Below are 72,089 nucleotides of genomic sequence, written 5' to 3' on the forward strand. Positions count from 1 at the left end.
ATAGCTGCTGGGGCCAGCGTTCCCTGAGGCGGATGGCCTGATGTTGGTACCATCACGCTGATCGTTTTCTCCTTCAGATTCCCCCAGTTGCATCATGACAGCTGTTTCCTTGATTTTTAACATCGACCTCTTCAGTAAACACAGCAGTGGTATGGTAATGCTGACTGAAGAGTTGTCACTGCTCACAAGCAACGTGGATTGCTCAAAATTTTGGAGGACTTGGCAGAGGTCCAACATGTTGGCCCAATCGGATCCACAGAAGCTTGGCAGCTGGCCGGATGCGCCTCGGTACTGCGCCGTCATGTACTGGACCACTGCACTCTTCTGCTCGCAAAAGCGGGCTAGCATGTGCAGCGTAGAATTCCAGCGCGTAGGGACATCACACAGCAAGCGATGGTGGGGGAGATTGAAGCGCTCCTGCATCTTGGCGAGTGCCCCCGAAGCAGTACTGGAATTTCTACAATGTTTGGACACTCGACGCACCTTCAACAGCAGATCGGGCACGCCTGGGTATGTCCTCAGGAACCGCTGAACTACTAGGTTCATCACGTGCGCCAGGCAAGGGATGTGTGTCAGCTTAGCCAACCTTAAAGCGCGAATGAGATTACTCCCATTATCACACACAACCATGCCCGGTTTCAGGTCCAGCGGTGCCAGCCACAAATCCGTCTGTTCCTTTATTCCCCTCCAAATTTCCTCCCCTGTGTGCTGCTTATCCCCAAGGCAGATTAGCTTCAGCAACGCTTGCTGACGCATGCCAACAGCTGTGCTGCACTGCTTCCACGATCCTACTGCTGCTGGGTTAGCGTTTCCGGATGAGGTACAGCTTTGAGATGCGTTGGAGGAGAAGGAGTCAGAGAGGTAGGTGCTGCTGTTATCCAGTGGGAGGGACGGCGGTGCAGCTGTTTGTGGCGTGGGCAACACCCGTGCCGTAGCAGGTGAGGAATCGCTGCCAGGCTCCACAAGGTTCACCCAGTGCGCGGTAAGGGAGATGTATCGACCCTGGCCGAACGCACTCGTCCAGGTGTCAGTGGTGAGGTGAACCTTGCAGGCAACGGCATTCTTCAAGCTTCGGGTTATTTTGCTGACCACGTGCTCATGCAACTCAGGCACTGCAGAGCGTGCAAAGTGGTAGCGGCTGGGAACCACGTAACGTGGGATGGCCACTGACATCATGCCCTTGAAGCTGTTTGTCTCCACCAATCGATATGGCAGCATTTCGCAGGCCAGAAGCTTGGCTATGCTGGCTGTTACTGCCACGGCCCGGGGGTCATTTGCTGGCAATTTCCTCTTGCGCTCAAACATCTCCGACACAGACAACTGAACCGTAGCGCTGCACACGGAAGGGCTGTTGGTTGTTGTGTTTGATGAACACTGGGAGACCTCAAGAGCACTACTCCGGAAAGTGACAGTGTCAGCGTCGTCTGATGTTTGTGAATGTTGTGAACCACGCAATGGCTGGGCTACTGCTGCTGCTGAGGCGGGTCTGGTGAACCCAAGGGAGGCAGTGTTGTTTCTGGTACCCTGTCCTGACGCGTTTGCCCAAAGAGTGGGATGTTTGGATAGCATGTGACGGCTCATGCTGGTGGTGGAGAGGTTGTTAATATTTTTCCCCCTGCTCAGGCGGGTCTTGCACACCTTGCAAATCGCCATGGTAACATCCTCAGTGCAGTCTTCAAAGAAAGCCCAGACTTTGGAGCACCTGCCTCCTTGCTGGCGATTTCTGTTTGCTCCTCTTTTGCCTCTCACTTGAACTTCCACGCTTGTGGTGCCTGAAATTGCGCGCCGCCTACCTTGTGGCACAAGGCGAACTCGTGCAGCAGTGTGTTCTTCAACAGACTCATCTGTGCTGCTGCTACGACGGCGATGTTCTCGTTCACAAACAAAATCTGGGTCTCTGTCCACATTGTCCATACCCTCCTCTTCCATTTCCTCAAACTCGTCATATGTCATTGTGGGCCACCGCCGTGGAGTAGAGCTCCCCACAACAACCTCTGCGCAGCACACTCCAACGTCGTCTTCCAGATCTTGTCGGCCGACCTCCTGCAATTGCAACCCCTCCTGCCCAAATTGCTCTGGGATTTGGGTTTCCGAGTCCTCTTCGGACTCGCCTTGTATTTCAGTGCGCGGTGCATTTCCCACAGTTAACGGTTGTGAATCCAGGCACAACATTTCTGGCTGTTCCTCCATTGACCTTTGAAAGGTGGAAGTTTGTTGGGCTGGGAATAGCTCCTGCGAATACCCCATTGTGTCCTGAGGTAATTCATCGGACTGGTTATCTGGCAGTTGTGTGCGTGGTGTCGCTGCCGGTTGTGTCAGCTTTGTGCCCACTGGCTCCTTGTAACTGGCTGAGGACTCGGACCTCGTGCGTGATGTGCTGGTGCTGCTTAACCCACTGCTGGACGCTTGAGAGGTCATCCAAGTAATTATCTGGTCCTGTTCTTTTGGATTTGTGAGGGTTGTTGTCCTGGACAACATGGGCGGTATTGAGTGGGTTTTCTTGGGTGCTCCCCTGTGGCCTGTACGTGAACCGTCAGGGGAAACACCTCTTCCCTTGCCCCTCCCTCTTTCACCGGATTTCTTCCTCATTTCACTTATCCTTACAGTACACGCTGACTGGCAGCAGTACAGTGGCAGTACAGAAATGCTATACAGTACCACTATTCCCAGCAGCGACACAGAGCACAATGCTATACAGTGACGGGTGAGCGGTGTACCACTATTCCCAGCAGCGACACAGAGCACAATGCTATACAGTGACGGGTGAGCGGTGTACCACTATTCCCAGCAGTGACACAGAGCACAATGCTATACAGTGACGGGTGAGCGGTGTACCACTATTCCCAGCAGCGACACAGAGCACAATGCTATACAGTGGCGAACGAGCGGTGTACCACTATTCCCAGCAGACACAGAACAGTACACAGAATGCTATATAGTGTGGCTGAACGAGCGGTGTACCACTATTCCCAGCAGACACAGAACAGTACACAGAATGCTATATAGTGTGGCTGAACGAGCGGTGTACTACTGTTCCCAGCAGACACAGAACAGTACACAGAATGCTATATAGTGTGGCTGAACGAGCGGTGTACTACTGTTCCCAGCAGACACAGAACAGTACACAGAATGCTATATAGTGTGGCTGAACGAGCGGTGTACCACTGTTCCCAGCAGACACAGAACAGTACACAGAATGCTATATAGTGTGGCTGAACGAGCGGTGTACCACTATTCCCAGCAGACACAGAACAGTACACAGAATGCTATATAGTGTGGCTGAACGAGCGGTGTACCACTATTCCCAGCAGACACAGAACAGTACACAGAATGCTATATAGTGTGGCTGAACGAGCGGTGTACTACTGTTCCCAGCAGACACAGAACAGTACACAGAATGCTATATAGTGTGGCTGAACGAGCGGTGTACTACTGTTCCCAGCAGACACAGAACAGTACACAGAATGCTATATAGTGTGGCTGAACGAGCGGTGTACTACTGTTCCCAGCAGACACAGAACAGTACACAGAATGCTATATAGTGTGGCTGAACGAGCGGTGTACCACTATTCCCAGCAGACACAGAACAGTACACAGAATGCTATATAGTGTGGCTGAACGAGCGGTGTACCACTATTCCCAGCAGACACAGAACAGTACACAGAATGCTATATAGTGTGGCTGAACGAGCGGTGTACTACTGTTCCCAGCAGACACAGAACAGTACACAGAATGCTATATAGTGTGGCTGAACGAGCGGTGTACTACTGTTCCCAGCAGACACAGAACAGTACACAGAATGCTATAAAGTGTGGCTGAACGAGCGGTGTACTACTGTTCCCAGCAGTGACACACAATGACTGGGGGGGACCCTGGCTAGCGTGGCTGGAGCGCGAACTACCCTGCCTGCCTACCCAAAGCTAAACCCACAGACAAATGGCGGAGATATGACGTGGTTCGGGTATTTATTTACCCGAACCACGTGACAGTTCGGCCAATCAGAGCGCGTTCGGGTCCGAACCACGTGACCCGTTCGGCCAATCACAGCGCTAGCCGAACGTTCGGGGAACGTTCGGCCATGCGCTCTTAGTTCGGCCATATGGCCGAACGGTTTGGCCGAGCACCGTCAGGTGTTCGGCCGAACTCGAACATCACCCGAACAGGGTGATGTTCTGCAGAACCCGAACAGTGGCGAACACTGTTCGCCCAACACTACATCTGACATGTAGACCTTGACCATCTTCTCCAGGCGATTGGTGTTGGAGGACGTGGAACTGCCTGATTGCTGTTCTGTGGGCTGCTGCATGGGTGTCAGAAAATGTTCCCACTCCAAGGACACTGCCAATACCATTCCCTTTTGGGCACTAGCAGCAGCTTGTGTTCTTTGCTGCCCTCCTGGTCCTCCTGGGTTTGCTGAAGTCAGTCTGTCGGCGTACAACTGGCTAGAGAAGGAGGGGGATGTCAATCTCCTCTCTAAAGTCTCCATCCTCAAGGGCCTGCTGGAATTGTTCCATTTTTGACCTGTCTGACACTTTCTTCAATCAGTTTTTTAACATTGTGTTTGTATAAACTGGGTATAAACCCAGTAATTGGTGTTGTCCAGAATAATGAACAATAATGAATAGTGAATAATGCGCGGGCCGCGTTCAATGCAGTCTAGCATGAATTGAGCCATGTGTGCCAGAGAATCCTGCCAGACTCCTCTGTCTTCATGTTCTTGTGAGCGTTGTGATGCACCATATTCGTCACCAGCATCACTTTCTTCCTCTTCTGCTGTCCATTCCCGATAAATTGTGGAAGTCCAACGTGCACCGCTCTGTCCCTCGGCAGTGGGGGCATCCAATTCCTGCTCCAACTCCAGCTGTTCCTCGTCCTGTTCTTTGTCATAGCTGGGACCAGCGTTTCCTGAGGCAGGTTGCCTGATGTTGGTATCATCACGCTGATCGTTTTCATCTTCAGATTCCCCCACTTGCATCATGCCAGCGGTTTCCATCTTCAACGTTGATTTCTTCAGTAAACACAGCAGTGGTATTGTAATGCTGACTGTAGAGTTGTCACTGCTCAGTCACAAGCAACGTGGATTGCTCAAAATTTTGGAGGACTTGGCAGAGATCCAACATGGTGGCCCAATCAGATCCACAGAAGCTTGGTAGCTACTAGCTAGCTGCTGGAATGCGCCTCGGCACTGCGCAAAAGCGTGCTAGCATGTGCAGCGTAGAATTCCAGCGTGTAGGGAGGGACATCACCCAGCGAGCGATGGTGCGCTAGATTGAAGCGCTCCTGCATCTCTTGGTGAGTCCTTCAGAAGCGGTACTGGACTTTTAAAAATGTTTTTTTTTTTCCTTCAACAGAAGATCTGCCACGTTGGAGTGAGGAGGACGCCGCCGACTCCGACACCAAGCTGAACCCCGGCGAACTCCAAGCAGAGGATCTTCAGGAACCCTCAAGGCTTTGAGCAAGCTGAGGAGGGTCAGCAGTCCCGACGAGACCTCTCCTCATATGTGACTGTGTGCAGTGGAGTAGAGCTCCCCAGAACAACCTCTCACTTGTCACTTTGTCACTGGTCACTTTGTCACTTTGTCACTTGTCACTTTGTCACTTGTCACTTTGTCATTTTGTCACTTTGTCACTTTGTCACTTGTCACTGGTCACTTTGTCACTTTGTCACTTGTCACTTGTCACGTTGTCACTTGTCACTTTGTCACTTTGTCACTGGTCACTTTTCACTTTGTCACTTGGTCACTTGTCACTTGGTCACTTGTCCAGATGATCTCGGTACACCTCCTGCGATTCAAATTCCTGCACACATTGCTCTGGGATTTGGGTGTGATGAATGATGCATCTAACTGGCCACCGGAGGCAATTAAGGCCTTCAAAACATTGAAAGCAGCTTTCTGTTCCGCCCCCATTTTGCGTCATGTTGAGTTGTTGACGTCATGTTCATCCTCGGCCTCGCCTTGCATTTCAGTGCGAGGTGCATTTTCCACAGAAAAAGGTTGTGAATCCGGGCACAACATTTGTGGCTGTTCCATTGACCTTTCACAGGTAGAAGATTGTGGGGGTGGGAATAGCTTCTCCGAATAGCCCATTGTGTCCTGAAAACTACTCATTGCATTGCTTTGCGCACGCATTTTTTTGTCCTTATGCAAGGCCTAAGTTGCGCCTGAAAGCGTGGCCTTCTCCTCCTGCGCCTCCTCCTGTTCCATCACGTCTGCTGCTGCTGGGTTAGCGTTGCCGCGTGGTCCCTGTTTATTGAACCACTTATCTTTATTACATTTATGACTGCATGGCGGTACAAAGCATTCTATCCGCACGCTTCTTGTCCTCATGCAAGGCCTGGGTTGTTGTGTCTCAAAAAGCGTGGCCTTCTCCTCCTGCGCCTCCTCCTTGTGTTCCATCACGTGTGCTGCTGCTGGTGCTGGGTTAGTGTTACCGGTCCCTTTTCCTGGAACCTCTTCTCTGTATTACATTTATGACTGCATGGCGACAAAAAGCATGTTACCTGTGCAAAGAAACATGACATTTTCCACATTTAAAAGACAGTTTTTCCTTTGAAACTTTACAATCAATTTTCTCAAAAACTATAACCTCTTTTTCAAATATTTTTTTCCCTCTTGTACCCACTCCCAAGGTGCACATACCCTGCAAATTTGGGGTATGTAGCATGTAAGGAAGCTTTACAAAGCACGAAAGTTCGGGTCCCCATTGACTTCCATTATGTTCGGAGTTCGGCGCGAACACCCGAACATCGCGGCGATGTTCGGCGAACGTTCGCGAACCCGAACATCTAGGTGTTCGCCCAACACTACAGACCAGCAGCGGCACACAGAGCTCTTCTCTCGGTAAGTGATTCCCGCTCGCTGCCAAGTTTCCAAGTTTAGGTAGGCAGGTATATAGGTGTCCCCAGTATAGATATACCCAGGTCTATAGGTGTCCCCAGTTTAGGTAGGCAGGTCACCAGTTAGTGGGGGCCCCCATGCTGGAAGGTGGGGCAGTGGGCACAGAGTGGCGGGGAGGAGTGGAAGCCTCTCCCCCTCCCTCACCTAGGGTCCCCCTTCCGTGCTCCCCCTCCAAAATTGCAGCCAGCAGCGGCAATGAGCGGGAATCACTTACCGAGAGAAGAGCTCTGTGTGCCGCTGCTGGTCTGGTCTCCTGCATTGCATTGTCCAATTACGCTCTCACAGGAAGTACTGCGAGAGCGTGATTGGACAGTGTCAGTGCAGAATACCAGACCAGCGGCACACAGAGCTATCGCTCTCGGTAAGCCGTTCCGCTGGCTGGCTGGAATTCTGGAGGTGGGGGGAGGGAGTGCGCAAGGGGGGGCCCTAGGTGAGGGAGGGGAGGCTTCCCCCCCTCCCCGCCGCTCTGTGCCCACTTTCCCACCTTCCTGCGCTGTGCCCCCCTCTATCCTCTTAGGAGGTCCCGCGCACCTGCCGATCCTGCAGAACTCCTGGGGATGAATGGCTGTAGACAGCCTCTGCAATCTGTATTGCATAAGCTAGAAACACGAAAATTGTTTGCTAAAACAAGAATTTTCGGCAAACAGTGTCATAAACAAAATGGCTGCTGGGGAATCCCCGTTCCCCGGAGGCCACCTCAGAGTGTCAGAATACGCGTTATTTCACATGAATGGGTGGGTCCAGGGGATTAGGGAACCTCCTGCTCTGGTCACCTGGACCCACCATCTATGTGAAAAATCACTGGTTTCGCCACTCTAGTGTGGCCTCCAGCGATCGGGGATTTCCCAGTGGCCATTTTGATTGCATCACTGTTTGCCGAAATTTCTTGTTTTAAAGGCAACATTTTCGTGTTCTCAGCCTCTGCTATACAGATGCAGAGGCTGACTGTGACCATTCAGTGGTGGGAGTTCGTCAGTGTGGGAGGGAGGTGGGATGTCATAAGAGGATACTGGCGTGGGACCACTCCTGAGGTTACTGGCGTGAGATTATCCCAAGGTAAGTATCCCTGGTTAATTTAGAACAATAAAGGACTTTTTTCGTTGTCGTGTTTTTATTTTATTTTTTTAACTCTGCTGAAATGGGTAAGGGGTACCGTCAGTGGCGGACATACGGCCGTGCAGGCCGTGCCGCCGCACGAGGGCCCCTGAAGTTCCGCTGCTTCAGGGGCCCATTAAGTATTGCAGGTTTTTTTTTATTTTATTTTATTTATTTTTTTTAACCTGGGGGGCCCCGACTCCTGTCCTCCCCCCTCACCTCGGGCCCCCCATCCCCCCTCACCTCGCCCCCCCCCCCCCCTCATGCGGCGGGAGAGCGGAAAATACAGGAAGTCTCCGGCCGGGGCTGCAGCAGACGCTAGAGGGCGGCAGCTGCCGCTTGGTCTCCAACTTGGAGACATATCGGAAACTAAGCAGCAGCTGCCTCTAGCGTCTGCTGCAGCCCTGGCCGGAGACTTCCTGTATTTTCTGCTCTCCCGCCGGCCGCCGCGCATACCGGGAGGGGGGCCCCGAGGTGAGTGAGTGAGGATAGGAGTCGGGCCCCCCACCCGGATAGCTACCCACCCGGCTACCTACCCGGCTACCTAACCACCCACCCGGCTACCTACCCGGCTACCTAACCACCCTGCCGGCTACCTACCCACCCACCCGGCTACCTAACCACCCTGCCGGCTACCTACCCGGCTACCTACCCACCCAGCTACCTACCCACCCGGCTACCTAGCTACCCACCCGGCTACCTAACCACCCACCCGGCTACCTACCCACCCACCCGGCTACCTACCCACCCGGCTACCTAGCTACCCACCCGGCTACCTACCCGGCTACCTACCCACCCGGCTACCTACCCACCCGGCTACCTACCCACCCACCCGGCTACCTACACACCCACCCGGCTACCTACCCACCCACCCGGCTACCTAACCACCCACCCGGCTACCTAGCAACCCACCCGGCTACCTAGCTACCCACCCGGCTACCTAACCACCCTGCCGGTTACCTACCTACCCGGCTACCTACCCACCCGGATACCTACACACCCACCCGGCTACCTACCCGGCTACCTACCCACCCACCCGGCTACCTACCCACCCGGATACCTAACCACCCACCTGGCTACCTACCCGGCTACCTAACCACCCACCCGGCTACCTACCCGGCTACCTACACACCCACCCGGCTACCTACCCACCAGGCTACCTACCTACCTACTCACCCGGCTACCTACCAACCCACCAGGCTACCTACCTAAAGACCCACCAGGCTACCTACCCACCCAGCTACCTAACCACCCACCTACCCACCCACCAGGCTACCTACCCACCCGCCTACCCAGCCACCCACCAGGCTACCCACCCGGCTACCCAGCCACCCACCAGGCTACTTACCCACCCGGCTAAGGGCTACCTACCTACCCACCCGGCTGCCTACCTACCTACCCACCAGGCTACCTATCCACCCAACCACCCATGGGAGCTGCGCGCCGGATGGAGGCTGGGACAGGAGGTCTGCTGCTGCAGGTGAGTAAATGTTTTTTTTTATTATTTATTTTAGCAGGTGTATGTTCTGGGCAGGTCTGCCACATGATTGCGTGTATGTTCTGGGCAGGTCTGCCACATGATTGCATGTATGTTCTGGGCAAATTTGCTACATGATTGCATGTGTTTTCTGGGCAAATCTGCCGACATGATTGCACGTATTTTCTGGGCATATCTGCCGACATGATTGCAGGTATTTTCTGGGCATATCTGCCGACATGATTGCAGGTATTTTCTGGGCATATCTGCCGACATGATTGCAGGTATTTTCTGGGCATATCTGCCGACATGATTGCAGGTATTTTCTGGGCATATCTGCCGACATGATTGCAGGTATTTTCTGGGCATATCTGCCGACATGATTGCAGGTATTTTCTGGGCATATCTGCCGACATCATTGCACGTATTTTCTGGGCATATCTGCCGACATCATTGCACGTATTTTCTGGGCATATCTGCCGACATCATTGCACGTATTTTCTGGGCATATCTGCCGACATCATTGCACGTATTTTCTGGGCATATCTGCCGACATCATTGCACGTATTTTCTGGGCATATCTGCCGACATCATTGCACGTATTTTCTGGGCATATCTGCCGACATCATTGCACGTATTTTCTGGGCATATCTGCCGACATCATTGCACGTATTTTCTGGGCATATCTGCCGACATCATTGCACGTATTTTCTGGGCATATCTGCCGACATGATTGCACGTATTTTCTGGGCATATCTGCCGACATGATTGCACGTATTTTCTGGGCAAATCTGCCGACATGATTGAATGTATTTTCTGGGCAAATCTGCTCACATTATGTGTATTTTCTTGAGAAAACCTGCACAATTATGTGAATTTTCTGGGGAAATGGTCACCAAAACTTGGGCCCACTGTCTTTGCGTTGCACTTTTCAAGGGAACCTGAGGTGAGAATAATATTGAGGCTGCCATATTTCTCTCCTTTTAAGCAATACCAGTTGCCTGGTTGCCGTTCTGGTCCTCTGCCTCTTATTCTTTCAACCATAGACCCTGAACAAGCATGCAGCAGGTCAGGGGTTTCTGACAATATTGTCAGAACTGAGAAGATTAAGCTGCATGCTTGTTGCTGGTGTAATTCAGTTTATTACTGCAGCCAAATAGATCAGCAGGGCTGCCAGGCAACTAGTATTGTTTAAAAGGAAATAAATATGGCAGCCTCCATATCACTCTCACCCCGGGATCACTTTAAATTACAGTTAGCTCCGCCCTTATCCGGTCATTGCCACGCCCATTTTGGGGACCCCACGCTGTCTGTTTTCATGAAATGTATACAATATGTATACAGAACTCGGAATGCAGTAACCTGTTCTGCAGCAGTGCCATTTTACACAGTTTAAAAAACATTTTTCCTATGAAACTTTAAAATCGATTTTTTTCAAAAACTATAAGGTCTTTTCACAATTTTTTTTTTACCATGTTCCTACTCATCTGCTTAACATACATGCCAAATTTGGTGATGATAGCATGTAAGGGGGCTTTACAATTAATCATGGAATTTAGCACTATTGACTTCAATGTAAACGCGAATTCGGTACTCGAAATTGCCGAATTTTCGGGTTTCGAGAGCTTACTCGGAACTACCAAATTCCGATAGCAAACTCGAAATTCGGAATCCGAGAGCTCAGCCCTACTGGGCACTATACTAGCTATACTGGGGCTATACTAGTCATACTGGGCACTCTACTAGCTATACTGGGCACTGTACTAGCTATACTGGGGCTATACTAGCTATGCTGTGCACTGTACTAGCTATACTGGGCACTGTACTAGCTATACTGGGCACTGTACTAGCTATACTGGGGCTATACTGGGGCTATACTAGCTATACTGGGGCTATACTAGCTATACTGGGGCTATACTAGCCATACTGGGCACTATACTAGCTATACTGGGCACTGTACTAGCTATACCGGGGCTATACTAGCTATGCTGTGCACTGTACTAGCTATACTGGGGCTATACTAGCTATACTGGGCACTGTACTAGCTATACTGGGGCTATACTGGGCACTGTACTAGCTATACTGGGTACGGTACTAGCTATACTGGGCACTATACTAGCTATACTGGGGCTATACTAGTCATACTGGGCACTCTACTAGCTATACTGGGCACTGTACTAGCTATACTGGGGCTATACTAGCTATGCTGTGCACTGTACTAGCTATACTGGGCACTGTACTAGCTATACTGGGCACTGTACTAGCTATACTGGGGCTATACTAGCTATACTGGGGCTATACTAGCTATTCTGGGGCTATACTAGCTATACTGGGCACTGTACTAGCTATACTGGGGCTATACTAGCTATGCTGTGCACTGTACTAGCTATACTGGGGCTATACTAGCTATACTGGGCACTGTACTAGCTATACTGGGCGCTGTACTAGCTATACAGGGCGCTGTACTAGCTATACTGGGCGCTGTACTAGCTATACTGGGTGCTGTACTAGCCGTACTGGGCGCTGTACTAGCTATACTGGGCACTGTACTAGCTATACTGGGCGCTGTACTAGCTATAATGGGCTATACTAGCTATGCTGTGCACTGTACTAGCTATACTGGGCACTGTACTAGCTATACTGGGCACTGTACTAGCTATACTGGGGCTATACTAGCTATACTGGGGCTATACTAGCCATACTGGGCACTATACTAGCTATACTGGGCACTGTACTAGCTATACTGGGGCTATACTAGCTATACTGGGCACTGTACTAGCTATACTGGGGCTATACTAGTCATACTGGGCACTCTACTAGCTATACTGGGCACTCTACTAGCTATACTGGGGCTATACTAGCTATGTTGTGCACTCTACTAGCTATACTGGGCACTGTACTAGCTATACTGGGCACTGTACTAGCTATACTGGGGCTATACTAGCTATACTGGGGCTATACTAGCTATTCTGGGGCTATACTAGCTATACTGGGCACTGTACTAGCTATACTGGGCACTGTACTAGCTATACTGGGCACTGTACTAGCTATACTGGGGCTATACTAGCTATACTGGGGCTATACTGGCCATACTGGGCACTATACTAGCTATACTGGGCACTGTACTAGCTATACTGGGGCTATACTAGCTATGCTGTGCACTGTACTAGCTATACTGGGGCTATACTAGCTATACTGGGCACTGTACTAGCTATACTGGGGCTATACTGGGCACTGTACTAGCTATACTGGGCACGGTTTTAGCTATACTGGGCACTATACTAGCTATACTGGGGCTATACTAGTCATACTGGGCACTCTACTAGCTATACTGGGCACTGTACTAGCTATACTGGGGCTATACTAGCTATGCTGTGCACTGTACTAGCTATACTGGGCACTGTACTAGCTATACTGGGCACTGTACTAGCTATACTGGGGCTATACTAGCTATACTGGGGCTATACTAGCTATTCTGGGGCTATACTAGCTATACTGGGCACTGTACTAGCTATACTGGGGCTATACTAGCTATGCTGTGCACTGTACTAGCTATACTGGGGCTATACTAGCTATACTGGGGCTATACTTGGCACTATACTAGCCATACTGGGGCTATACTGGGCACTGTACTAGCTATACTGGGTGCTGTACTAGCTATACTGGGCGCTGTACTAGCTATACTGGACGCTGTACTAGCTATACTGGGCGCTGTATTAGCTATACAGGGCGCTGTACTAGCTATACTGGGGCTATACTAGCTATACTGGGGCTATCCTAGCTATTCTGGGGCTATACTAGCTATACTGGGCACTGTACTAGCTATACTGGGCACTGTACTAGCTATACTGGGGCTATACTAGCTATACTGGGGCTATACTGGCCATACTGGGCACTATACTAGCTATACTGGGCACTGTACTAGCTATACTGGGGCTATACTAGCTATGCTGTGCACTGTACTAGCTATACTGGGGCTATACTAGCTATACTGGGCACTGTACTAGCTATACTGGGGCTATACTGGGCACTGTACTAGCTATACTGGGCACGGTTTTAGCTATACTGGGCACTATACTAGCTATACTGGGGCTATACTAGTCATACTGGGCACTCTACTAGCTATACTGGGCACTGTACTAGCTATACTGGGGCTATACTAGCTATGCTGTGCACTGTACTAGCTATACTGGGCACTATACTAGCTATACTGGGCACTGTACTAGCTATACTGGGGCTATACTAGCTATACTGGGGCTATACTAGCTATTCTGGGGCTATACTAGCTATACTGGGCACTGTACTAGCTATACTGGGGCTATACTAGCTATGCTGTGCACTGTACTAGCTATACTGGGGCTATACTAGCTATACTGGGCACTGTACTAGCTATACTGGGGCTATACTAGTCATACTGGGCACTCTACTAGCTATACTGGGCACTCTACTAGCTACACTGGGGCTATACTAGCTATGCTGTGCACTCTACTAGCTATACTGGGCACTGTACTAGCTATACTGGGCACTGTACTAGCTATACTGGGGCTATACTAGCTATACTGGGGCTATACTAGCTATTCTGGGGCTATACTAGCTATACTGGGCACTGTACTAGCTATACTGGGCACTGTACTAGCTATACTGGGCACTGTACTAGCTATACTGGGGCTATACTAGCTATACTGGGGCTATACTGGCCATACTGGGCACTATACTAGCTATACTGGGCACTGTACTAGCTATACTGGGGCTATACTAGCTATGCTGTGCACTGTACTAGCTATACTGGGGCTATACTAGCTATACTGGGCACTGTACTAGCTATACTGGGGCTATACTGGGCACTGTACTAGCTATACTGGGCACGGTTTTAGCTATACTGGGCACTATACTAGCTATACTGGGGCTATACTAGTCATACTGGGCACTCTACTAGCTATACTGGGCACTGTACTAGCTATACTGGGGCTATACTAGCTATGCTGTGCACTGTACTAGCTATACTGGGCACTGTACTAGCTATACTGGGCACTGTACTAGCTATACTGGGCACTGTACTAGCTATACTGGGGCTATACTAGCTATACTGGGGCTATACTAGCTATTCTGGGGCTATACTAGCTATACTGGGCACTGTACTAGCTATACTGGGGCTATACTAGCTATGCTGTGCACTGTACTAGCTATACTGGGGCTATACTAGCTATACTGGGGCTATACTTGGCACTATACTAGCCATACTGGGGCTATACTGGGCACTGTACTAGCTATACTGGGTGCTGTACTAGCTATACTGGGCGCTGTACTAGCTATACTGGACGCTGTACTAGCTATACTGGGCGCTGTATTAGCTATACTGGGCGCTGTACTAGCTATACTGGGGCTATACTAGCTATACTGGGGCTATCCTAGCTATTCTGGGGCTATACTAGCTATACTGGGCACTGTACTAGCTATACTGGGCACTGTACTAGCTATACTGGGGCTATACTAGCTATACTGGGGCTATACTGGCCATACTGGGCACTATACTAGCTATACTGGGCACTGTACTAGCTATACTGGGGCTATACTAGCTATGCTGTGCACTGTACTAGCTATACTGGGGCTATACTAGCTATACTGGGCACTGTACTAGCTATACTGGGGCTATACTGGGCACTGTACTAGCTATACTGGGCACGGTTTTAGCTATACTGGGCACTATACTAGCTATACTGGGGCTATACTAGTCATACTGGGCACTCTACTAGCTATACTGGGCACTGTACTAGCTATACTGGGGCTATACTAGCTATGCTGTGCACTGTACTAGCTATACTGGGCACTATACTAGCTATACTGGGCACTGTACTAGCTATACTGGGGCTATACTAGCTATACTGGGGCTATACTAGCTATTCTGGGGCTATACTAGCTATACTGGGCACTGTACTAGCTATACTGGGGCTATACTAGCTATGCTGTGCACTGTACTAGCTATACTGGGGCTATACTAGCTATACTGGGCACTGTACTAGCTATACTGGGGCTATACTAGCTATACTGGGGCTATACTTGGCACTATACTAGCCATACTGGGGCTATACTGGGCACTGTACTAGCTATACTGGGTGCTGTACTAGCTATACTGGGCGCTGTACTAGCTATACTGGACGCTGTACTAGCTATACTGGGCGCTGTATTAGCTATACTGGGCGCTGTACTAGCTATACTGGGGCTATACTAGCTATACTGGGTCTATACTAGCTATACTGGGGCTATACTAGCTATACTGGGGCTATACTAGCCATACTGGGGCTGGGCACTGTACTAGCTATACTGGGGCTATACTAGCTATACCGGGCACTGTACTAGCTATACTGGGGCTATACTAGCTATACTGGGCACCGTACTAGCTATACTGGAGCTATAATAGCTATACCGGGCACTGTACTAGCTATACTGGGCACTTTACTAGCTATACTGGGGCACTACCTACCCATACTGGGGTAACTATACTAGCCATACTGGGGCAACTATGCCAGCTATGAATCCTCCCCCCCCCCCCCCCCCCCCCCCGCACGACACCGTCCACCAGGATGCGCGCACTCCAAAACACCCCCCTTGCCCCGCAGTCCCTGAATAAAAATTTGGTCAGAAAGTGGTCCCCGGGCCGGAAAAGGTTGGGGGACCCCTGTATTACGGTTTTCGAAAACACTGTCGAATGCTGGGTATAAATGGCAGTTTCTTTACTTATCAATCGAGCCGCTGATGGCTCAATTGATAATATCCGACAGGTCCGATGACCTGCCGGATAGATTCCCCGCTCAATCCCCACCGGCGGGGAATCGAGCGGCTGATAAGGAGCACCGGCGCGGACGAGCGGGGATGCGCTGGCTCGATCCGGCGTATAATTGGATCCGTGTATGCCCAGCATAAAACAGCACTGTATTCTAACTAGCCATACTGGGGCATTAGAATAAAGATCTGCAGCTGTCAGGTAAGCAGTAAAGAAAGAAGGGGGAGAGAAACACTTGATTTACAATGAAAGATAGCACTGTCAAAAACAGACAGTGTGTAAATCACAAGGACAGCAGAGCAAGCTGAGAGGATAGCCCTGACAGCAAAGGAATGAGGATAGAACTGACGACCGAGGATAGTTCTGTCAGCACAGGAGAGACAAAATACAGAGCAGAAAAATGACAGGCTGGAAAACACAAGCAGACACTACATACACAGTCGCAGCCAGATGACATCACTGTAACTGTACACTACCTGAAGCAAATTTGCATGCTGCACAGTGATTGGAGGAAGGAGCTGCTGAAGAAAGGAGCTGCTGGAGGAAGTAGGAAATCAGCTGGATGGCACTGTAAACTTGCCAACCAACATGTGGCTGCGCAGTCTACTAGCAATGCAGTAACATAAATAAGGACATCTGACAGGTATAGTACAGCAAACATACACTTTTATTTATTAAAGCAGTATTAAGCAACACATCGGATATTTTTTATAGTATCAAATGTTAAGGTCACTTCCTCTTTAAGAAGGGCAAAAAATCAGATCCAGGAAATTATAGACCTGTAAGCTTAACATCAGTTGTATGCACTGGTGTCACAATAGGGCCTGCAGCCCCTGCTCCCGCGGGGGGGGCCCGCACGGGGCCATTCTGTGTGGGCTGGAGGGGTGGCAGCATGAGGGGAAAGCCGTGGCCACAGTCAGCGGGGAGAGGGGAAGTTCCCCCCCTCTTCCTCACCTCGGGGCTCTCCCCTCTGCGCTCCCCTTCAGCTTAAATGTGTGTCCGTGGGCAGCGGCGAGCAGTGGCGGGCAGGAAACAGATACATACCTTCCATGCGCTCCACCAGCCTGCGTTCCTCTCGCTAGCCTCTGACGCAACTTCCGGTATAACAGGAAGTCACGTCAGAGGCTAGCGAGAGGAACGCAGGCTGGAGCGCATGGAAGGTATGTATCTGTTTCCTGCACGCTGCTGCTCGCCGCTGCCCACGTACACACATTTAAGCTGGAGGGGAGCGCAGAGGGGAGAGCCCCGAGGTGAGGGAGAGGAGGGAACTTCCCCTCTACCCGCCGACTGTGGCCACGGCTTTCCCCTCATGCTGCCACCCCTCCAGCCCCCACAAAACGACCCTGTGTGGACCCCATGGGGGGGGGGGGGGCCCGCTCTGAAAATCTGCAGGGGGGCCCGGTGGGGACTAGTTATGCCCCTGGTTGTATGCAAACTATTTGAGGGGTTACTAAGAGATACTATACATGACTTCATAGTAGAAAATAATCTTATTTCTCAGCATCAACATGTGTTTACCAAAGAGAGGTCCTGTTTGACTAACATGCTCAGTTTTTATGAGGTAGTGAATGCTAATGTGGATATTGGGAATGCTGTAGATGTGATACACTTGGACTTTGCAAAGGCCTTCGGCAATGTTCCCCACAAAAGTCTGGTGCAAAAGTTGAGGATGCAAGGACTGGGGAAGAGTCTGTTTGCATGGATAGGGAACTGGCTAATGGACAGAAAACAAAGCGTTGTGGTCAATGGATCATACTCAAAATGGGAGACTGCTGGCAGTGGGGTCCCACAGGGGTCTGTACTGGGTCCAGTGCTCTTCAATTTATTTATTAATGACCTAGTAGATGCAGTAGTGAGCAATGTTGCTATTTTTGCATATGATACAAAATTGAGCAGCATCATCAACTCTCAGGAAGATAGTGTCATATTGCAACAGGATCTGGATAGGATGGCTATATGGGCACATTCATGGCAGATGAAATTCAATGTTGAAAAATGTAAAGTCATGCATTTTGGTCGTACCAATGGTCTAGCACCATACAAAATAAATGGGATACAGTTGGGGACATTAAACTTGGAGAAGGACTTAGGAGTACTCATCGAGAACAAGTTAAATAATCATACTCAATGCCAAGCCGCTGCAGCTAAAGCGAACAAAATTTTGGGATGCATTAAAAGGGAAATAAAAACTCAAGATGCTAGCATAATATTGCCCCTGTTTAACTCTCTAGTAAGTCCACATCTGGAATATGGAATTCAGTTCTGGGCACCACATTACAAAAAAGATATTGCAGTTTTAGAGCAGGTGCAGAGACGAGCAACAAAATTGATACGTGGGATGGAAGGTCTCACTTACCAAGAAAGGTTAGATTAACTGGGTTTATTTAGTCTAGAGAAAAGACGCCTTAGAGGGGATCTAATTAACATGTATAAATACATCAGAGGGCAATATAATAGCTTGGCGGATGAGCTTATTTGTCCCTAGGCCTTCTTAAAGGACTAGAGGACATGATCTGCGCATGAAGGAAAAACGTTTTAGCCATTTATTTAAGAAAGGGTTCTTTACAACTAGATGATAAACCTAATCAGATCCCAATAAGGGAGAATGCCAACCTCAGAGAATTTATGAAACTGTCAGATTCTAAGTATTGGGTAAATAAGGGAATTGTATATCTACACCAAATCATAACCGATGGCAGAATGAAATCCTTCCCTCGGCTGTCCACAGACTTTGATCTACCGCAAACTGCTTTTTATAAATACCTGCAGCTCAGGCATGCTTTTTACACCCAATTAAAAGAAATACCGCCCCCTCCAGTAGACTCAGATATACTAGGAATAATCAATGGCCCCTCCCCTAAACAACTAATCTCTTTACTATATCACTCCTTGATTCTACCTACAGCACAGTGCAAACTCAATATTAAACGTATAGCATGGACAACTGATATAGGTGAAATTGAGGAGGAAGAATGGGAGGAAACTCTTGAGAAGGTTGTAAAGGTCTCGCCACACAAACCAGATAGGCTGCAGTACCTATACATTATACACCGAGCATACCTCACACCAATTCGTCTAGCTAAATTCAAACCGGGAGCATCCACATACTGCCCCAAGTGTGTCACTGCGCCTGTTACCTTTTTCCATTTAATGTGGAGTTGTCCAAACGTTAATCTTTACTGGTTGCAAGTTGTTAAATTCCTTAATGACTATATGGGATGCTCAATTGAATGTGATCCCAAATTGTGCTTGCTGAGTATTTTTCCTGATTCCATTACTGATAAGTACATCAAATTCTTTTTACTTGAATTAATGCACATGGCTCGTAAACTACTTACCAAACACTGGATCGCTGCAACCGTACCCACATGTTCAGACCTCATCAGATCTGTTAATCAAGTCCTCCCACTCCGTAAAGCTGTGTACCAACGTAGAGGTGCAGAAGCTAAATATAATAGAATATGGATGGCTTGGCTCTCCTCAATTAGAACCAGAATCTAGGCAAACACTCTCTACCCTAACCTGATGGCTACATACTATTACTGGGCATGCTCAACTCCCTTTCCTCTACTGGCGAAGGATCCCTTTATCATAGTTTTGCATACTACATAATATAAAACGTACACTGTCTGCATCCAAATCTTGGAATAAGTTCTGATATTTTCAATCAACAATACTGCTGATGTTTTATATGTTCTGGTTTTTATTTTTGTTGTTAAAATTTAATATCTGCCACAGTTTTATTGCATTTATGGATGATGTAACAACGTTTATTCATTACTAACCTGCTTAATAAAACGTGGTTTGACAAAAAAAGAAAGGGTTCTTTACAGTAAGAGTGATTAGGATGTGGCATGCATTCCCACAGGAAGTCGTTATGGCAAACTCTATACCTGCATTTAAAGGGGGCTTAGATGCTTTCCTTGCGTTGAAAGACATCCATGGCTACAATTACTAGGTAATGCCTAATGATGTTGATCCAGGGATTTTATCTAATTGCCATCTGGAGTCGAGAAGGAATTTTTTTCCCTTTTGGGGCTAATTGGACCATGCCTTGTAAGGCTTTTTCACCTTCCTCTGGATCAACAGGGATATGTGAGGGAGCAGGCTGGTGTTGTACTTTGTTCTCTGGTTGAACTCGATGGATGTATGTCTTTTTTCAACCAAAATAACTATGTAACTATGTAACTATGTAGCTATTGCCTTGTCCAGAAAATGTTCCAGTAAATTCACCCTGTACCATGAATTGCGCAGTAGTTCTGTCCAATGAAGCTCAGGTCACAAAATCATTATGCTGTCCAGCAGGTGCTTACATGTTTCTGCCCTGCAACATGGACAGTTCAGTGATCCTGTCCAGTGAAGCTGAGATAGCAGAGTCTTATGCTTCACCCAGTACTTTGGATGCTACAATTTCTCTAGCAGAGGACTCAGAGGCACTGCTTACCTCAGTGGATGTTGCAGTAATATTCACCTGTTTAGCAGCTGTCTTAGAATTACAGTCCACTCTAAATAAACTTGATGAATCTTTGTCCAGTGAAGCATTGTCCTCGTCAGAGGGTATTTTAGATACATTGCCCTGTACACAGTCTGATATTACTAAGGATGTGGAGTCCCTGTCTGATGTTGTAGCAGCCGGGGAACTCCAGCCCTGTTCTCTGAATGTTTCAGAACTCTTGCCCTGTAACATGGATAATTCTGACTCTCTGGTAAAAATAATAGAAGTCTCAGAATTTCAGTCTGGTTTAGTGAGTGTTCCTGAAACCCTGCCTTGTATCTTGGAAAATTCTGGTTCTCTGGCTGGTGTGGCAGAGGTTCCAGGGTCCCCTTCCTGTCCAGTGAGTTCCTCAGTTTTGCCCAGTTCAGTGGGGGTTGCTGCAATACTGACTAGTTTTTCAGCTCTTTTGGAGCTCCAATCCAGTGTACTAGATGAGTCGCTGTCCAGTCCACAGGAAGTTGTGGAACCCCTATCTTGTTCGGTGCATAAATCAGAAGATTTGTCCTGTCCTGTTAATGCCCCTGAACATGATTTGTTAATAACCTTGCTAGAATCGGTGACATCTAAGTCTGATTCTGTATTTTATAGTGAGAGTCCAGTAGCTGTGAAGTCTAGTCATGAGGATTTTCTACCCAGTCCTGGTTTCGGTCCTATCATGACTGACTCTGAGGTCCGCAGTTCCTTGACATGCCCAGAAGTTTCTTTTGTACCAGTGTGCCCAGAAGTCTCTTTTGTACCCGTGTGCCCAGATGTGCTCTGTGTGCCGGAATGCCCAAGTGTGTCTAATGTGTCAGCATACTCAGATGCTTCCTTAGTGGAGACATGTTCTGATATTGCCAGTCTGCCTGCATGCCCAGAGATGGTTCTGGTCCCTGAAAGCCCTGATCTTGGTGTTTGTCCTTGTAACCCTGACTCTGGAATTGCCCTAGGTTCCATAGGGGTTCTTGATAGTTCTCCATGTGAGCCTATAGGGCGTTCTAACCTCTTGGGATCTCTATGGAGCTTCAAAGTGTAATGGGGGATTTCTGAGGAAACTTGTCCTGGTGCCTTAGACTGGTTCAACAGTGGGTATTGTGTTGGTAAGGACAGTTCCGGTGGGCATTGCAAAAGGTTTGGCATTTGTTGACAGTCCCTGGAAGGTGGTGGGTATCGCTCAGAGAGTATCGGGGGCTTTTTCCTGGAAATCACGGTTCTGATGGGTATCACACTGGGGCTTGTAGTATTGATGGGCATGGTTCTGTAGGTTCTGGTTCCAATTGGTCCAGTCTTGGTGAGACTGATTCTGGAATTTAGTCTTGTCAGGCTGTCCTGATCTTCATGAGTTATCAGTCAGATCAGTTTGCTGGATTTTCCGCATCTGTTTTTTTGGTTTGGGTGGTTCAGAGGAATTGTGCCAGTTTCTATAGGCGTCTGGAAGCCGCCTTTAAAGGAGGGGGGTACTGTAAGGATTCCTCATGTGGCGTGTTCTGTCCATTGCGGTGGAGCCGCAAACGGACAGTTCTGGCTTGTCAGCCTGCATTCGGTTTTGCATTCACAATGAGTCACATTGTCATTTGCAATTGCTCTGCAGGTCTGGGCAGCTCGGGATGCTGTCATCATTCCACCAATGACATACTACAGCTGAGCTGCAGCCAGATAGCCCTGGATTTCCTGCATGCATGTTCTTTCATAGTACTGCATGCATTTGTTATGAATGATTACCATTCAGCTGTGTGGAGATTTGCATGCTTGCATCCATTGGCTGATGCCAGCATAAAAGTCTTCCTCCCCTTTTAGACCTCGCCTGTCATAGTTTCAGCTCTGTCTAAGCTGTTACTGGGTCCTTTGATACTGTGAATAACATTCCTTGTCTTGTTACTTTCTAGTTCAGTTATCTTGTGGAGCTACGATTATATATTTCCCACGGGGACATATATACGTACTCCTTCTAGTGCAGAGAAATTGTATTGTTTGTATTGCATAGTTAGTTCGCTGTATAGCTCCAGTCCAGATCTAGCTAGTCTCCTTGCTTATGTTATATATTGGTTCATCGCCAATACATACATATTCTAGTCAGCGTTTGTTATTTTCCTTGTATTCGTGTTACGGTGATATATCAGTGCCGCTGATATATACCGGTACGTACTCAAACTGTTGATATCCTGTGTTCAGCTAGTCAGTTTTTAGCACATTTCGGTAGGTTGCGCTTAGCGTGATCACCCATGCTTAGCTAGCATAGTCCTGTTCGTGCAAGGTAGCCATTGCTGCAGTTGCTATTGGTTACCTCACTCTAGTCTTTGTGAATGCTTGCTGTCACTGAGGCAGTGACTAGATTAGCAAGCATTCATTCTGTCAGCCTCTTTCCTCCTAGTCCTGTTCTTGCGAGGTAGCCATTGCTGCAGTTGCTCTTGGCTACCTCACTCCAGTCAGTCTTGTATCTGTCTGAATGTGCTGCCATTGCATCTTATCAGAAGCCCAGAGCTGCAGTTGCTCTGGGCAGCCTGTGTAGCCTCTTCCATTATCCAGCTCTTAGCCTTTTTGTGCTGGGTCATCAGAAAGTATGACCCCCCCAGCATTACAACAGGTGAGTTTGTGTGTGAAATTACGCAAACAAATTAACATGGTTAACCCTCCTGGTGGTTTATTAAAATCTGCCAGGGGGCAGCAAAGCCGTTTAAAAAAAAAAAAAAATTTCATGCAGCGAGACAAGGTCTCGCTACATGATAGCTGCTGCTCAGCGGCATCCCCCCCCAAAGAACGGGATCTCCTGGAGGGCTTCCTCCGTCGCCATGGCGATGGGCGGGATGACATCACCGACGTCCTTGACACTGATTGGCCAGGCAGCGCACGGGGTCTGCGCTGCCTGGCCAATCAGTGGCTGCGGCGCGATGGATAGCGGCGGATCTGCGGGTAGCGCTGGCGATCGAATTGCACACGCAGCTAGCAAAAAAAAAAATTATGCAAATCGGCCCAGCGGGGCCTGAGCGGTGGTGTCAGATAAACAATCTCATAAGCCAATATTTCCAAGCTAAGCGATATACAAGGTGAGGTGTCTAGCTTTTAGCAGCACCTATGGGGATGGAGCTGATTGTATAAAGGTGGTTTTCTAGAAGACCCCTAGCTCTGCTCCGTCACTTTGGGTACAAACAAGTTTCACTTTTCCATGGTCAAGTGGGGTATGTAAGGGATACGCCTGTGACGAGAATGCTGAGCGAAGAATGGGATGGGGGCTTAGAAGAAGAGCATTCCCAGAGAGACAAGAGGTCTTGCTCTCCCTCCCAGGGGAATTCACCTAGAGCAGATAGAGTGTGTTTGGAAACAGGCATGAAAGGGTGAAACATAACAAAAACAGGCTCATGTGTACTGTCTGAACCAGTAGAAGGGATCTGCAGATCAAGCCTTTTCAGGGGGAAATTGTTAAAATTTAAGTATTATATGATTGAATTCGTAGGCCTCAGTTACTTTAAAGGGAAGGTTCAGGGAGGGGAGTGAAAAAATAAAAATCAATTTCCACTTACCTGGGGCTTCCTCCAGCCCGTGGCAGGCAGGAAGTGCCCTCGGCGCCACAGGCTCCCGGTGGTCTCCGGTGGCCGACCCGACCTGGCCAGGCCAGCTGCCAGGTCGGGCTCTTCTGCGCTCCAAGGCCCGGCGCTTCTGTGTCCCACGCAGCCGCGCTGACGTCATCGGACGTCCGCCGGGCTCTACTGCGCAGGCGCAGAACTACTGCGCCTGCGCAGTACAGCCCGGCGGACGTCCGATGACGTCAGCGCGGCTGCGTGGGACGCAGAAGTGCCGGGCCTTGGAGCGCAGAAGAGCCCGACCTGGCAGCCGGCCTGGCCAGGTCGGGTCAGCCACCGGAGACCACCGGGAGCCTGCGAAGCGGCGCCGAAGGCACCTCCCCAGGTAAGTGGAAATTGATTTTTATTTTTTCACTCCCCTCCCTGAACCTTCCCTTTAACTGAGGTTAGTTAAAAGACTTGATTTGCAGAGTATGCCTTTAAAGAGGATTTCTAGACGCACTAAAGAACAGTGTCATACGGGAACACCCAAGGCTGTATCAGAGATATCCAGTACAGAGGCCAGACTAGCTGGTGACGAACAACATAAATATGAGCCATTGTTATGAAAATATTCTCACAGGAACATTAAACAAATGTCCTTTTCAGAACAAGATGACAGTTCTTAGGACTAGGTGATCGTTCGGGCATGCACAGTAAAGACCGTGCCTGTCATTATATCACAAGGTTTTATCAGCCAATAGCAGGCGATGAGTTCCTGCCAGGGATGGTCGTAGTCAGCTAACTTTGCTACGCTGGAAATACGCGTAGTTTGACACAATTACGCTTCGCCAAACTACGGCTTTGAAATCAAATATTTGCTTCGTATGCATTTCGGAGACTACTGTAATGGATAGCGGAGATACGGCCGCAACAGCAAGTGGCAAGGCGGCTATCTCCGTGTCGCAGCCGGCGGTCTCCGCCGTGCGGTTACACGCTGGTGCTTTGCCTGGTCCTTCTATTGCTCATAGACTAAGGGCTACGTGCGTGCGCCAGGCGACAGGACCTTTATGCGACTAGAAGGGGAGTCAGCTGATCGGGCGATCAGCTGACTCCAGCTATGCTCCGGATTGGCTGAGTGACTGGGGCGGCGCTGTGGAGCGCTTGCAGTATATATAGGACAGGTCTTTCAGTTGCTCCGCGTCTGCTGTTGCAAATGCTACGTGTTAGCACTCAGACCTAGTCAGATCCCAAAGTGTGCTAGAACCAGCAGGAGCTGGGGATCCACACTTAGCCAGATTCTGTTGATAGCTTAAAGTACTAATTGAATTGTATTATTTGTTATGACCTTCTGCTAGCCTGACTACTCTTCTGTCTACTGATCCTGTACCTTTGCCTATCTGATATAGTTGCCGACTCTGCCTGAAACACTACTCTGATCTAGCTTTCTGTCTCTGTACCTTATCTGTCCGCTCGTTGCCAAACCTGCTTGTCTGACTCTCCTGTCCTCACCAGTGAGCCTAGTCACTGGTGAGGGATCCTCTGCTAGCATCACCTGCTTCACAGGTGAATACTAGCTGCAGTACTATCTGAATCGCCTGCCCCTCAGGTGGTCAGTAGCTGCAGTACAGCCTGAATCACCTGCTCCTCAGGAGATTACTAGCTGCAGTACTATCTGAATCACCTGCTCCTCAGGTGGTCAGTAGCTGCAGTATAGTCTGAATCACCTGCTCCTCAGGTGGTCAGTAGCTGCAGTACAGTCTGAATTACCTGCTCCTCAGGTGAATAGTCACTACAGTACTATCCTCTCTACCTGCCCCTCAGGTAATAGTGGCTACAGTACAGTCTGAATCACCCGCTCCTCGGGTGATCAGTACGCTGGTTAAAACATATTTCTACCCGCTCCTCGGGTGAACTATCTCACTATTGTCTGTATCTCCAGCTTGCTGTAGTTTGTATTCCTGTGTTATATAGAAATATTCCTATCTCCCAGCTCCTCTGGGAAAAGCGAGTATCTCTATCATTACTGTTGCACCAAACACATACCCTTACATTGGTTGTCCTGTTTCTGGCTATACCAGTATTATTGGTGATTCTGCAGATCACACATAATCAGGTATAGCTTCTGTATTATTGGGGATACTGCAGATCACCAATAATCAGAGAAATCTGTTCTCGCTGACACCAATCGTTACAACTACGCGTTAAAATACGCAATTACGCGTAGCGGAAAGCGTAGTGTATGCAGATGCTTATGCCCGCATGCCGAAAATTTTACGCATTAATTCCTCTTTAATTGCTTATATCGGGAACTCTTCTATGCGTACTTTCCCATTTCCAATGCGTAAATTTGTAAGCATACAATCGCACGCAGAAAATTAGACGCGAGTAGCGCATTCATAGTTCACTACGCAATGCACCTGTTAACTACACATAGTGGGTGTAACCTATGCGTAGCGGTACTTCGCTACGAGTAAATTCGTAAGCGTAGTTTTGAAACTTCACCTACGAACTACGATGCGTAGATGTGAACTACGATGCGTAAATTCGCACTGGCGTAGTTTATGCTCATCCCTGGTTCCTGCTCAGATGATGTCACATTTAACTCTTTAGTAGTTGGTACTAAAGCAGCTGACAGGCTCCAGAGAGCCACTTCTGACTACTGCTGCTTCTTCTGAGGTCTGGCTGATGACTTCCACCCTTTACTTTTATTTGTAATGTACTGTCATATTATCTAACTGTATGCTGTATATAGGCCTACGAGCTACGTAGTATAGATGGAATATAAGAGGAAACCTGGTTGCCATACAATGGAACCAAGAGCTGTAACGCAAAGAGGACTTACTACAGAACAATTGCTTCGCTGTGTAGGGATTAGCATCTGTATATCTGTTTACTGAATAAACTCCTTGAAACTGTGATGACGCCTAAGAAAGTTCTATCTCCTATGCTGTTGCTGTGATGAGAGTCAAGTTATCACACTTCCTGTGATATGGTGCCGAACGAAGATGTAGTGTTGTTGCCAATAGCAACTAACGTATAGATTCTTACAATCACCTTTGAACGCAGTGTACAGCATACTTCGCAGCCTGTTGTGGAAATTGTGCATCCTATCTGACTGAGTTCTATTTGGTAAAAGTTCCACAACTTTGTGCTTCTACCGAGGGTCCAGTAGCGTTGCCACCCAGTACAAGTCCTTATCTTTCAGCTTTTTTATACAGGGGTCCTTAAACAGGCAGGACAGCATGAAAGACCCTATTTGTACAAGGTTGGATGCCGAGACAGACAGACCCTCTTCCTCTTCATCACTGAGGTCACACAAGGTCTCCTCCTCCCCCCTGCCACGTACAAAAGCACAGGTAGCCAAAGGGTGACCGCAAGCCATCTGGGACACCTGCTGTGTTTGGTATTCCACCTCCTCCTCAAAGCCACCTTCCTCCTCTGACTCCTCCCTCTGTGTTGCCGCAGGTACAGCAGGTGTCGATGACAAGATTGATTGTGGCAGTGGTGATGGTTCCCACAGCTCTTCATCTTCCTTGTGACGCTCCTCTATGGCCTGATCCAACACTCTTCGCAGAGCAAGCTCCAGGAAGAACGCGTATGGGATCAGGTCACTGATGGTGCCTTCACTACGTCTCACCAGGTTTTACACCTCCTCAAAAGGACACATGAGCCTGCAGGCATTGTGCATGAGCTTCCAGTGATGTGGCATAAAAATTCCCAGATCCCCACGGCCTGTCCTATCACCGTACTTGTACAAAAAATCGTTGATGGCTTTTTCTTGTTGGAGCAGGCTGTTGAACATCAACAGCATTGAATTCCAGTGAGTTAGGCTGTTACAAATCAAGCACCTCACTGGTAGGTTCTTTTCTTGCTAACTCTCTGAAAAGCATGCCATGGACGAGTAGGAAAGCCTCAAATGGCCACATACACTCTTGGACTGCTGGAGGACCTCCTGTAAGTTTGGGTACTTAAACACAAATCATTATATAATTAAATTCAGCACATGTACCATGTAAGGCACATGTGTTAACTTGCCCAACCTCAACGCCACCAACAGATTGCTTCCGTTGTCACACACAACTTTGCCGATCTCCAGTTGGTGTGGGGTCAGCCAAAGATCCACCTGTTTGTTCAGAGCAGCCAGGAGTGCTGATTCAGTGTGACTCTCAGCTTGCAAGCACGTCATGGCCAGGACCGTGTGACACCGTCGTACCTGGGAAGAGGATGGAGGAGAAGTAGGAGGAGAAGAGGAGGTGGCAGAAGACCTGCCTGCAAGTCGTGGTGGTGTCACCAACTCCTCAGCACAGCCACGTATTTCATGCTTGGCAGCCGTCAACAAGTTGACTCAATGCGTAGTGTACATGATATACCTGCCCTGACCGTGTTTTGCAGATCAGGTCATATGGAACCTTGCCCCAACACTGTTCGCCAGAGATGCCGCGACTTGTCTTTCCACTTAATGGTACTGGCTGGGATTGCCTTTTTGGAAGATAAGTTTCAGCCCGGTACCTTCCACTGAGGTTTCCCAATCGTGACAAATTTCTTGAAGGCCTCAGAGTCCACCAACTTGTGCAGTAAAAGCTGGCAGGCTAGCTATCGGACGCCGGGCAAGGGGGTGACTGGGAGACATTGGCTTCTTCTGCTCCAAAACTTCCTTCACAGTAAGCTGACTGCTGTGGGCAGTTAAGCAGGGTGCTTGAGAGGGGGCAAGGGCAGCAGAGGTTGAGGTGGCTGAGGGGGGCTTTGCGTTTATGTGCTGCTTTTATTCACGTGTGCACCCCATTGTTGTTTGTGTTTTGTGATCAGGTTCCTTCGCAAAACAGTTGTCCTTAGGGCGGTGTTGGACTTCCCATGACTCAGTTTCTTTTGGAAGCTGGTATTGCTGATATTAGGGCCAAACAAACAAAAAAAATGCCACACTGGTGAGTTTTGGAATGTCGGCATTCTGGTGGTGGCAACAGCAGGCGTTGAAGGGCGTGTTGGCTGGCTGACCCCAGGTGCCGATACATGCCATCTGACAGTGCCACTAGCTCCTTGAGACAAGCTCCCCCTGCTAGTTTCAAGAATTGCCTGGAAAAGAGCAGGCGGAGGACGGTGCGTCAAGGAGGTTCCATGCGGAAGCTGCAGAAGATGGGGTGTGCCGTGTAAGCCAGTCAACTACGCCCTCAGAATTTTGGGGGTTGAGGGTATGTGCCCTCTGAACACTGTGCATTCTTTCAGGGCCACAGGAAGTTGCAGCAACACGACCCCGAGGACACTTGGGTGGCCTGCCTCTGCCTGTCATTTTTTTTAATTAAGGTACTGTGTCTGCAACAAGTGAAAGTAATGCACTGGAGGTGCTACTATGCTTGCAACTGAATGTGGCAACACCAATAGCAGTAGTGTACACAGCTCTGGTTATCAATGGACTGTGTAGTGTCATACACCAAGATACGCAACAGTGCAAACATAATACAGTCATAATAACAGGTGCCCTGGAGCACTAGTGGTAAAACTGTGCTTGTGTGATATGTGGCACACAATTCAATATCATTATAAGTGGGCACAGGTGTGGCACAGTCAGACACTGAGAATACAACAGACAGACACTGAGAATACGCTGCAACAGTTCAAACACAGTTTAGTGATAATAACACAGGTGCTGGAGCCCTATTGTGGTTATAGTGGGCACTGGGCACAATGGGGGGTGTCTGTGTGCTGTGGAGTGTCGCACACACACACACACAAAAAAAGAAGGATGAAGTAGCCCTCGGAAGGGCTGTTTGGGGTGATTAAACACCAATCAGCCAGCGAAGATCAAAATAAACAAGCCTAGCTAATGTCCCTTCCTCTCTCTATTCCAGCCGAAGACAGACAGGAACATGGCAGGCGCTGCAGCGTTTTTATAGGGGGTGGGTGGGTCTGTGAGGGAGCGCAGGCTTGTTGGCTGCCATGTGCCTGCTGACTGTGATAAAAGGGCTCAAAGTTTAGCCCAATGATAATGTATGGGGGCGGGTCTAAAAGCGGCATGTGCTCACCGCTTGCAGCAAGTGCGAATACCCAATCTTCGACAAATACTGTTCACCGCCGAAGCGTTCAGGCTATCTCTATTCAGAGGATCCCAAAGTCCCAGCATTTACCTGAATTGTTAAGGGGCAGAATTCTAAGTTCAAATGCAGTTTCCCAACAACATTAATTAATGAAAAACTTGTCAAAAGCTTCAAAGCAATCTACAGTATCTGGTGCAAGCCACATCATTGATTTTACAATATGATATGCTTCCTAAACTTGCTTATTCACCATTCACTAAAAGCATCGCCTCCTTTCTGTAAATATGACCAGGGGTTAGTTCAAAGCAAATGCAAGCAAGCCCCAAATTACAGAAGAAGTAAATACTCTTGAATATAGCAGCTTTGTAGTGGGTATAGTCTTTCAATCTATCACTTTATGTTCTGGGACGACTCAGATGTTTCAGACATATTTCCCCCCAAGCAATTATATGGCAGTCAGTCAGATAACTAAGTTTGTGTTTTGTGTCTTTAACTGTTCATTGTTCATTCATTATGCCAAACAAATATAATCTCTATTTTATATTGTTTTTTTTACCTTTCAGAAAGTATAAGTACAGGTATATTTCCATCTCCTCCATGCCATACATTCCTCAAAAGCTACCATTATATATTTTGATTCCTTGTTAATTTTTTTTTAAATAAGCCTTTATTAAAGCAAAAATAATCAAAGAAAAGCAAGTAACAAAATGAAAAACAGTATATAGAGTTTTTTACAGATATACATAAACTTGTGTATATATATAGAGCAGCAGCAACACTTCTAACCATAACTGACGAAAAACAACACAATGCAACCAGGCCTGAGCCCGACCAAAGAGCATTAATTGCTAGTCTTTCCTCATTGAGCAAGGTTTCCAAATATTCTATCTTGGACCAAGGAACGATCCGGAAGCCCAGGAGTGTCTAACCAACCCGACCATACAAGCTCAAATTTATGAGATGCACCTCTGTGAACATAAATCAGTTTTTCCATTTTTAAATACGAATTGATCTGTTTAACCCAAGAATCAGTTGATGGGGGGTTAGGGTCCTTCCAGGATCTTAAAATAAGTAGTCTTGCCTGGAATAGGAGTCTATGAACCATCAGTTGAATATGCTCTGGCATAAGCAAACCTGTAAACAACCCTAAAACGGAAAATTGTAACGTTCTGAGAACTTTTTGTCTTATAACAGAATCGATAATATCTAATACCGTGCCTCAATATCTATGTAACTTTGGGCAATGCCAGAGCATATGTACCAAGTCTCCGTGATCTCTGCAACACCTGGGACAGATTGGATCATCTCTAAGGTGCATAGTATAAAATGTTAATTTTATTTAGTGAGGCACTTACCTGTATTACATACTGTACAGGTGAATCATGAGATAAACTCATGTTAATATACAAACAAGTATGCGCTTATGGAAAAATGATGCACTATGTGGATCGCGTGTCTCACTGTTATTGTGCAAACAGGTATTAAAAATGTAAAGAAAAAGACCGCGCACACTGTCTCATAAGGAAAAAAGGAGTTTAACAGTCTCACAGTTAGTCGCACTCAATGTCCATAGACTGAGCACCAATTGATCAACCGTTGTCCCAATCTTTGGCTCCTTATTCCAGGACATTCACATCCATATGCAAAAAGAAACAAAAACAAGCATATACTGTACGTATAAATGCGTTTACAGATCGCTCCTTCCACCAACTCCGTCACCATAAGACTATGCAACCGTGTAGTTGATACTTAGTCACCTTCCACTCACTAGTGCCAGGACACACCCCCAATATGCCCGCACTCACCCTAAAACCCTCCTAGATCTCAGAAGGTGGGATTGATAGAGTATGGGGGTGAACCGATCAATAGCCAAACTCCACTTCCGCTTCACTTCAATACACTGCAACTAGAAACAATAATATAGTGTAATACTGTAAATTTATTCCAAATTTAAAAACGGATGTGCACTTACAAGTCTAGGTAGAAACAGGCATTGAATGTTAGAGCGTTGGTCCCCGGGAAACCGCTCTGCAAGTGCCGTCTCAGATCCACGCTTGTTTGTCCTCCGAGCGCTCTGCTTCCCCAACCAGTCACGTGTGCTGTAGCTCCGCCCCGGTGAATTATGAGATAAACTCATGTCAATGCCAAAAGCCTTTATTCTCCATTTATAAAGTCACTACTTAGGTAAGAGGCCCTCAAACTGAACACAGACATTTATTGGGATACTTGATTCTTTCGCCTTGAAGACAAAAGAGCAAAAAAAATGAAGAGATGTGCTTACAAGTGTTGGCCACCTAACAGGCTAACAATGATAGACACCAAAAATGTATAAAAAAAATAAAACAGTTTAAAAGGAGGTAAGTGATAAGCCCCATGGACTAAGTTTGCAACCATCGATCCCCACCTCCTCCCCTTCTATCCATCACCCCACACCTCTCTTCCTCGTTCTTCTCTTTCCTTGCCACTCTTCCTTTTTTCCAACTATTTCCTTCTAATTTGTTATCTCTCTTTCATTCATATACTCTCTGACTATCTCTTTAAGAAAACTTGTGGTCAACATCAAATACAATAATACTCTGAGAACAGTTCCTTTAATATTAATGATATTCTGTTCAGCACTGGAGGTACCACCCTACAATTAGCTTATATAATAGCACCTACCTCCTACTATACTAACTAAATATTTATGTTCTGTATTTCATTTGCTATCTTGTGTTATATAATTTGTTACAAAATGACATGTAACGTTATCTCTTAAAACTGAATTGTGCACTATGTAAAACATATTTTCTGATTTATATTTATTGATTTCATAAACAGAAAAATCGCTAAGTGTAGTAGATGTCAATCAGGGCACAAGAGGGATTTTAAACTTATCAAAACATCACAGGTTTAAACCAAAAGACGGGTAATGATTCCAAGGTTAAATTCTGGGAAAGTTTACAAACTACAGTTGAACTGACTGAGCTGAGGGGAATTTGAACAACATTACATATGTATAGAGATGGTTGCAAAATTTTACAGGTCTCTCAAATCTAACCAAACCCAGACCATACAGCCTGGTATAAACTTCACTCAAAAGTGATTGTACCAAAGTGTTATATATGAGTCTCTTTGTACAGAATAATTTCCGAAAATAATCCTTAATTCTAAATGCCTGTATGATCCACTGCTCCATTATTAGCCATCCCAATTCAGAATATATATTTTGCTGGCCTTTTCTGCCCTTCTTCACATAGTAAAAGATTCTTTCCATGCTTTAATCCTACCTCCCTGTTTCTATTTTCTAATATTTGCTTTACTGCCTCTATGCCAAACCTAACCAGATCAGAAATAAATATCTACCTACAGTGTCCTTGATCTCTTTCTGATTTACTGCACTGCACCAAGACTTGCATTATTTATGTTTGGTTTTTAGCTGAATTAGTATTTTAGAATGTTTCTGTACCTCACATTAAAAATGTCTTTGAACTTTTTAGACGAAAAAAATACAATTTACTTCCTTTCCGCTTATCTATCCTTTATACTGGAAAATATATTGTTCTTGGCAGCATTTAAAAGCAGATTAACTCTATCACTTGTCTCTTTCCTGATTAAATAGGATCAGCATTTATGTTTTATTGGGTTTGATAGGCACCTTGAGATCATTGCCTTTAACGTCTGCATCACACTTGATTTAAAATTTATTTGGCAGAAGCTAATCTCACACTTGCTGATGTGTGTGTGTGTGTACCAGGAGATGCAGATACCAAAGATCCACCTCTATAAACTCTATATAGAGTCAGGTTGAGATAAAATTGGTTTGCAAGCTTAGTGTAAATATAACCATGTATGGAAATTCACAAGGAACCTTAAAGTGGACCTGAACTCTTGCACAGGACAGTAGGAAAACATAGAGAAATACTCCTTGTATGTATTTAGAGAGTTTAGCCCGTCTAATTCCCCCTCATCTGTATCTAATCACAAGGCTGTTAACAATATGTCTGCTTCCATGAAACAGGAAGTAGAAACAGTACAGATGTATTTTAGGATTTGTATTAGCTGTAACAAAGAAATGTTTTTTGTTTAACCACTTGACCACCAGAGCAATTTTCACCTTTCAGCGCTCCTTCCATTCATTCGTCTATAACTTTATCATTACTTATCACAATTAATTGATCTATTATCTTTTTTTCCACCACCAATTAGGCTTTCTTTGGGTGGTACATTTTGCTAAGAGCTACTTTACTGTAAATTAATTTTAACAGGAAGAATAAGAAAAAAACTGAAAATAACCCTCTGCACTGCCACAGATGCCAGGTGGGAATTGTACGAGGTGAAGCAATACAGGGCAAGATAGCCCTTAGAGAGAGAGCGTGAGCACAGGGACAGAATGTATGCGTGTCCATTAATCTAGTCGCCACCCGGCGATGGTGAACACACAACAGCAAAGACCAAGTGGGAACGCAATCGCAAGAATGGCGATTGCTATAAGCGACACAAGACTGAGTAAGACTGAGCAAAGGAAGAATACAGACAGAACTGATAACAAACTGTAATCCAACACACAGGAGCAGACAAGGCCAACTACACGCCGTCACCACACGTTAGGGGCAATAGCGACAAAGCGCGTGCATAGCACGGTCGCCACACGAAAAGCGCAATAGCGACAAAGCGTGCCAACCCTGACTAACCAAAGAAACACGAAAACAAAAGAGAACGCAAACGCTTGATAAACGGTTACCTCACAGAGACGACAGCAAGCGTTCGTTCCAGACAGACAGACAGATGGAGCAGCCAGTAGCAACCGCAGCTCTGGCCTAAACTCCCAGACAGAGTACAGAAGGAACCACCGCCACTACCGCTAGGGCGAATGCGATCCAGACTGACAGACAGATGGAGCAACCAGTAGCATCCGCTGCTCTGGCTTGCACCCCTAAGGCAGAATACAGAAAGAACCACTGCCTCAACTGCTAGGGCGAATGCAATCCCAACAGACAGAACGATTTCCTGTCGACCGCCGCTGGCGACAAGACAATCGCAACAGATAAGACAGAACTAGGCAATACAGATAAATAACAACCTAACTACGCTAGAAGGAATGCTAGTGCACTCCCAAGGATAATTCTAAGATAATCTTAGCAAACAATATGCAGAGGGCTGAGACTCCAGGTAAGTTAGCAGGAACAAACCATCATGACCAGCAAGGGATTCTGGGAGGAAATGGTATTTAAAATGCAAGCCATCAAAGGAAGCAGCTAAGCAATCTGCATGCCAAGTGGATGCAAATTCCTCACCAGAGCAGCAGCTCAGCAAGTTGCAGAGTGAAGACAGGTCTCCTTTCCAGGGACCTTCAGCACTCAGACCTACAAAATGGTCAAAACGCTGTCTGCCTGTGCAGACAGCAGAGCAAATAATTACAGAGTTATACCGTCTTGACATAAATATTTAAAGAGTTCAGTTCCTAAGGTAACTATTTATGTATTTTTTTTATTGTAATTTTTTTTTCTTTCTATTACAAAAAAAAAATTGGGGCGTGTGGGAGGTAATGAGTTAATTTATAATGTAAAAACTAGGTATTTATTTATGAAAAAATTTTTGGGATGTAGTTTTACTATTTGGCCACAAGATGGCCACAGTAATTTTTTGTTCATGCGACCTGTAAGCGTCTGGAAGTACGCTTACAGGAAGCACAATGAGGCTGGGAAAATCACAATGATCGCGCTGCTTCTAATAGAAGCAGCCGATCATTGCTGGGGGGCAGAGATCAACGAACGGGAATGGTTTTTCCCGTTCATTGATCTCCGGGCGAGGGGGCGGCGGTGTGCACGAACGCGGGAGCGCGAGCGAAGACAGCGGCGGTACCACCAGGGGCGGAACGTGTTTCTACGACTCTGGTGGTAAAGTGGTTTTAAAGGTTATTATGCTGTTGTGTATCTTTTAGAGCTGAGAGGACATTTTGAGTTTAGTTCCGCTTTAAAAGAAAGAGCACAGGAAGCAAGAATATTTTTTTTTTTATTATTGCTGATTATTGCCTCCCCAAGGTTGGGAAGCACTGTCAGGCCCATACCCACTTGTGCGTTGCTGATCAACATTTTCAACAACACACAGTGTATGCAATCTGGAACTTCTGGAACGACATTACAAGTGAATGTTTGCACAAAAAGCAATGCAATTTCTTTTGTTATAAATGTATGGGATCGCAACCGCATTTGGGAGAATCACCCTGTCGTGCTGTGCATTGCCAAAACCACTTGCGTAGTGGAGAAGGTGCCTTACACTTGCTCACTGATTGTGTCACTAGGTGAGAAAAATCTGATAGTAAGCAAAATCTGCTAAGTAGAGTGCAAACCAAAAGAAAAAAATATTGCAAATGACCAAACACTTTCCAGCAATTAGTGTTTCAATTATCGAGGTCTGGAAGCGATTAATGTATGCTAGTTCAAAGCTCTGTTTACACATTTTATACTTTTTTACAAAACATACAGCATTGTGTTCCCCCATCCCAAGCTTCTTTAACCCCTTTTAACCCATGCCTGGGCATAGGCTCGTGGGCTGCATGGTGGCATCTGGGTGTCCCCTTTAATAATGGGATCCCCAGATGCCTTCTCCTCCAGGTAAAATGGGTATAGAGGTACTGAAGTACCCTTTACCCATTTCCACACAGAATGAAAACTGAAATTAAAATGTAACAATGAGCAAACTCCATTATTGTTCTTAATTAACAACAAATACCTGTTACTTTTGGTTAATCCCACTGGGGCTGTGGGGCTAGGTCAGAGCCTGGGGCACTTGATAAAAGTCGAGGCTCTGATGAATTCCCCCCAATTCTACAAATTCTGCAGGATAATGTTCAAGCATCAGTCACAAAGTTGAAGTTATGCAGGTATTGGATATTTCAACAAGAGAATTACCCAAAACACAAGTTGGCCAGCACGGTCCAATGACTTGAATATCATTGAAAATCTATGGGATGATTTGAAGCAGATTGCCCATGCTCAACAGCCATCAACATTAACTAAACTGGAAAGATTTTGAATGGAAGAATGGTCAAAAATATCATTCAAATCCAGGCACTCATCAAAGGTTATAGGTATTAATTTCATACACAGTAAAGTCCCCCATAAAATCCGACACCAATGGGGATGGGCTGATGCTGGATAAGTGTAATTTCTGGTTGCTTGAGAGTCAATGTTAAAAACAGGCCTAGCTAAAAAAAAAAAAAAGTAATTTTCCTAATTTACCAGTCTACCTTTTAGTTTCTTAAAATAAATGGGGTTGACATAACTATTATTTACAACTATAGGGGCACTAGATCTCAGTGACCAGGTTTCTGGAGTTTATTTAGCTAGCAAGTTCAGTTTATTTATTTTTTGCTGCTGCAGTTTGGTAAAGAGCATATTCAGTATATTCACTGTGTACATTTTTACATTCTTTTGATCCGCTTCAAAATCAAAGTTATAAGTAACTACTTGCCTGGTTTTTCTATAATTTCTCCCCCTGAGCCCTGTGTCAACTGGCCTCTGTCACTCCCCCTTGCAGAAAAGTTCCTTGGTGCTTTCTCAAAACGAGATAGAGAAAGTGCAGAGACACTTTTCTGCAAGGGGGTGAATGGTAAATTTATACTGAATATGCTCTTTAAAGAGGAACTTCAGCCTAAACGAACATACTGTCATTAAGTTACATTACTTATGTTAATTAAAATAGATAGGTAATATAATTTCTTACCCACCCTGTTTTAAAAGAACAGGCAAATGTTTGATTTCGTGGGGGCAGCCATCTTTTTGGTTGAAAGGAGGTGACAGGGAGCATGAGACACAATTCCAACTGTCCTGTGTCCGGATCACCCCTCCCAGTTGCTAGGCAATGAGAACAACATCATAAATCCCATCATGCTTTGCACATTATCAGGGGAAAAATGCCCGGACAGTTTTCTTTGATGGGGCGGAGCTTAGCTTCTATGCTGCCAAAAATGAGACTTGGATAGGAAAAATACAGTTCTGATGCTGTGAAACTGTTAAGGAAACACCAAGCCTTTTCAATGCTGCTAAGTAGATTTTTAGTCTGGAGGTTCACTTTAAGCAAGCAAACCGCTGTACTTCTGTGCACAAATTTAATTAGTTTTTAAATATACTCCCAAGGAAGATTTATATTTTTATTTTCAGCGTATTTATTGAGTATAAAATGTATCTTACATAATAGTGGAAACAAATCCAAATCATCCAATATAAGCATACTAATTATGATTCAGCTTTGCATTATAAAATGAGAAATACGACAATATACAAAAGAACTTCCTTTAAAAATAAAAGCTCTTCAAATACGTACATATAGCCCTAAGAGACTTGAGAGCAATTTAAGTGGTATTGTTCAAATGGTTATAATTTGGTTCATTACATGGAGGTGATTTACAAAAGTGTGTGTGTGTGTGTGTGTGTGTGTGGTGTGTGTGGTGTGTGGTGTGTGGTGTGTGGTGTGTGGTGTGTGGTGTGTGGTGTGTGGTGTGTGTGGTGTGTGGTGTGTGGTGTGTGGTGTGTGTGTGTGCCGCGATCACTTGAAAAAGCCTTTCAAACGAAACTTGGTATACATATCCCTTACTACTTGGGATGGAGCTGCAAACAGCCAATCAGATTTCACCCATTCATGCCAATGGAAACAATGTAAAATGCTGTCATTCTTACAGTAATCAAGCCAAAGTCCCCACACCTGGCACAGTTGGTCACTTGGTGATCGATGTTACAAATCCAGGAAAAGTGGGCGGATCATTAAATAGCCAATCAAATTTCAGCCATTAATTTTCAATTCGAAAATGTAAACTTCGGCCATTCTAAGGCTTTGTTCACATCTAAAATCGAAATCGCTAACACCAGTGAATTTCAATTTTTTGCACAACTTTTTCCCCCTCCCAGCGCTTACTTGCATGTTGCTATTTTGTGTAAAGCGCTTTTCAAATCGCTTTTGCAGAGTGATTTGTTTGTTCACTTCCTGATGTAAGTCAGGAAGTAAACTCTTTGACCTGGAAAATAATTAATATTAATTATTTATTTTTAAAAGTGCTGGGGAAATCGCTATACCAAGCGCTTTTTCAAGCATTTTGCGATTTCCCTATACCTGCCATTATAGGGAAATCGCCCCAAAAAATGGTACAGGCAGCGCTTTGGTGAGCGGATCAGAATCGAACCATTCAGATGTTAACACTTTCATAGGAAATCATTGCACAAACACATTGCACAATTGCCAGTGCTAAAAAAAAGGCAAAAACACCCTAGGTGTAAAAAGCCCCTAGACTGTTAATCACTTGGTTTTCAAACTTGGCACACTTAGCCACTGGGTGAATGAGATTAAGACTCAGGAAAGTGGGTGGGGCCTACAACAGCCAAAAATAATTTATTTTCAAGGGGAATATTTAAACTGCTGCCATTCTTACACTGTTAATGGCAAAGGCTTCAAACTTGCTACAGTCGGTCATTGGGTGACTGTGGTTTAAATTCACTAAAAGGGTGGAGCCACAAACAGCCAATCAGATTTCTTTGGTGGATTAACTGCTTCCATTCACACATCTTTGATGCCAGGAGCCCAAAAACTCACAAACTTGGTCATTGATTGACTGTGTATCAAGGTTACAAAAAGTGTTCGGAGCCAAAACAAATTTCACTGGGAAAAATATACACTGCAGCCATTCTTAAACTGTTAATGGCAGGGTTCTCAAACTTTGCCCAGTTGGTCACTGGGCAACTGAGATTAATATTCAGGGTAGTGGGTGGGGCCTACAATGGCCAATTAAAATTCACCTGTTGATTTTCAAGGGAAATATTTTAATTGCTGCCATTTTTACACTGTCAATCGTTGATCCCCCTAACGATGTACAGTCAGTCACTGGTAGACTGGGGTTAAAATTCTGGAAAGGGGCGGATCCCCGGATCAGCGGATCGTTCAGAAACAGCCTTATCAGTATTCCGACAGCACGTACACACGTGCTACTGTCGCCTGAAAGTCCGCCCAGCGGAAGGGTCTGATGGACCTGTCGTTGGCGGCTGTAGTGCGTGTGTACGCACCTTTAGTCTGCTACTGCATAGCACCACCCTTTTTTCAATCTCAGGTCCCGCCTCAAAATCCTACTATTTATGCTGCCTCCTGTACGCTGTTCAGCATGCAAAAATACTATTAGTGGGCAGTCAATTTAACTATCACTTTTAAAGAGAATCTGTACTCTAAAATTCTTACAATAAAAAGCATACCATTCTATTCCTTATTTTCTCCTGTGCCCCTCTGTGCTGTTTCTGCCACTCCCTGCTGCAATCCTGGCTTGTAATTGCCAGTTTTAGACAGTGTTTACAAACAAAAGACATGGCTGCTAACCAGAGTGTGATAGGCTGAGAGGAGAGCTTGGAGAGGGTGTGTAAAGCTTCTGCCTATCACAAGCAGTGCTGCACATTCCACACATTCCAGCCTGAGCCCGACAGAGCCAACAGAGGAAAGAAGATAAGATTTATTACAGAGACAGTGCAACTAGGAAAGGCTGCAGTATGCCAGAGCACATTAGAATAGGTATAGGAACTTGTAGGATAGAAGAAATAAGGCTCAAAATTTTGTTACAGAGTCTATTTAAAGCGGACCTGAACCCAGAACTTTCTCTCTGCTCTAAAAGATAAGCAATAGCATCATAACTTTTAAAGAGAAAGATTTCTTTGTTACAGCTGATACAAATCCTGCAATAAATCAGCAGTTCCTGTTTTCATGTTGTTAACATCCAAATAAGATGTTTTCCTTCTGTCCAATGCAAGAGTTCAGGTCCATTTTAAAGTGACCCTGAGCAGAAGCCACGGGTATGCATATAAGCATACCCACCCACGGCTATTTAGTAAAGAGGGAACACTCACCAGCCCCTTCAGTAAGCGCTCTTTCTCCCCGGGTGGCCACTATAAATTACATTGAAAGAAGTGACACTGAAGCAAGTCACGCTGTCCTCCGGAACAGGAAGCCTGCGCATCCCTCTGCACAAGCGCAGGCCTTCTGGCTTCTTCCCCCTTCCTTTTGCCGCGTGTCATTATGCAGTTCATGAGAGGAGGGAACGAAGAAGACAGGAAGCCTGCACTTGAGACTAGGGATGGTCAGTGAGATTCAAGTGATTTCCAGTTGATGCGGCGTTATGCACATTTTGTGTGTAAACTTGTGCGGCTTGAAAATGGACCAATGAAATTTTACCTCACCCTACAAGACTTGATTGGTTTGTTTTCGGGCTGCATGGATTTGCATGTGGGATGTGCATGACGCTGCATCAATTTGAGATGATTTGCATCTCATTAACCATCCATACTATATATTAGATTCTACGTCACGCAGACAACTGAAAAACCTGGTACACATGAGGGGAAAGAACTTTCCTTATCATTAAAATTATTGAATGGAAGTGTTCCACTCTTCCTACTGCTTTTTTTCTGTGCCCAGGAAGGCCCGGTTTGCACAATCACTTGGCATGTTATGTGCAGGACCAGTCCGTATTTGCTGTCATTGCTTTTTTTTTTTTACGCTTGGAAAACCAGTAGAACAATTTACTCACAATTAAAGGGCACTCGAGTTGAAAATAAACAAATGAAATAAACAATTGTGTCTATCCTCCTTCTCCTTAAAAATTACTTTTTAAGTTTTTACTTTTTTATTGTTTTTGCTCAATGACACATTCATTGAAGAGTGCCAGAGCTAAAATCTATGAACTATTCACCCTTTTTATCTCTTTCTTTCTCTCAGGAGCCATTTTCTGCTAGGAAAGTGTTCACCAAAGGGGGCTGAATAATTACGCACACCCCACTTTGCAGTTATTTCTTTCTAAAAAATGTTTGGAATCATGTATGATTTTCATTCCACTTCTCACGTGTACACCACTTAGTATTGGTTTTCACGTGGAATTCCAATAAAATTAATTCATGTTTGTGGCAGTAATGTGACAAAATGTGGAAAACTTGAAAGGGGCCGAATACTTTTGCAAGCCACTGTAAGTGGCTCATACGATTGGATTACGAGTAAAAATTGCCTCATGTGTACCAGCCCCTAAGGAAGGAGGGCTGTAAAAGCAGCGCCGGAGATTTGGGCGTAGCCGGTGCCAGCATGGGGCCGTGATGGAAATTACGGCTGTAGCGGCACTCAGTGAGTAATTTGGGTGCCGTCAGAAGACAAAGCAAAAAGTACGATACAAACTCTGTAATTCATCCGCCAGAAATAGCTGGAAGCCAAATTACATCTTTCCTCCACTATCCACGTGCACCTGGAGGGGGAATATTAATTAACGCCTAAGGAAAGCACGGTGGCATAGTGGTTAGCGCTCTTGCCTTGCAGCACTGGGTCCTAGGCTTGAATCCCAGCCAGGGTACTATCTGCAAGGAGTTTGTATGTCCTCCCCGTGTCTGCGTGGGTTTCCTCCGGGAACTCCGGTTTTCTCCCACATCCCAAAAACATACAGATAAGTTAATTAGCTTCCCCCTAAATTGGCCCTAGACTAGAATACATACACTACATGATACATACATACACATATAACAATGGTAGGGATTAGATTGCGAGCTCCTTTGAGGGACAGTTAGTGACAAGACAATATATATCTCTCTGTAAAGCACTGCGTAAGATGTCGGCGCTATATAAATACTAAGTAATAATATTAATAATGAGCAGAGATGTGATTTGTGAAATTGGATGGCCAAACATTTGAGGATCGGAAGTTTGAGGAAACTTTTGCAACACTGTCAGAGGCATTATCGCTTATCTCTACTGCATGCCACCCTACCATAATCCTAACTTTCCTGGCTAGAGCTATCAAGGCCTGGACAGCTAACCTGGAAGAATCTATACAGTCAGATGTCAGCAAAGATCAGATTATATTGGCCTTACAAGACTTTAAGATTTTAGCCAATTTTTTGGGTGAGGCCACTATTGACTGTTTCAGGGCCTCTGCTAGGTACATGTTATCAGTAGTGACGGCCAGACAGTCCTTATGGCTTAAACCAGGAGTGATAGATGCCAGGTCTAAACAAAACTGGGTGAAAATAACATACAAAGGATCTTCATTGTTTAACTCCAACGGGATAATAGATAGAAAATTTCAGAGGCAAAATTTGTCTGAAAAGTCACAAAAAGACACAAACAGGCAAATGTAGTCAAAGACCTACAGACTTGGCAGAGAGTACAGAACAAATTATAGGAACACTCAGTCCTCTCTGTCCAAGAACATTAACGGAATGGTTGAGGCAATAAATGGATCCCACCGTAGTCATATATAAAGGGAGGTATAGGGAGGTGTTTTTTTTTACTCCATGTAGCATTTTTCACTGTGGTAAACTGGGTGGGTACACACTTCAAATCCTATTTCCGATAGAGAAAAGTAGAAAATACCGGCTATCGTTCTTTGTGTATGTTATTTCAATTCATTTTTTATCAATATCCATATAGAAATATGAGTGGAAACCTGAATTTGAAAAATTGCAAACACGTGTAAGCTAGCTTTCTTCTATATCCGACAAATGTCAGATTTCAATCTGATCACTCGCGTAAATCGGATCTGAAGTGAAAATTGAACGTTGTGTGTACTAAGCTTAAAGGGAAAAATTCACTTACCTGGGGCTTCCTCCAGCCCCCTGCATCCATCCTGTGCCCTCGCTGCAGCTGATCTGCAGATTCCGACCTCGCCAGGTCAGCTTCTGGGTTGACTCCTCCTGTGCTCCAGCATGCGGCTCACTGGTTGTGCTGACTTCACCTGGACTGTAGTTCTGCGCCTTACCACTCCCCTTGGTGGTGCCTAAGCCTAACCACTGCCTGTGTAGAAACACCCTTTCACATATATTAACGATAATACCTTTGAAAACGTAAAATCAGTACTTATTAACGAAATAATATGACAAAAACTATACCATTGTAAACTTGTAAAACGATAACTACCTCAAAAACTATAATATTGTAATGTTATTAACAACATTTTTTTGTGGCAGCCTTTTTTCTGCTTTTTTGCTGTATTAAGTCTATGGCGGCGCCCTTTTCCTCCACCCTCAGCCGGCGCCCTTTATTCCTGCTACCAAAATATCTCCTGTGCAAACCTGGTGCCCAACTACACGAAACAATTTACCACTGCTCGCCAGCAGGTGAAACAGGAGACAGGCACCATCCACTGCCAAGTGCGGCTTTATGATGCTAATTGTACCGGTCACATATTATCTTACAGACAGGAAACACTTGTGCATAGTTCATGCAAGTGCTCAAGCGAACCATACACGATAGAGGAGGTGGGTGCGGGCCACAAGACGAACCAAACGATGGCAGTTTCACATCAACAAGGACGCTTGGTCAAATTATAGTTCAGGCAAGTTGCGAGAGAAGAAGGCAGATTATGTATGTATATACGTATCAGTGGCTTAACAATAGAGACTACAAGGTATGCAGCTGCGGGGGGGGGCGTGTTACCAGGGCCGTTTTAAGGGCAGGAGGGGTCGCAGCGCATGAGGTGCCCCAGGGTCACAGCGCATGAGTGGAGAGCACTGGCCACCCACATTGGCGGGGAGGGGGGGAGCTCCCCCTACCTCACCTCGGGCTCTCCCCTCAGCATTAATCAGTGGCAGCAGTTGCGGGTAGGAACACGGACATACCTCCATGCGTTCCAGTGCCGGAGGTTCCTCTATCTAAGTGTCAAATGCTACTTACTGTTTATCAGGAAGAAGGGTGAGCACTTACAGAGACTGGACCTCCACGGGGGAACACATGGAGGTATGCCCGTGCTCCTACTGACTGCTGTTGACACTGATTATTGGGGGAGGGGAGAGCGCTGAGGGGAGAGTGCTGATTATTGAGAAGGGTAGAGGCTGAGAAATGTTTTTTTTCCACAATAATGCCTCTTGTACATTGTCATATTACCTTTTGGGAAACACCTATGCAATTTCCCATCAAAAAATTACTTGCTGGTTGAACAAAAGTAATTTTAAGGTCAAAATTTGCAAGGAGTATGAATAATTACGGGCAGCACTATACATAACCCCAAGAGCTCATCTAAGAGCTATGTTTTGATCTTGTGATATTGCTGTACAGTGTGTCCACACAGTGCACTTTAGCTGTTGCAGACAGGTGCAGTCCGTGCTTAGTGCTATAGTAGTTCACCCAATCACCCTTCAAAGGGTTGTGTTTCTTTTTCTTGCTATTGTTATATTGCAGTTTTGTGTGTCCAGTCAGTGCACACAATAGCTGTTGGAGACAGGTACGCTGTAGTGCACCAACCATAACTCAATAACCTTTCAACACCTCTACTGGCATCTAGTATCCACTACTGCCCTGCATAAGGCCTCACTGGCAGGGTTTATATTTTGAGTATGCACATAGCATAAACCTATCTCAAAACCAAAGATTTGGGTCAGCACCAATAGTTGGTAAGTATTAGACCAAAATGGCAGTAGTGGATACTAGATGCCACTAGAGCATAAACCTATCTGTCACCTGACCTATGTGAAGTGACATTTAGTTGAAAAAAAAAAACACCTGAGTTTCCAGAACCACTACTGGCATCTAGAATCCATTACTGCCCCCTGTATAGGGCTGCAGTGCAGAATCAGTGTTTTTTTCGTCACTTAACTGTCATTGAACTACCTCAGCCTGACCATAGGGGATGGAAAACTGCGATCGTCTGCACTCCCGTGAACGCGCACACATGCACGGCGGCCACTACACACCACTACACAAAGATTGTCACTGAGAGGACTAACATTTATGTCCTGGGGGTGTCAACTAGTAAAAACAATGATTTGCTCACCTGACGTTATCACTAAAGCTCTTTGCAGTTGTTTGTGGTGTCATCTATCATTGTGAACCGGGCCTAACCCTTACACTACCTTATCACCATGTATGCATGTCGGACGGTTTAAAACGCTTAATTCTACAAATTTAGGAATGTACTTTGATTTCTGCCCTTTAGAGATGAAAACACGACTCTGTGTAAACTACGTAAAATTTTGGTGGGACTTCTGCCATGGATACCCCTCCAGCATGCCACTGTCCAGGCATTAGGCCCCTTTAACCTTCCTGGCGGTAAGCCCGAGCTGAGCTCAGGCTATGCCGCGCAGGAGGATTTCTCAGGCCCTGCTGGGCCGATTCGCATAATTTTTTTTTTTTGGTACACGCAGCTAGCACTTTGCCGATCGCCGGAGCCACCCGCTGATTAGCCGCCGATCGTCGCGCCGCACCGCCCCCCCCCCAGACCCCGTGCGCTGCCTGGCCAATCAGTGCCAGGCAGCGCTGAGGGGTGGATCAGGACTCCCTTAGACGTCACGACGTCCATGACGTCGGTGACGTCATCCCGCCCCGCGATGGGGGGAGCCCTTCAGGAAATCTCGTTCTTTGAACGGGATTTCCTGATCAAAGATCGCTGGAGGCGATCGAAGCAGGCGGGGGGATGCCGCTGTACAGCGGCTATCGTGTAGCGAGCCCTAGGCTCGCTACATGATTTAAAAAAAAAAACAATTTAAAAAACAGTGCTGCGCTGCCCCCTGGCGGTTACCGGTTACTTACCTCCCCCAAGTAGACTCGACAGTCAATATTCACTGAAAAATGTTTTCTTTATTAAAAGGTACTACACAAGATATGCAACGTGTTTCACTGGCAAGTGTCATTAGATGTCTTAATTACAACATCAGGAGGGTCTCACAGGATGCTAGCTAATTTATGGCAAATAGATAAGACCACTTGTTTGCTAAAACATCACACACCACCGACTCCAGGTGATGAGGAGATGTATTGCTATGTTTTTGGCGTTGCTAAGGCCTCACACTCGACTCACACCAGCCTATAGGCCGGGTAAATACATAGCTTACACTGTATTAGGATATTTATTCAATTATTTACATTATTTACAGGTATAGCAGTGAATCATGGATAAGTAATAGAGTAAAGAATCAATACATTACCGGATATTGCATCATCACTCCGTAGCGGGGGACCAGCGATCGTCAGAAGGCAGCGCATACACAACATCACACAACTCGTCAGTAGTGGAGAGTCCCATCAGAGCAAGAGAAATCTCTCTTTCTTATACTCATAGCTCCACCCATTTTCCCTATTGCATCCTGGGGATGCACAGGCATGAGCTTCACTACGGTTGGATGACTTATAGTCAATATTCTCATGAACAGGACTAGTTCTGGTTAAGTCCCGTGTGAACGTGCAATTCCTGAAACAGTTAATTCAGGGTTACGCGCTTATTGCAACACAATGTTATATAACCATATCACGTGCCACGCATGCTCAGTACTTGCTGTGATAGGATATAGTCGGCCATCAGCCTATCCACAACTTGGAAATATGATTCATCCCTCGTGATCACTGCGTGATCGCAGCACAAACAACATGTTTACATAACTTGTAGTAACCTCTTGGTCTGTCCATGGTTTTCTATGGAGAATGGTGCATCGCTACACTAAAAGATACAAAACTATGTCCTATCTGCCTACAGACTAGCTTGCTAATGTGTCTTTCTCCTAACAGCCAGTCATTCACACAAGCTCTTCAGACTGGTATCACATTCGGTCCTTAGCGATGACCATTAACATATGAAACCATGACAACTTTTTCTTCTTACAACAGATTCCATATGCCACATAACAGTTCCATACGGATAGGATAACAATCATTACAATCAAAAGAGGATGAACCATCCACTTCATCATTGTTTCTGCTGATGGCGAATAACCCATAAATACATCCCACCAATGGTGAGAGGTGGCATCTGCTATGGCAGAGCCCACTTTAACAATTTTGTTTGCAATCACGGTAGTACTGAGCTGGTGTACGATTATACTTCTATTCAACTGTTTTATTGTCTGTTGTACCTCATGAGATTGTTCTATGATCTTTTGCAATTTGGTAAGGTTTAGATCCCAATTTGGGACATCCAAACCTTGACCTTGCCAGGAAACCTTTGTAGTTAACGCTATGTCTGGCATTAACATAAAGGTTTCATTTTCCCATTGGAATATGGTGATATTGTGTATACATCCTGCAAAAGGCACCCTCATTTTAGGGACCACCTGACGATCTGTCACTACACATACCACTTGAGGTGTTATTTCCACCATCCAGCGGTATGTTATAGGCATTATGGTCCACTCACATTTGTTTACAGTGTTCTGTAACAAACAAGGTTCATATACAGTAGACTGTAACTTACATATTTTACTGTTTAAAGTATTATCACAAAAAGTCAAATCATGTGTTCTGTTGCGGTCATCAATAACCTGTCCATAAAACGTAGGTACCCAGAAGTGCTGATCACCTTCTGGCCCAATTAATAATGGCAAAATAACATACTTACACATTATACTACTTTTAGTAACATTGTAAAGTGTTAATTGTCCCATGCAAAACGTATCATTGCACATCACTTTAGGTGCTTTGATATCTATCCAGTGATCAGTTCTTATCATGGAACTGAACACGGTCCTCCAAACCTCCTCATTTCCAGTCAACAACATAGTTTGAAATAACCCTTTCTGTTGTTGCTGTTGTAAGGTTTGCATGGAACAGATAGTCCAGTTTACAATTCTAGTTATATCAACATCTGTTTCATACGTAACAGAGACACTTGCGTTAATTAAGTCAAGCAAATCATCATCTATTTTAGCTTGTAATTTAAATGGCGCCCATATAGTTGGCATCCATTTAGCTTGTAAAGTTAAGACATCATTTATTTTTCTTCCAGCGTTATGCAATCTATTTGCTAATGTTTCAATATCAAGACTATTAAGAGTTCCAGTCAATGTCCCATATCCTCCTAACAAAGTGTCATACCACTCTCTCCGTATTTGGTGTGGTTTAGAACAGTTTATGGCAGCTGGAAACGTGCATGAATCACAGTCTTTTAGGCATGTTGCCCCACTTTTGCACAAGTGGAAGGTAGTCTCTTTATATGCCCAGGGTCCACTTTAGCATCCATCATATCCACAAATATCAAAGTAGGCCCCACCGAGACATGTTCCATTGAAAGTAATATTGAGAACGTCACATGCTTGCCTAGCATTACAGGTAAAGTTTCTCTGTAGACAACTCTTGGTTTTATTTCCCCACACGAAAGTCACCGTGGATCCCCTGTATCGGTTACTCGAATACCTGAAGTCCGTGCATTAACGCCACAGCTTTCCAACCACGCGATACCAAGGATTCCAAGGACAATGCCATAGACATGGAGATCAATCTGTCTTGTCCAGATTATATTACCATTTCAACTCTGCCAGTGCAGTCGGATACTGTCACTTTAAGAAATTTGCTTTACATGTTTAAACACAGCACTCCAAGTTTTAAACTCCGAAATCTACACAACAAAGATAGACTGTATTAAAAACCGTAGTAGTAAGAGCTAAGATTCACTGTCAGGTTACTCTCTGTCCCTTTTTCCCATCCCTATTTTATCATCAAAAATATGGGGTTTTCCTTAAGAGGGACAAAAACAGCAGTAACAACCTAAAGAAAGTTCCCAGCTATTCCTAATCTTTTCAAATGGAACAAAATACATTTGTGCTAAACACTTCCAATTCCAGTTCAATGCACATTGTCCTATTTCTTGTGCAATGATCAGTGGCAGAGTTTGGCTTCCTTTTATTTACAGAAGCTCCCTGCTCCACTGATAACAATCCAAAATGTGTCATCACAGGAGCCTCTCTCACAGCTACTTCCTCCAGTACATTTATTTTACCAGCTGCAGATTCTGTTACATGTTGGTATTTATCTGCAGCTGCCTGTGATGACACTTGTGCAACTATCACTCTGTCATCCTACTCTAGTTCCTTTTTCTAACATGAATACCCTTTTTCCACCAAGAATACCCTCAAGTAAAGTAACAACATTGAGGGATTCTGATTCTTTCAACTTACACAATCTTTGTTGAAGCTTTCTATAAGCTGTCAACAACATCCCACTATGCCGCCCGAGAGCGACATCATGCCCCGCTTTAACAGGGCCCCCCTCTAGAGTCTTATCTACATCTAGAGAGAGCAACAACATCACCCGCTTCAACAGGGAACCCCCCCTAGAGTCTTATCTACATCTAGAGAGAGCAACAACATCACCCGCTTTCACGGGGAACCCCCCCTAGAGTCTTATCTACATCTAGAGAGAGCAACCACATCACCCGCTTTCACGGGGAACCCCCCCTAGAGTCTTATCTACATCTAGAGAGAGCAACAACATCACCCGCTTTCACGGGGAACCCCCCCCCCTAGAGTCTTATCTACATCTAGAGAGAGCAACCACATCACCCGCTTTCACGGGGAACCCCCCCTAGAGTCTTATCTACATCTAGAGAGAGCAACAACAACGCCCGCTTCAATGGGGAACCCCCCCTAGAGTCTTATCTACATCTAGAGAGAGCAACAACATCACCCGCTTCAACGGGGAACCCCCCCTAGAGTCTTATCTACATCTAGAGAGAGCAACAACATCACCCGCTTTAACGGGGAACCACTATATTCCAGCATCAGGCAGCGTCCCTCAACCTCAAGTTGAGCCTGTTCCACCTTTTCTTGATCCTGGAACGCCTTCTGCAATCGCTTGTGCACACCACAATATACAGAGGCCAACACCCAGCTACTTCTAGCTGGGGTAACTGCATCACCTACCTTGGCAGGGAGTTTCTCAAGTACTTGAACTAAATCAACCGGTTCTGATTCTTTCAACTGCTCATCCCACGATTCTGCCAACCCATGGCTAGCTAATTCCACTGCTATAATATTATACGGAGACTCGGTCCAGCCGGGGATCTCAGCAGGTTCTTTTAGGGATTTGGCCTTTTTCTTAAACATATTGCTTTACTTTTGGCACACTGCCAACTGGGCGTGGCTTTGACCAGAGGTGCCCCTCAACTTCTAGACACTAATGTAGACAATATTACAGAGGCGCCAGAAGTATAAAAAGGAATAAAACGTTTAAAAGAATTATTGGAGTATGTTATTTATTAAAAACCTTTTTCGGTAAAAAGTCCGATATTTCCTTGTGTCTGCATCGGGGAGGTAAGTCCACCAACTGCCTCCCATTCTTTTAAACGTTTTATTCCTTTTTATACTTCTGGCGCCTCTGTAATATTGTCTACAATACGTGTCCACCCGTGGTGGAGGGGAATTGGCCCCTTTTTTCCTGTCTACAGAGAGCGACTTCTTAGTCCTGAGTGGGGACAGGCTTGTTCTCCCCACCTGCCTATACAGTGGTTACCTGGAAGGTAACCCAGACTTGTGAGTATCACTCCATTTTCATACATTTACACCCAACTACCATTACATACTGCACCATAGCGGGCTCTCGGTGTCTCCCTCCCCTTATTCTAGACACTAATGGTCAAACTTCCCACAGATAAATTTTGCTTAGTTCAAGAGATATCTTGACTTGAAACTAAGTGGCAGGAGCTATCGACTCCAAACTTTGCCCACACCTGTAATCTGTCCTAAGATATATATATATCAAGTATCAAGTCAATATACCATACAGGAGCAATTTTACAAAGATTTCGATTAATTGCCCCACTAACTGGCAAAATGCCAAATTTTGCAAAATTACACCCAGAGACCCACAGAATCATAGGCAATATATTTCAAAGGTCGCCATTTATGTATTGCTATGTTTATATGGATTTGTACTTTTTGGCAGAATGCCAAAAGCCTGAGATTTTGGTCAGAGGTGCCCCTCGCGAGCTTGGACTACCTCCCCAAATATCTTGGCACAAATATTTTTCCAAGAAAACGTATCTAATTTTGAAACTAGGTGGATGCACCGATCTGCCCCAAATTTTGGGTAGTGGTGCCCCTCCCCTAGAAGACTCTTTTGTTAATAGCACAAATGCAGCACAAAAACAGAACAAAAATTATCAACTTTTGAAACATTTTGGCAATCTGCCAACTGCTCAAAAATATACTACAAATCAATTATAAACACTTTGTATATCTCAAATTGCCAATACTTACGTTCATTATTCAACAAAAATACAGATCCCATCCTCGTCGCCAAATATGTATTGCTATGTTTTTGGCGTTGCTAAGGCCTCACACTCGACTCACACCAGCCTATAGGCCGGGTAAATACATAGTTTACAACTTCACACTGTATTAGGATATTTATTCAATTATTTACATTATTTACAGGTATAGCAGTGAATCATGGATAAGTAATAGAGTAAAGAATCAATACATTACCGGATATTGCATCATCACTCCGTATCGGGGGACCAGCGATCGTCAGGAGGCAGCGCATACACAACATCACACAACTCGTCAGTAGTGTAGAGTCCCATCAGAGCAAGGGAAATCTCTCTTTCTTATACTCATAGCTCCACCCATTTTCCCTATTGCATCCTGGGGATGCACAGGCATGAGCTTCACTACGGTTGGATGACTTATAGTCAATATTCTCATGAACAGGACTAGTTCTGGTTAAGTCCCGTGTGAACGTGCAATTCCTGAAACAGTTAATTCAGGGTTACGCGCTTATTGCAACACAATGTTATATAACCATATCACGTGTCACGCATGCTCAGTACTTGCTGTGATAGGATATAGTCGGCCATCAGCCTATTCACAACTTGAAAATATGATTCATCCCTCGTGATCACTGCGTGATCGCAGCGCAAACAACATGTTTACATAACTTGTAGTAACTAGTGTTGGGTGAACAGTGTTCGCCACTGTTCGGGTTCTGCAGAACATCACCCTGTTCGGGTGATGTTCGAGTTCGGCCGAACACCTGATGGTGCTCGGCCAAACCGTTCGGCCACATGGCCGAACTAAGAGCGCATGGCCGAACGTTCCCCGAACGTTCGGCTAGCGCTGTGATTGGCCGAACGGGTCACGTGGTTCGGACCCCGAACGCGCTCTGATTGGCCGAACGGTCACGTGGTTCGGGTAAATAAATACCCGAACCACGTCATATCTCCGCCATTTGTCTGTGGGTTTAGCTTTGGGTAGGCAGGCAGGGTAGTTCGCGCTCCAGCCACGCTAGCCAGGGTCCCCCCAGTCATTGTGTGTCGCTGCTGGGAACAGTAGTACACCGCTCGCTCAGCCACACTATATAGCATTGTGTGTACTGCCACTGTGTACCTCGCTCAGCCACGCTATATATAGCATTGTTTACTGCCACTGTGTGTACACGGCTCAGCCAGACTATATAGCATTGTGTGTACTGCCACTCTGTGTACACCGCTCAGCCAGACTATATAGCATTGTTTACTGCCACTCTGTGTACACCGCTCAGCCAGACTATATAGCATTGTGTGTACTGCCACTCTGTGTACACCGCTCAGCCAGACTATATAGCATTGTGTGTACTGCCACTCTGTGTACACCGCTCAGCCAGACTATATAGCATTGTTTACTGCCACTGTGTGTACACGGCTCAGCCAGACTATATAGCATTGTTTACTGCCACTGTGTGTACACGGCTCAGCCAGACTATATAGCATTGTGTGTACTGCCACTCTGTGTACACCGCTCAGCCAGACTATATAGCATTGTGTGTACTGCCACTGTGTGTACACCGCTCAGCCAGACTATATAGCATTGTTTACTGCTACTATGTGTACACCGCTCAGCCAGACTATATAGCATTGTGTGTACTGCCACTCTGTGTACACCGCTCAGCCAGACTATATAGCATTGTGTGTACTGCCACTGTGTGTACACCACTCAGCCAGACTATATAGCATTGTGTGTACTGCCACTGTGTGTACACCGCTCAGCCAGACTATATAGCATTGTTTACTGCCACTGTGTGTACACGGCTCAGCCAGACTATATAGCATTGTGTGTACTGCCACTCTGTGTACACCGCTCAGCCAGACTATATAGCATTGTTTACTGCCACTGTGTGTACACGGCTCAGCCCCACTATATAGCATTGTGTTTACTGCCACTCTGTGTACACCGCTCAGCCAGACTATATAGCATTGTGTGTACTGCCACTCTGTGTACACCGCTCAGCCAGACTATATAGCATTGTTTACTGCCACTGTGTGTACACGGCTCAGCCAGACTATATAGCATTGTTTACTGCCACTGTGTGTACACGGCTCAGCCACACTATATAGCATTGTGTTTACTGCCACTCTGTGTACACCGCTCAGCCAGACTATATAGCATTGTGTGTACTGCCACTCTGTGTACACCGCTCAGCCAGACTATATAGCATTGTGTGTACTGCCACTCTGTGTACACCGCTCAGCCAGACTATATAGCATTGTTTACTGCCACTGTGTGTACACGGCTCAGCCACACTATATAGCATTGTGTTTACTGCCACTCTGTGTACACCGCTCAGCCAGACTATATAGCATTGTGTGTACTGCCACTGTGTGTACACCACTCAGCCAGACTATATAGCATTGTGTGTACTGCCACTGTGTGTACACCGCTCAGCCAGACTATATAGCATTGTTTACTGCCACTGTGTGTACACGGCTCAGCCAGACTATATAGCATTGTGTGTACTGCCACTCTGTGTACACCGCTCAGCCAGACTATATAGCATTGTTTACTGCCACTGTGTGTACACGGCTCAGCCACACTATATAGCATTGTGTTTACTGCCACTCTGTGTACACCGCTCAGCCAGACTATATAGCATTGTGTGTACTGCCACTCTGTGTACACCGCTCAGCCAGACTATATAGCATTGTTTACTGCCACTGTGTGTACACGGCTCAGCCAGACTATATAGCATTGTTTACTGCCACTGTGTGTACACGGCTCAGCCACACTATATAGCATTGTGTTTACTGCCACTCTGTGTACACCGCTCAGCCAGACTATATAGCATTGTGTGTACTGCCACTCTGTGTACACCACTCAGCCAGACTATATAGCATTGTGTGTACTGCCACTCTGTGTACACCGCTCAGCCAGACTATATAGCATTGTTTACTGCCACTGTGTGTACACGGCTCAGCCACACTATATAGCATTGTGTTTACTGCCACTCTGTGTACACCGCTCAGCCAGACTATATAGCATTGTGTGTACTGCCACTCTGTGTACACCGCTCAGCCAGACTATATAGCATTGTTTACTGCCATTGTGTGTACACGGCTCAGCCAGACTATATAGCATTGTGTGTACTGCCACTCTGTGTACACCGCTCAGCCAGACTATATAGCATTGTGTGTACTGCCACTGTGTGTACACCACTCAGCCAGACTATATAGCATTGTGTGTACTGCCACTGTGTGTACACCGCTCAGCCAGACTATATAGCATTGTTTACTGCCACTGTGTGTACACGGCTCAGCCAGACTATATAGCATTGTGTGTACTGCCACTCTGTGTACACCGCTCAGCCAGACTATATAGCATTGTTTACTGCCACTGTGTGTACACGGCTCAGCCACACTATATAGCATTGTGTTTACTGCCACTCTGTGTACACCGCTCAGCCAGACTATATAGCATTGTTTACTGCCACTGTGTGTACACGGCTCAGCCAGACTATATAGCATTGTTTACTGCCACTGTGTGTACACGGCTCAGCCACACTATATAGCATTGTGTTTACTGCCACTCTGTGTACACCGCTCAGCCAGACTATATAGCATTGTGTGTACTGCCACTCTGTGTACACCGCTCAGCCAGACTATATAGCATTGTGTGTACTGCCACTCTGTGTACACCGCTCAGCCAGACTATATAGCATTGTTTACTGCCACTGTGTGTACACGGCTCAGCCACACTATATAGCATTGTGTTTACTGCCACTCTGTGTACACCGCTCAGCCAGACTATATAGCATTGTGTGTACTGCCACTCTGTGTACACCGCTCAGCCAGACTATATAGCATTGTTTACTGCCATTGTGTGTACACGGCTCAGCCAGACTATATAGCATTGTTTACTGCCACTGTGTGTACACGGCTCAGCCAGACTATATAGCATTGTGTGTACTGCCACTCTGTGTACACCGCTCAGCCAGACTATATAGCATTGTTTACTGCCACTCTGTGTCTGCTGGGAACAGTAGTACACCGCTCACCCGCCACTGTATAGCATTGTGCTCTGTGTCGCTGCTGGCAATAGTGGTACACCGCTCACCCACCACTGTATAGCATTTCTGTACTGCCACTGTACTGCTGCCAGTCAGCGTGTACTTTAAGGATAAGTGAAATGAGGAAGAAATCCGGTGAAAGAGGGAGGGGCAAGGGAAGAGGTGTTTCCCCTGACGGTTCACGTACAGGCCACAGGGGAGCACCCAAGAAAACCCACTCAATACCGCCCATGTTGTCCAGGACAACAACCCTCACAGATCCAAAAGAACAGGACCAGATAATTACTTGGATGACCTCTCAAGCGTCCAGCAGTGGGTTAAGCAGCACCAGCACATCAGGCACGAGGTCCGAGTCCTCAGCCAGTTACAAGGAGCCAGTGGGCACAAAGCTGACACAACCGGCAGCGACACCACGCACACAACTGCCAGATAACCAGTCCGATGAATTACCTCAGGACACAATGGGGTATTTGCAGGAGCTATTCCCAGGCCAACAAACTTCCACCTTTGAAAGGTCAATGGAGGAACAGCCAGAAATGTTGTGCCCGGATTCACAACCATTAACTGTGGGAAATGCACCGGGCACTGAAATACAACAAGGCGAGTCCGAGGACTTTGAAACCCAAATCCCAGAGCAAGTTGGGCAGGAGGGGTTGCAATTGCAGGAGGTCGGCCGAGAAGCTCTGGAAGACGACGTTGGAGTGAGCTGCGCAGAGGTTGTTCTGAGGAGCTCTACTCCACGGCGGCGGCCCCCCACAATGACATATGACGAGTTTGAGGAGATGGAAGAGGAGGGTATGGACAATGTGGACAGAGACCCAGATTTTGTTTGTGAACGAGAACATCGCCGTCGTAGCAGCAGCACAGATGAGTCTGTTGAAGAACCCACTGCTGCACGAGTTCGCCTTGTGCCACAAGGTAGGCGGCGCGAAATTTCAGGCACCACAAGCGTGGAAGTTCAAGTGAGAGGCAAAAGAGGCGCAAACAGAAATCGCCAGCAAGGCAGGTGCTCCAAAGTCTGGGCTTTCTTTGAAGACTGCACTGAGGATGTTACCATGGCGATTTGCAAGGTGTGCAAGACCCGCCTGAGCAGGGGGAAAAGTATTAACAACCTCTCCACCACCAGCATGAGCCGCCACATGCTATCCAAACATCCCACTCTGTGGGCAAACTCGACAGGACAGGGTACTAGCAACACTGCCTCCCTTGGGTTCACCAGACTCACCACCAGACCCGCCTCAGCAGCAGCAGTAGCCCAGCCATTGCGTGGTTCACAACATTCACAAACATCAGACGACGCTGACACTGTCACTTTCCGGAGTAGTGCTCTTGAGGTCTCCCAGTCTTCATCAAACACAACAACCAACAGCCCTTCAGTGTGCAGCCCTACGGTTCAGTTGTCTGTCTCGGAGATGTTTGAGCGGAAGAGGAAATTGCCAGCAAATGACCCCCGGGCCGTGGCACTAACAGCCAGCATAGCCAAGCTTCTGGCCTGCGAAATGCTGCCATATCGAGTGGTGGAGACAAACAGCTTCAAGGGCATGATGTCAGTGGCCATTACACGTTACGTGGTTCCCAGCCGCTACCACTTTGCGCGCTCTGAAGTGCCTGAGTTGCATGAGCACGTGGTCAGCAAAATAACCCAAAGCTTATAGAATGCCGTTGCCTGCAAGGTTCACCTCACCACTGACACCTGGACGAGTGCGTTCGGCCAGGGTCGATACATCTCCCTTACCGCGCACTGGGTGAACCTTGTGGAGCCTGGCAGCGATTCCTCACCTGCTACGGCGCGGGTGTTGCCCACGCCGCAAACAGCTGCACCGCCGTCCCTCCCACTGGATAACAACAGCAGCAGCTACCTCTCTGACTCCTTCTCCTCCAACGCATCTCAAAGCTGTACCTCATCCGGAAACGCGAACCCAGCACCAGCAGCAGTAGGAGCATGGAAGCAGTGCAGCACAGCTGTTGGCATGCGTCAGCAAGCGTTGCTGAAGCTGATCTGCCTTGGGGATAAGCAGCACACAGGGGAGGAAATTTGGAGGGGAATAAAGGAACAGACGGATTTGTGGCTGGCACCGCTGGACCTGAAACCGGGCATGGTTGTGTGTGATAATGGGAGTAATCTCATTTGTGCTTTAAGGTTGGCTAAGCTGACACACATCCCTTGCCTGGCGCACGTGATGAACCTAGTAGTTCAGCGGTTCCTGAAGACATACCCAGGCGTGGCCGATCTTCTGTTGAAGGTGCAACGAGTGGCCAAACATTGTAGAAATTCAAGTACTGCTTCGGGGGCACTCGCCAAGATGCAGGAGCGCTTCAATCTCCCCCACCATCGCTTGCTGTGTGATGTCCCTACGCGCTGGAATTCTACGCTGCACATGCTAGCCCGCTTTTGCGAGCAGAAGAGTGCAGTGGTCCAGTACATGACGGCGCAGTACCGAGGCGCATCCGGCCAGCTGCCAAGCTTCTGTGGATCCGATTGGGCCAACATGTTGGACCTCTGCCAAGTCCTCCAAAATTTTGAGCAATCCACGTTGCTTGTGAGCAGTGACAACTCTTCAGTCAGCATTACCATACCACTGCTGTGTTTACTGAAGAGGTCAATGTTGAAAATCAAGGAAACAGCTGTCATGATGCAACTGGGGGAATCTGAAGGAGAAAACGATCAGCGTGATGGTACCAACATCAGGCCATCCGCCTCAGGAAACGCTGGCCCCAGCAGCTATGACGAAGAAGAGGAGGAGGAACAGCTGGAGTTGGAGCAGGAATTTCCTGCCACCACTGACGAGGGCCAGAGCAGTGCACGTTGGACTTCCACAATTCAGCGCGAATGGTCAGCAGAAGCAGACCAGAAAGAAGGTGACGACTATGATGCATCACAACAACTATCACAACGCTCACAAGAGGATGATGAGGATTCTGGTAGGACTCTGGCACACATGGCTCAATTCATGCTAGACTGCATTGAACGCGACCCACGCATTGTGCGCATTCTGGACAACACCAATTACTGGGTTTATACCCTTCTGGATCCACGGTACAAACACAATGTTCCAAAACTGCTTGAAGAAAGAGTCAGACAGGTCAAAATGGAAGAATACCAGCAGGCCCTTGTGGAGACTTTAGAGAGGAGATTGACATCCTCCCCCTCCTCTAGCCAGTTGTACGCCGACAGACTGACTTCCGCAAACCCAGGACGACCAGGAGGGCAGCAAACAACACAAGCCGCAGCTACTGCCCAAAAGGGAATGGTATCGGCAGTGTCCTTGGAGTGGGAAAATTTTCTGACACCCATGCAGCAGCAGCCCACTGAACAGCAAGCGTGCAGATCCACCTCCAACACCGATCGCCTGGAGAAGATGGTCAAGGACTACATGTCAGATGGTGTAGCTGTGTCTAACAATCCATCTGCACCCTTCAACTATTGGGTATCGAAGCTAGACACCTAGCACGAACTGGCAATGTACGCAATAGAGGTGCTGGCTTGCCCTGCAGCCAGCGTTATGTCGGAACGCTGTTTCAGTGCTGCCGGAGGCATCGTCACAGATCGGCATATCCGCCTCTCCACAGAAAATGCAGACCGTCTGACTCAAATTAAAATGAATCAATCCTGGATTGGAAACGACTACGCAACACTCCAGGACCCCAACCAAGTAACATGACCAATGAACATCTGGGATGGTTTAGCGTTTCCAGTCCCTGTTTATTGAACCTCTCATCTGTATTACATTTATGACTGCATGGCGGCAAAAAGCATTGCTGCTATATCCGCACGCTTTTTGTCCTCATGCAAGGCCTGGGTTGTTGTGTCTCAAAAAGCATGCCTTCTCCTCCTGCGCCTGCTCCTGTTCCATCACGTGTGCTGCTGCTGCTGGGTCAGCGTTACCGGTCCCTGTTTATGGAACCTCTTCTCTTTATTACATTTATGACTGCATGGCGGTAAAAAGCATGCTATGCGCACGCTTCTTGTCCTCATGCAAGGCCTGGGTTGTTGTGTCTCAAAGCGTGGCCTTCTCCTCCTGCGCCTCCTCCTGTTCCATCACGTGTGCTGCTGCTGCTGCTGGGTTAGCGTTACCGGTCCCTGTTTATGGAACCTCTTCTCTTTATTTAATTTATGACTGCATGGCGGTAAAAAGCATGCTATCCGCACGCTTCTTGTCCTCATGCAAGGCCTGGGTTGTTGTGTCTCACAAAGCGTGGCCTTCTCCTCCTGCGCCTCCTCCTGTTCTATCACGTGTGCTGCTGCTGGGTTAGCGTTACCGGTCCCTGTTTATGGAACCTCTTCTCTTTATTACATTTATGACTGCATGGCAGTAAAAAGCATGCTATCTGCACGCTTCTTGTCCTCATGCAAGGCCTGGGTTGTTGTGTCTCAAAGCGTGGCCTTCTCCTCCTGCGCCTCCTCCTGTTCCATCACGTGTGCTGCTGCTGCTGCTGGGTTAGCGTTACCGGTCCCTGTTTATGGAACCTCTTCTCTTTATTTCATTTATGACTGCATGGCGGTAAAAAGCATGCTATCCGCACGCTTCTTGTCCTCATGCAAGGCCTGGGTTGTTGTGTCTCAAAAAGCGTGGCCTTCTCCTCCTGCGCCTCCTCCTGTTCCATCACGTGTGCTGCTGCTGCTGCTGGGTTAGCGTTACCGGTCCCTGTTTATGGAACCTCTTCTCTTTATTACATTTATGACTGCATGGCGGTAAAAAGCATGCTATCCGCACGCTTCTTGTCCTCATGCAAGGCCTGGGTTGTTGTGTCTCAAAGCGTGGCCTTCTCCTCCTGCGCCTCCTCCTGTTCCATCACGTGTGCTGCTGCTGCTGCTGGGTTAGCGTTACCGGTCCCTGTTTATGGAACCTCTTCTCTTTATTTCATTTATGACTGCATGGCGGTAAAAAGCATGCTATCCGCACGCTTCTTGTCCTCATGCAAGGCCTGGGTTGTTGTGTCTCAAAAAGCGTGGCCTTCTCCTCCTGCGCCTCCTCCTGTTCCATCACGTGTGCTGCTGCTGCTGCTGGGTTAGCGTTACCGGTCCCTGTTTATGGAACCTCTTCTCTTTATTACATTTATGACTGCATGGCTGTAAAAAGCATGTTACCTGTGCAAAGAAACATGACATTTTCAGCATTTAAAAGACAATTTTTCCTTTGAAACTTTACAATCAATTTTCTCAAAAACTATAAGCTCTTTTTCAAATATTTTTTTTCCTCTTGTACCCACTCCCAAGGTGCACATAGCCTGCTAATTTGGGGTATGTAGCATGTAAGGAAGCTTTACAAAGCACGAAAGTTCGGGTCCCCATTGACTTCAATTATGTTCGGAGTTCGGCGCGAACACCCGAACATCGCGGCGATGTTCGGCGAACGTTCTCGAACCCGAACATCTAGGTGTTCGCCCAACACTAGTAGTAACCTCTTGGTCTGTTCATGGTTTTCTATGGAGAATGGTGCATCGCTAAACTAAGAGATACAAAAATATGTCCTATCTGCCTACAGACTAGCTTGCTAATGTGTCTTTCTCCTAACAGCCAGTCATTCACACAAGCTCTTCAGACTGGTATCACAGGAGACATTGGTCAAAAGTACTTAGGCAAAGTACATACAATATTTGGTATAGGCTAAAATGAATTGTGGCAGATGCAGTGGCACAACTGTTACGACTCATGTATTTCCTTCTCCTGCCTGCTGGTGGCAGTATTTACTTGGTCTATCCTGAACTTTCACTGTGCCACCAGCAGAGGGCTTTTTGGACATGTAGCAGCCCTGTAGTTCAGCTTTCCTTCAGCGGGTGGCCGTGTGCTACTTTTGCAAAAGACTTGCAGTTCAATGTCTGGCCTGCAGATGTCTCTAATTGGACTTATGTCAATGATCTCCAGCTGCTTCCTGCTTCAGGGCCTATATAAGTCTGCCCCTTCCTCCTAGTCATGGCCAGAGCTTCCTGTGTTACAGGTCTCTGGTCACCTCTGTTACCTGATTCCTTGTGTTCTGTGATCTGATTACCTGTTGCTGAACCTTTGCTTGTCCTGACTCTGCTTCTGTTTATTCCTCTGTACCTCGTATGTATCTGATTACCCTTGCTGACTCTGATATTCTGTTTTGACCTGTCTTTGCCCACTCCCTTTGATACCGCATTATTGTATATATTTTTGCTTGTACATATTTGTATATATATCTCCTGCACGCCGTTTGTAAATAGATAGATAGTTAGTCAGGGTTTTGGTTATATCCCTCCACTGGCTTCCTATCCAGTCCAGAATCAGATTCAAGATACTGTGTCTGACCTGCAAATCTGTCCACAAAACCTGTCCAACCTACATTTCCGATCTTACTCAGAGGTACACACCTAGCCGCTCACTCCGCTCTTCCAATGAACTTCGCTTAACCACCCCCCCCATCACCCAGTCCCATGCACGCCTCCAGGACTTCTCAAGAGCTGCTCCAACACTATGGAACTCCCTACCTCCACCCATTAGGGCAGTCCTCTCCTTCAACATCTTCAAGAAAGCCCTCAAAACTCACCTTTTCACACTGGCCTACTACCCCTCACAAGTGCTCTAAACCCACAGCTGAACTCTGGTCCCCTACCTTCCGTGTCCTTACCTGTCCCTCTAGATTGTAAGCCTTTGGGCAGGGTCCTCCTCCTTTTGTGTCCTACCTGATCATGCACCTCTATTACTGCGAACCCATGCTATGCATCTGAGTGAACCTAACTTGCCTACTCTCCATGCTCCCCTCCAGTGACTAACCATTACCTTGTACTCATACTGTGCTTCATGATCTGGTCTTTCTTGTATTTAGGTATTGTCATTTTGCTGTATGTCACCCCTAAATATTGCATGTATCCCTATTTATTGTCCAGCGCTGCATAATATGTTGGCGCTTTATAAATACAATAAATAAATAATAAATAAATATGTGTGCACACTGTTTTGTTGGTTTACGGGAGATTCACTGTATATATTGTTTGCATATGGTTGCATGTTATTTGCATGATTTGGTTCTGAATAAAACACCTTTTTGCACATTCCTGTTTCAGTATCAGTGTTTCTGCAAACTGTGGTCATTCCCTGCAATACCTGTTTATTGTTCCGTTACAGTAAGCTCTGTACATCTATACTGACCTGTTGTGTCCAAAAATGGATCCGCAGCAAATGTATTATTATGCTTTACTGGCTGATGAAGAAGAGATTGAATGTCGTGCTGAATTCGTTGGTTTTTCTAAGGCTGAACTACAGCAGTTAATTGTAACACCTATAGAAGCAGCGGCTGCGGGCACGCAGGGTGTCTCTGCAGCCGCCTCGCTTTCTTGTCCAGGGACTTCGCCCGTTCCTCTGGCGTCTAGTACGCCGAGGTCGGGGTTGTCCATTACTCATAGGGTTGCTGTATCGTGCGGCGCGCGCGGAGACAGGACCTTTATGCGGGGAGGAGGCACGTCAGCTGACCAGCCGGTCGGCTGATGTCAGAGGAGACTCACGGCGCGCCGGATTGGCTGATGGGTGGTGGGCGCGGCCGTGGGGGTCTCCTCTGCTTCAAAAGCCTTCAGTCTTCACTCGCAACCTGTCTGCTGTTGCGAATACTCATGTGTTAGCGCTCAGACCTTAGATAGTATCCGGTGTGTTTTGATCTGGGAGGAAACCAGGGATTTCACACAAGACTAGGATTATTGTATTATTGTATATTGATATTCTGTGCATGACTCTGGCTATCCTCTGACTCTCCTCTTGCTAATCGATTCTGTACTTCTGCCCATCTGACTCTGTTGCTGAACTCTGTCTGATATCTTACTACTCTATTGCCTGTCGATTTTGTACTGTACCTGCCTGCCTGTTACTGATCCTAGCCTGTCTGACCACTCTACTCACCAGTGAGCCCTTGTCACTGGTGAGGTGCTTTGCTAGTACTCATCAGCTCCTCTGGTGAGGTCTAGTCTAATTATTCTATTACTGCGTACAAATAGTACCCACCAGCTGCTCTGGTGAGGTCTAGTTAAACTATTCAGTTACTGTTGCACAAAGCACAATACACCTCACTATTCTGCTAGCTATTAGAGTTGGGCCGAACCTCCGATTTTAAGTTCGCGAACCCTGTTCGCGAACTTCCGCAAAAGGTTCGGTTCGCGAAAAAGTTCGCGAACCGCAATAGACTTCACTGGGGAGGCGAACTTTCAAAGTTTAAAAGTTTCTATCAGCTGGAAAAATGATAGAAAACATGTTTCAAAAGCTCTAATACCTGGAGCCACACCTAATTGAGTGAAATACACATCTCTGCTGGAGGACCCACCCCCCCCCCCCCCCCCCCCTCCTCCTCCTCCAAGCAAGGTCCTTTATACCATTTGCCTATCTACACTAATTAGTTATGGAACAGCTGCTACGAAGATTTTAATCTCCCTCCTCCCTCCCACCCTTCAACCTATTCCCTCCTCCCTCCTACTGGAGGGAGGAGGGTCTCTTCTGGCAGGGAATTATACTACTTTAAAAGCCAGTATACATCATACCATAGCTGGGAATCGAACCCAGATCTCACTGTGCAGTGGACACGTCACCCTAAGCACTGTACCACTACAGTAGTAAGTGAAGCTAGCCGAAAATGTACCATTAATGCTCAATGCAATAGAACCATTAGGTTGCTTAAAGGAGAACTGTAGTGAGAGGTATATGGAGGCTGCCATATTGATTTCCTTTTAAGCTATACCAGTTGCCTGGCAGCCCTGCTGATCTATTTGGCTGCAGTAATAATAATAATCCAAACATTTGTATAGCGCTTTTCTCCTGTCAGACTCAAAGCGCTCAAGAGCTGCAGCCACAGGGACGTGCTCAAGAGGCCACCCTGCATTGTTAGGGAGTCTTGCCTTGAACTCCTTACTGAATAGGTACTTGACCTAGCCAGGATTCAAACCCTGGTCTCCCATGTCAAAGGCAGAGGCCTTAACCAGTACACTATCCAGCCACTGTAGTGTGAATCCCACCAGAAACAAGCATGCAGCTAATCTTGTCAGATCTTACAAAAATGTCAAACTGTTGTTTGTTCAGGGTCTAGGGCTAAAAGTATTGGAGGCAGAGGATCTGCAGGATAGCCAGGTAACTGGTATTGCTTAAAAGGAAATCAATATGGTTCAGGCCAGCAATTTCAGGCCAGCAATTTCAGGCCAGCAATTTCAGGCCAGCAATTTCAGGCCAGCAATTTCAGGCCAGCAATTTCAGGCCAGCAATTTCAGGCCAGCTTCAGTTGGTATAGTGGATAGTGTGCTTGTCCACCATACATTGAGACCCAGGTTCAAATCCCAGCCAATGTGAGTTGGCTTTTATGCTACAAATCCTTAAAGGGAACCTAAACGGAGAAGGATATGGATTTTTCCTTTTAAAATAATACCAGTTGCCTGAATCGCCTGCTGATCCTGTGTCTCTAATACTTTTAGCCACAGCCCCTGAACAAGCATGCCGATCAGGTGCTCTGACTGAAGTCAGACTGGATTAGCTGCATGCTTGTTTCAGGGTGTGATTCAGCCACTATTGCAGTCACAAAGATCAGCTGGACTGCCAGGCAACTGGTATTGTTTACAGGAAACAGCCATATCACTCTCAGTTAAGGTTCCCTTTAAAGGAGAACTGTAGTGAAAGGTATATGGAGGCTACCATATTGATTTCCTTTTAAGCAATACCAGTTACCTGGCTATCCTGCAGATCCTCTGCCTCCAATACTTTTAGCCCTAGACCCTGAACAAACAACAGTTTGACATTTTTGTAAGATCTGAGAAGATTAGCTGCATGCTTGTTTCTGGTGGGATTCACACTACAGTGGCTGGATAGTGTACTGGTTAAGGCCTCTGCCTTTGACATGGGAGACCAGGGTTCAAATCCTGGCTAGGTTAAGTACCTATTCAGTAAGGAGTTCAAGGCAAGACTCCCTAACACTGCAGGGTGGCCTCTTGAGCGTGTCCCTGTGGCTGCAGCTCTTGAGTGCTTTGAGTCTGACAGGAGAAAAGTGCTATACAAATGTTTGGATTATTATTATTACTGCAGCCAAATAGATCAGCAGGGCTGCCAGGCAACTGGTATAGCTTAAAAGGAAATCAATATGGCAGCCTCCATATACCTCTCACTACAGTTCTCCTTTAAGCAACCTAATGGTTCTATTGCATTGAGCATTAATGGTACATTTTCGGCTAGCTTCACTTACTACTGTAGTGGTACAGTGCTTAGGGTGACGTGTCCACTACACAGTGAGATCTGGGTTCGATTCCCAGCTATGGTATGATGTATACTGGCTTTTAAAGTAGTATAATTCCCTGCCAGAAGAGACCCTCCTCCCTCCGGTAGGAGGGAGGAGGGAATAGGTTGAACGGTTGAAAGGGAGGAGGGAGGAATTAAAACTCTCTAGCAGAGTGTGTACCAGCTGTCCCATAATTAATTAGTGTAGGCAGACAACTGAGTCAAATGGTATAAAGGACCTAGCTTGAAGGGAGGGTGGGAGGGTCCTCAAGCAGTGTGTTTGACCATAACATGGCTGCTGACAGTGAAATGGAGGGTAAAAATTTTGTTTTTTGATGCGAACTGGGCGAAGCGAACTTCCGCAAACGTTCGCCTGCGGGTGGCGAACGCGAACCACCAAAGTTCGCCAGGAACCGTTCGCCGGCGAACCGTTCGGCCCAACTCTACTAGCTATACTTGCATTATTGGTGATACTGCAGATCACCACATAATCAGGTATAGCGTCTGTATTATCGGGGATTCTGCAGATCACACATAATCAGACGTCTGTGTTGCTACACCAATCGTTACATTAATCTTCCAAGCCTACAGTTATGTTCAAGTGGGAATCTTTAGCACCCAAAATATTGAAAATTTAGCCAGGATCTGGAATAACCTTGTACACCCCAAAATGACAAATGTTTGCATGCAACCTGATTATGACAAAACTATAGTCAGCGACTATGAACCACCTTTTGACAACTATGCCATAGAAGCTCTGATTAATTTGTTTGAGGATGACGGAATGTTTTCTCGATTACTACTCAAGCAAAGATAAACAGAGCGTGCAGGCTTGCATTGATTCCCTCCAGTCCCTGATTACTAAGGGAATATGCAAGTATGGGAAAGCCTCTCTTTTGCTTAATGCATGGCAGAAAATTATCTCTGCAGGTTCCACAGCTCCTGCCTTACATGTTATGAGTCCTGTCCAGGTGGACTTTACTTCTGAACAAGTTAACATGTACTATAGTTATTTGAAGACAGACAGAAAAGCATTTTTTGACTTTTACATTAAGCAAAGCTTTGCATTTGTTTCTGGGTGTAAATATGCAGTTGAGAGTCTATTGTCTGAAAGAAGATGTAAGCCTGAGTCAGCTCATGCCCTGATTAATGCATATTCTTAAATCCTGTCATTATGCAAATCTCCTGTTAACCCTCTGGCTACCTCTCACCTAGTTCAGAACCCTCAGTCCTCTGCAGCTAAAGTGCCTAAATGTCAGTCTTCCAGAAAGGAATATTGGATCCTACAGATGGAGACCCTAACTCCATATGGAATAAATATAGCACTAGAAGTATGATGGACTAAACTTTTAGGAATTTTAGGACAATATATTTATGCTTTTAGGGTCCTTCAGTCTTTTAGTATTGTATTTGGACTCTTGTGATTATCCGTTTATTTAAGTACAGTTAACTTTTAGTACCGTAAATTGCAATGTCTACATCCATTTCTATTTAGCAAAGTTATATTTATTTGTGAATCTCCATACCACTCAGTGTCACTGTATGTTGGTGGAACTTGATTACAAAAAAACATTTATAGTCATCTAGTGCTTGTAATAGTATTAGCATCCCCAAAAACTCCACCAAAAATATCCCCTCATAGGTTAGTATTGCACCAGCGCCATCTGTTTATTCCTCATAGGTTAGTGACACACCAGCGCCATCTGTTGGTTCTAAACCCCCTGCTAACCCCCCCCTTGAATTATATTTGCATAATTATTGTCTTTTCCCCTTTTCTGATGATTTCATGCATTTGTAAAGTCTTTACTTACCTTCTAACACCACCATTGTCTAAAACTAAGTATGTTCTACAGTTTGAAGGTTTTTGGAATTCCATTAATTGAATTATCTTTTTTATCACCATCAGTTTATACCAGACTTCCCACAATGCAGTCAGTCCTAACTTTAACTACAAGTCTTTGATGCCTTTTGGTACATGTTTGCCAATGAGCTGATGGATTAACATCTGTCAGAAGCAGATGTGGTGATAATTAGTGTTGGGCGAACATCTAGATGTTCGGGTTCGGGCCGAACAGGCCGAACATGGCCGCGATGTTCGGGTGTTCGACCCGAACTCCGAACATAATGGAAGTCAATGGGGACCCGAACTTTTGTGGTTTGTAAAGCCTCCTTACATGCTACATACCCCAAATTTACAGGGTATGTGCACCTTGGGAGTGGGTACAAGAGGAAAAAAAAATTAGCAAAAAGAGCTTATAGTTTTTGAGAAAATCGATTTTAAAGTTTCAAAGGGAAAACTGTCTTTTAAATGCGGGAAATGTCTGTTTTCTTTGCACAGGTAACATGTTTTTTGTCGGCATGCAGTCATAAATGTAATACATATAAGAGGTTCCAGGAAAAGGGACCGGTAACGCTAACCCAGCAGCAGCACACGTGATGGAACAGGAGGAGGGTGGCGCAGGAGGAGAAGAAGGCCACGCTTTGTGAGACACAACAACCCCGGCCTTGCATGAGGGCAAGAAGCGTGCGGATAGCATGCTTTGTACCGCCATGCAGTCATAAATGTAATAAAGATAAGTGGTTCAATAAACAGGGACCACGCGGCAACGCTAACCCAGCAGCAGCAGACGTGATGGAACAGGAGCAGGCGCAGGAGGAGAAGGCCACGCTTTGTGAGACACAACAACCCAGGCCTTGCATGTGGACAAAAAGCGTGCGGATATAGCAGCAATGCTTTTTGCCGCCATGCAGTCATAAATGTAATACAGATGAGAGGTTCAATAAACAGGGCCCGGAAACGCAACACCATCCCAGATGTTCATTGGTCATGTTACTTGGTTGGGGTCCTGGAGTGTTGCGTAGTCATTTCCAATCCAGGATTGATTCATTTTAATTTGAGTCAGACGGTCTGCATTTTCTGTAGAGGCGGATACGCCGATCTGTGACGATGCCTCCGGCAGCACTGAAACAGCGTTCCGACATAACGCTGGCTGCCGGGCAAGCCAGCACCTCTATTGCGTACATTGCCAGTTCGTGCCAGGTGTCTAGCTTCGATACCCAATAGTTGAAGGGTGCAGATGGATGGTTCGACACAGCTACGCCATCTGACATGTAGTCCTTGACCATCTTCTCCAGGCGATCGGTGTTGGAGGTGGATCTGCACGCTTGCTGTTCAGTGGGCTGTGGCTGCATGGGTGTCAGAAAATTTTCCCACTCCAAGGACACTGCCGATACCATTCCCTTTTGGGTACTAGCTGCGGCTTGCGTTGTTTGCTGCCCTCCTGGTCGTCCTGGGTTTGCGGAAGTCAGTCTGTCTGCGTACAACTGGCTAGAGGAGGGGGAGGATGTCAATCTCCTCTCTAAAGTCTCCACAAGGGCCTGCTGGTATTCTTCCATTTTGACCTGTCTGACTCTTTCTTCAAGCAGTTTTGGAACATTGTGTTTGTACCGTGGATCCAGAAGGGTATAAACCCAGTAATTGGTGTTGTCCAGAATGCGCACAATGCGTGGGTCACGTTCAATGCAGTCTAGCATGAATTGAGCCATGTGTGCCAGAGTCCTACCAGAATCCTCATCATCCTCTTGTGAGCGTTGTGATAGTTGTTGTGATGCATCATAGTCGTCACCTTCCTCCTGGTCTGCTTCTGCTGACCATTCGCGTTGAATTGTGGAAGTCCAACGTGCACCGCTCTGGCCCTCGTCAGTGGTGGCATGAAATTCCTGCTCCAACTCCAGCTGTTCCTCCTCCTCTTCTTCGTCATAGCTGCTGGGGCCAGCGTTCCCTGAGGCGGATGGCCTGATGTTGGTACCATCACGCTGATCGTTTTCTCCTTCAGATTCCCCCAGTTGCATCATGACAGCTGTTTCCTTGATTTTTAACATCGACCTCTTCAGTAAACACAGCAGTGGTATGGTAATGCTGACTGAAGAGTTGTCACTGCTCACAAGCAACGTGGATTGCTCAAAATTTTGGAGGACTTGGCAGAGGTCCAACATGTTGGCCCAATCGGATCCACAGAAGCTTGGCAGCTGGCCGGATGCGCCTCGGTACTGCGCCGTCATGTACTGGACCACTGCACTCTTCTGCTCGCAAAAGCGGGCTAGCATGTGCAGCGTAGAATTCCAGCGCGTAGGGACATCACACAGCAAGCGATGGTGGGGGAGATTGAAGCGCTCCTGCATCTTGGCGAGTGCCCCCGAAGCAGTACTGGAATTTCTACAATGTTTGGACACTCGACGCACCTTCAACAGCAGATCGGGCACGCCTGGGTATGTCCTCAGGAACCGCTGAACTACTAGGTTCATCACGTGCGCCAGGCAAGGGATGTGTGTCAGCTTAGCCAACCTTAAAGCGCGAATGAGATTACTCCCATTATCACACACAACCATGCCCGGTTTCAGGTCCAGCGGTGCCAGCCACAAATCCGTCTGTTCCTTTATTCCCCTCCAAATTTCCTCCCCTGTGTGCTGCTTATCCCCAAGGCAGATTAGCTTCAGCAACGCTTGCTGACGCATGCCAACAGCTGTGCTGCACTGCTTCCACGATCCTACTGCTGCTGGGTTAGCGTTTCCGGATGAGGTACAGCTTTGAGATGCGTTGGAGGAGAAGGAGTCAGAGAGGTAGGTGCTGCTGTTATCCAGTGGGAGGGACGGCGGTGCAGCTGTTTGTGGCGTGGGCAACACCCGTGCCGTAGCAGGTGAGGAATCGCTGCCAGGCTCCACAAGGTTCACCCAGTGCGCGGTAAGGGAGATGTATCGACCCTGGCCGAACGCACTCGTCCAGGTGTCAGTGGTGAGGTGAACCTTGCAGGCAACGGCATTCTTCAAGCTTCGGGTTATTTTGCTGACCACGTGCTCATGCAACTCAGGCACTGCAGAGCGTGCAAAGTGGTAGCGGCTGGGAACCACGTAACGTGGGATGGCCACTGACATCATGCCCTTGAAGCTGTTTGTCTCCACCAATCGATATGGCAGCATTTCGCAGGCCAGAAGCTTGGCTATGCTGGCTGTTACTGCCACGGCCCGGGGGTCATTTGCTGGCAATTTCCTCTTGCGCTCAAACATCTCCGACACAGACAACTGAACCGTAGCGCTGCACACGGAAGGGCTGTTGGTTGTTGTGTTTGATGAACACTGGGAGACCTCAAGAGCACTACTCCGGAAAGTGACAGTGTCAGCGTCGTCTGATGTTTGTGAATGTTGTGAACCACGCAATGGCTGGGCTACTGCTGCTGCTGAGGCGGGTCTGGTGAACCCAAGGGAGGCAGTGTTGTTTCTGGTACCCTGTCCTGACGCGTTTGCCCAAAGAGTGGGATGTTTGGATAGCATGTGACGGCTCATGCTGGTGGTGGAGAGGTTGTTAATATTTTTCCCCCTGCTCAGGCGGGTCTTGCACACCTTGCAAATCGCCATGGTAACATCCTCAGTGCAGTCTTCAAAGAAAGCCCAGACTTTGGAGCACCTGCCTCCTTGCTGGCGATTTCTGTTTGCTCCTCTTTTGCCTCTCACTTGAACTTCCACGCTTGTGGTGCCTGAAATTGCGCGCCGCCTACCTTGTGGCACAAGGCGAACTCGTGCAGCAGTGTGTTCTTCAACAGACTCATCTGTGCTGCTGCTACGACGGCGATGTTCT

Source organism: Hyperolius riggenbachi, chromosome 5, assembly GCF_040937935.1.
Source record: "Hyperolius riggenbachi isolate aHypRig1 chromosome 5, aHypRig1.pri, whole genome shotgun sequence".
In the NCBI taxonomy this organism is placed as follows: domain Eukaryota; kingdom Metazoa; phylum Chordata; class Amphibia; order Anura; family Hyperoliidae; genus Hyperolius; species Hyperolius riggenbachi.